The sequence below is a fragment of the Antennarius striatus genome, chromosome 20 (assembly GCF_040054535.1).
Source record: "Antennarius striatus isolate MH-2024 chromosome 20, ASM4005453v1, whole genome shotgun sequence".
Classification (NCBI taxonomy): domain Eukaryota; kingdom Metazoa; phylum Chordata; class Actinopteri; order Lophiiformes; family Antennariidae; genus Antennarius; species Antennarius striatus.
This window is the reverse complement of record NC_090795.1, coordinates 7,896,828-7,968,916: the sequence shown is the minus strand read 5'-3', so window position 1 is coordinate 7,968,916 and position 72,089 is coordinate 7,896,828. Positions and strand designations below refer to the sequence as shown.

General features: G+C 38.7%; 2 protein-coding genes across 3 annotated transcripts; both read left to right on the top strand.

Annotated features, from left to right (window-relative positions):
- Positions 1–16,470: 16,470 nt before the first annotated feature.
- trpa1b (transient receptor potential cation channel, subfamily A, member 1b) lies at positions 16,471–35,385 on the top strand. 2 transcript variants are annotated; one of them, XM_068304155.1, is made up of 28 exons: positions 16,471–16,533; positions 20,144–20,256; positions 20,874–21,036; positions 22,081–22,256; positions 23,135–23,242; positions 23,410–23,518; positions 23,956–24,101; positions 24,711–24,847; positions 25,610–25,658; positions 26,926–27,025; positions 27,148–27,248; positions 27,680–27,855; positions 28,897–29,061; positions 29,204–29,318; positions 29,532–29,698; positions 29,934–30,024; positions 30,170–30,229; positions 30,333–30,425; positions 30,786–30,856; positions 31,023–31,179; positions 31,715–31,804; positions 32,101–32,270; positions 32,370–32,499; positions 32,840–33,022; positions 33,141–33,209; positions 33,992–34,093; positions 34,188–34,306; positions 34,671–35,385. In XM_068304155.1, exons 2-28 carry the CDS (start codon positions 20,161–20,163, stop codon positions 34,882–34,884), a joined length of 3,357 nt encoding a protein of 1,118 aa, XP_068160256.1. In that variant the 5' UTR covers positions 16,471–16,533; positions 20,144–20,160; the 3' UTR covers positions 34,885–35,385. The 2 variants fall into 2 exon arrangements, with proteins under 2 accessions (XP_068160256.1, XP_068160257.1); XM_068304156.1 differs by lacking the exons at positions 33,992–34,093; positions 34,188–34,306 and having other exon boundaries at positions 34,671–34,852.
- Positions 35,386–37,485: 2,100 nt separating this feature from the next.
- Positions 37,486–39,224, top strand: LOC137587732 (musculin). Its single transcript, XM_068304335.1, has 2 exons — positions 37,486–38,125; positions 38,400–39,224. The coding sequence occupies exons 1-2, from the start codon at positions 37,703–37,705 to the stop codon at positions 38,481–38,483; spliced, it is 507 nt and encodes a 168-aa protein (XP_068160436.1). The 5' UTR covers positions 37,486–37,702; the 3' UTR covers positions 38,484–39,224.
- Positions 39,225–72,089: the final 32,865 nt, after the last annotated feature.

Here is a 72,089-nt window from a genome sequence, read left to right as displayed (position 1 = left end):
ACCCACCTTATCTATCAGCTATCAATTTGTATTGATTACTCCACACTCTGGCCTTAAATTTCCTTAAAAGACCTTAAATCTTGCCTTAAAAGGAAGATTGTAAATCATGCATCTCTTATCATACAGTGTTTGTGCTCTCTCAAATTACTCTCTCTGTCTCTCAGTCTCACTTCATATGAATAAAGTTCAATAATGCAGTAATACGTCCCCATAGAGCATCACTACGTCAGTCCAATATTTCCCCTTAGTCAAGCATTTTTCCAGAAATTTGATTATACACTGCATATACGTAATTGATTACCTTGCCATGTTCCTTCCTTCCTGTGGCAAGCGATCAATAATGCCGCATTGAACAAGTATGTAGTCTTTGCGTGCACATACAGTGTGTTATGTCTTAACTGTGTGGGCACCGTTGCATAAAGGTTATAGGAATTGGCACTAGCTGTGCAAATGTCACATATGGATCCACAGATTCTGTACATCATATACTCCCACTTTATCTTCATGTTGATCTTTATGTTGATGTTTATGTTGATCACATAAAGATATGGAGCTGATTAATTATTTGACTTCAGTACTCCATCCGATCCGTCACCTTTGCCGTGTCAGTTTGGGTTTGTAGTTGTGTGTAAAAAAGCATCTAAAGAAAAAGATTTCAGCTGAAGTCAAGTTGTTTACATTGTCACATTTACATACACCATGGTGACATTCATATGACAGTGTTCAAGAACCAAACGTTGACGCATCATAGAAGATAATTAAATAATAATGAATTAAATAAATGAAGGACGTAAATTATTCTCTTGATGACATAGCCACTGATGACACAATTGTTAATTACTCAGGTTACAGGGAAATGATTAAGGGCGATTGACTGTGTCCTCATCCATTAATTATTATAAACAGACAGCCAATCAGGTCTTTCATGAATCATTATGTGTGAGGTAGAAGTGATGCAAAATAATCAGCAGAGCCCGATTGTGTGCCGCAGTTTCTGGAGCAGGAAAATGTGTTGTGAGTACTAATGTCATACTTTGTGCAGTAGAGGCTTGCAGCGCTATACAAACTCTACCTGCCTGTGCAGGTTCTCTAAAGACAGCCTATACGTGGGTGGAAAACTCCAGTTATCAATAGGTTGATATCTGCAATCATTACATTTCTATATAAAAATCTGTTGATGCACTGTGTTTTAAATGTTTTAAAAGACTGCAAACCACATTTTCTTTCTAGGAGGAGGTAAAAGAGATGATGCTACACAGTTAATATGACTATTTTTAATGTTCTTGTGTACTACGTGGGTATGTGTGCTTGTGTGGGTTGTTGCCATAGCAACCCAAATTGTATCATCATGCCGGTGCAACGCTTTGGTCCGTGGAGCCAGATAGACTTGGCTGACAGCGATTGAATGAACGGTTTAGTCAATTAACCTTTGCTAAATATAATTATTTGAATATATTATGCAAGCTGACAGAGACACCCTGATGTGATAATTGGGTACTGAATGCTGTGCTCAAAATTTACACAGTGCATTTTGTGAGGGAGAAAATCAAATCATAAACAAAAATGAAAAGGTGACGAGCTCACCTAAATTAATCTTCATAACCTGCTCCTTCCTCCGTAAGCATGTTCCCATCAATCTAAGGGCAGTACGAGTTGGCTCTCTCATCCCTGAGTTGTTACTATCTGCTGTATTTTTCCTTTCCAATTTTCCAAGAGATGCATCTACTCCATCATCCAAATAACACACTTGCAGTGTAGAACTGTTGTGATGCTGTGAGTACATGAGGGAGACATACAGTCATGTGCTTATCATGCCTTTTGTCACAGAGAGCAATGCATAAATCAGTTACCGTTTCCATGGAAGTATCTATTTATGTATAGAAGTAGACTGTTTCTACACTGGTTGCTTGAAGAATGAATATGTGCACTTCCCAACAGCACATTTAAACAAAAGAGCTGCTGCATTACGTGCAAAATGAATCCTTGCCAAAGAAAGAAATGAAGATGACTGTAATTAACTGAGAGTTTGCAGGAGGGGGAAAAGCAACAGTCACTTGCAGTTAGATTACAATAATAAGCATCCAATCAATGTGGAACTCCTTTCTATTATTAGAATGCTGCAATGCATTTGAATACATATAAGGAAAAAATAGGTATAGGTGGGCAAGTCTAAAAATGCAAGCGTGCGTTCTCTCCCACTCTATTTCTCTGCTGCCAGCACCGAGATTGGACATAAAATCCTTTTCAAAGTCCGCATTTATTTTTTTGTCAAATTCAAAGTTGACTTCAATGTGAAGCTACTAACTGTTACTTAGAGACTGTGTACCATGTGGTATACAGTCCAGTTGTACGTGTTGCTGCATCTGTATGTGTCTGTGTGTGTTTGTCAATAAGAGGGCGGAAACACACCATAGTAGCAGCTTGGTTATTTTTAGCCACTGGCCATGTCAAGGTCCACGCAACGTACCACCTACAGTGGGCAGCAGTGGCCTTCAATATAATGGCCTCTGGTAGACCAGGGTCATTTATCTATGTCAGCTCTTCATTCATCCTGTAAAACACACCTGTTCATGTGTGATGCTGCCTGCAATGACTAACATGTCAAATATACACACAATACATTGAACATGACCACGTGATTTCATATTTATGTGTGTGTGTGTGTGTGTGTGTGTGTGTGTGTGTGTGTGTGTGTGTGTGTGTATGTGTGTGTGTGTGTGTGTGTGTGTGTGCGCGTGTGTGTGTGTGTGTGTCCCATACACATACTGTATATACATATAATCATACTTTGCAGGACAGATTCACCATCACATTTCCGCATTAAAGAAGTTCACACCATAGTCATCATTATTTTCTGGTAAATACTGCAACCTTGCACTCTAGTCAAGATGTTCAGTGCTGCTCTTTAAGTCACAGAGCTTGTGGCAGCATGACAATGTGAATATAATTCTCATTGTTGTCCCCAAGTTTAATTGCAGCAAAAACACCAAGGCCCATTGCTGTCAAGACTTGTCCTGTGAGTGTAAGTATTTATGTAATCAAGGCATGTTTGGCACCTCTGGCTTGTTCTGGTGATCACCATGGGCTGTACATTGAAGTGAATGACAGGCAGGAGACACCATGATATGAATAGCAATGAAGTCACTTGTGATGTAGCTTGAGTATCAGCTGGGCTAGAGGTGCACCTCTGAGCCGTAGCTCCATTCTGCATTTGGCAAGTTGAAGGTGAAAGTTTTATTTATTTTTTTCAGAACACCTGTTTATCAGCTTGCTTTTACTCTGTAAAAATGCACAAGCATTTGAAAGTAATCAGCTAAAATGTTTCAAGAATGTGCGCCAGTGACATGTCTTTACTATTATCAGCTTGTTGATTCTGCCATCAGTCTTAGAATTACATTGATATTGGTGTCAGTTGTGTAACTGGGTCCTCAGATTGTGCCACCTTGTTATGGGTCATTCAATGAAATTGAAGTAGGAAACCCAAACCTCCCTACTCCTGGTATGGAATACTGTGATGACGAGTTATGTCCCTTACAAACAAACAGAAGGATGCTGATTGTTTTTTCATCTTTTTATGAACATTTCCATAATTAAAACTGCTGGAATTGTTTGAGCTGTATAATAAATGAATTAATAGCCTAAACATATTTTTCAACATGAACAGGCAATAATGGGTATTTGTTTAAATCCTAGCCACATATTGCTATTGATTAAATTTTAGTTGCCTAACATTTTAAGAGGATGTAAAATGAATAAAATTATGGGACTAAATTACAAAAAATTCTTTGCACCTTTTTAAAAAATTTTATTTCTACCCTTGTCTGATATATAGCCAGTTTTCTTGAATTATAAATTCATTAGTGTGTTCTGCTGTTAACACACCACAAATGTTTGCAAATAGGAAAACCGATAGGTGTGTGTAGACATACATTGTTTGTGTCGAGGTCACTCTGCAGGTGAAGTCATCCTATCGTGTTTCTCTGTCAGGCTGTTGCTTACCGCTGATGCGGCCCCACTGTCGTGTTGATGATATCGGGCAACAGTGTTTCTGGGCCTTAGATACAGGAGACAGAGGATTACGCTGACATCCAATCCCCCATCCCCTCAGTTAAATGGACTGTGCATGTCTATATGTGTGTGTGTGTGTGTGTGTGTGTGTGTGTGTGTGTGTGTGTGTGTATGTGTGTGTGTGTCCATGATAACCTTGAATATTAACATTAACCCATTCATCAAGTTGCTGCACACACGCAATTCCAACGTGTAACACGTGTTTGATCACTGTGAACGTCCAGCGGAGTTATACTATCATTTCATCTTTAATGTGCCCTTCAAGGTTACACCTACTGGACTTAAAAGATGATGCTAACTGCTAGAGATGTCAAGGCTCTTGATGGGCCCTGGTAATGTTCTCTGGAAGGGCCTCCTCCTTAAACTAGTCCACTGAAGCCAGCCTCAATGCTGATCTTGATTTCTGTCCTTGACAGGAGGGGATCCCATGAATGTGTCCCAGACCAGTTTGATCATACAGGAAGATGGAACATGTGGGGCTTGAACTCAAACTGAATTACCAGATTTACAGTATGGCAGCTGGTTTGTGTCCGTTTAAGTGACACAATATCAAGAGACATGAAAACCTTGATGTGGTTTTATTCAATATATTTTAAATTTACTCTGATTGAATTTAAGAAAATAACGTATTTTTCACAACAATAAAATGATGAAATTCTAACTTAATGTGTTAGAGAGAATGTTTGTACAGAAAAGAAGAAATCCAAAGGGCTCAACCAAAAAAGTTATTGCACAATAATGGAGACATCAAAGTGAAATTGAACTCAAGAAGAAAAGCATCTCTCAGGCATTGTGCCAGAAAGACATTCAGGTGTCAGATACAATTTGTTCACCTCATGCTTTTTAGAATTCTAAATGGCAAATTCTTTATTTCTTTTTCAAAATAACTGACCTGTGCCTGCCCCTCTGTCATTAGCATCACACACAAATGTTGTTCTTTCTTGACCCACTGGTTTTTGTATTTGTATTTATTTATTTGTATTTCTATAAGACCACGCAATGAAAACATTCAGGTGCCACTTCAGAGACTCTCATATTTTGTGTTGCATTCAGTTTATTATTGTGTAAATACATTTTTGTCATATATTGAAATCTCTAATGAGCTGCCAAACATAAATGTGATTTGGTCTTCCTTCCTTTTCTGTCTTTTGCATGAAAAGGTACTTTTTAAATATACACGTAGAATTTAATTGATACAATTAATTAAAACATTTATTTATCTTTGTTTCTACATTGTCTGAACCTCCAAAATATAGAACAGATATGTATCTGTGTTTTATCTATTAATTGTATCTATATATAGCTATGTGTCTGTTTTAAAAAGTACAACGACGTTCCTGAAGCTGAATGAAAACATGAAAATGGTTCATTTATAACGGAGCAGTCCTTTAGAGATTATGGGAACAAAAGCCTTGAGCCCCAAAATGTTAGACTTTCACACAAACCTTGACTGTCAAAATTGTTCCATCCTTGTGCTTTTAGAAAGTAGATTAATGCTCTAAGTTATGAATGTGAAATCGAACAAATCCAAAACTGTCATGCTGAAAGGAAATGCAGAATACATTTCTCCTCCCGTCTCCTCTAGTTCCTCGCTATTTTATGTGCTTTACTTGATTTCCTCTTGATATTTTTGGCAGATTTTATTCCAATGTTTTTGAGCTTCCTGCCATCACATACTTTACCTGCAATGCAGTGTGTAGGGTTGGGTTTTAAAAGTTTGTCAGAAATAACAGCTTCTTCTTATCATTACAGGGCCAGATGTCCTGTAAGTACAGTAGTTTGGTATTGTCTGTCCTGAAACAACACAGAATTTCACACACAAGAATCCATTTTAAAAAGATTTGCATATTTTAATAATGTTATTTAATATTGCTTTTGGGGGGTTACTGCTAGATTTTTCCTAATTGTACCCTGGCGTTGGTCTTTCCTGTGTCATCTGAAAAGCATTTAGTCTCACAGTGATCACCTAATTGAGCTCTAGGGAAAAGGTGGGTTTCACACACTTACACACCTCCAAAGTCAAATATGACCACAGGCTTCTTGTGATTGAATGCACAGCTGCTCACCAGCTGGAGAATCAGTACCTCAGAGAATAGTTCCTTAGGAAGGGCAAGGTGTCACTTTCCCATCCAGTTCCCTTCGTGAACACGCACAGCATCCGTGGCACTGCACGCGCTCAAAACACTTATTCAGTGAAGTCATCGATGATTGCTGCTGATGCGCCAAAAGCTAGTTTAAAAATAGACAGCCAGTCCCCCACCCATGTCTGTTATGATGGCACACACACTTTATTTCACCACTTTGATGTAGTGAGGCTGCAGTGCATTTTTTTTCTTTTAAGATATTCCAGTCTGCTTGAGTGGTGCAAGTCATGAGTTGTACAATTATTTATGGCCTCAATATACTTAGTCATCAATATAAGTCAATAGCATTCCCCTGCCTGTGTGAATCTAAGGCAGTAAGTGTTCCTTTATTAGGTTTTTTAGTCTACCTAAGCTCACTTGGGTAGACATATCAAATACTGTTTGGATAAACCTTGTACTTTTAACTCATTCATTGTAAGCCTGACATTTTAAACGTGGTCCCTCTACAAAGTAATCCCTCTAGTCTCAGGATGAGAAGACAAAAAAGGTGAAAAATCAGAAAAGGTTGATTAATAATAAAAAGTATTGTCAAATTAACATGATTCTCACGACTAATGTCTGATTCTGGAAGTGGTCCCAGTGATTCCCTGAAAAAAACAAAAGAAAACATGACACAATCCCTACTCCTGATGCGGAAGCAGTAGACCCTGTCAGGAACCTCCTTCCTTCTCATTCATCAGACCACTTGCCAGACAACCCTGCGCAGTTCAACAAGCCCTCAAACCAGAACGTAGGTCCGAACCCATGTCCAAAAGTGGAGTCACGATGAGAAGTATCAAAATGAATTATTGCTGTCACCATAAGTATAACCCCTGACGACAGATGGCAGTCCTTGGATCATTGCACCCACATTAACCTTCCTGTGAAAGGATCAAGCGCAAGCATCCTCGCACAGGGGAGTTGGGTCATCGTGCTATGAATAACCTCTCTAGTTTTTGGAGCGTGTCTCTTTTCAGTTGCTCCTGTGGCAGAACAATCCTGGGACAAAGCAAACAAACTGAAAAGGAAGGAAGGCTCTGAAAAAAAAAGAAGAAGAAATGAAACAGGAGGCAAGGCCTGTGTGGGGATGGTAATCTTATCCCTTGTATGATCTGTAACTCACACCTGAGGGAAACATTAGCACACAACTGAACTCTGTCTATTTAATTACCACAAAGGATGCAGAGGTGATTAACTTCATACTGTTTAATTACTTTGAGTTGGATTAATTGAGTGTTTCATTGTTGTCCCTGCATACAGGGAGCACAGTGAAGAGTGTGATCTCCCAACAGGTGTTTCCTGTAAACAATTTGGTTCCAGAAATGAACAAACCCACAGTAACATCCTGAAATGGAAAATTGAGTTCTTTCTAGACTGTTTGTTAAAGTTATTACAGCAGCATGTCTATATAAATTGTGCTTTACAGTTGTAGCTGCTTGATTTGAGCAAAATCGTTTTAAAGCCATTAACCTTCCCGCTATGGCATTATAATTCCCAGTGAAGCCAACACAGTGACTATTTCATGGAGAACACCATTAACATATGTTTCCACCAAGTATTTTTCAGAAATACAAAATAAACACCAGCACTTTTCCCTCCATTTCAAGTAAAACACACATTATGCAACAGCTTGTAAGGTTGCTTTCTGAACCTCCCGCCAATTCATCTTTAAGCTTGGCTGTGTGTCCATTGTTGGAAGCATATTGAGTGCTGTCTTCTTTAATTACTGCATTCATCAGTATTATCTTTCAGTCATTTGAAATACAGCTTGACTGCATTCTATGCAAGGTGTTTAATTGTCTGCTTTCCAAGTACCCCTTTGGTATTTTATTGTACTAATTTATTCTGAATGGAAACCCTGGAGGGTATAAAGCCATCTGTTTGACATTGCCAGCTGGACCCTGTCCGATAAGACACATTTTTACAGCGAGGTTAAGTTTCGAGGTTTTAAAATACACAACGGAGGGAGTTTTGCAAGTGTGTACCCTTAGACCCAGAGGAAGTATTTAACTTATTCTAAATGAAGGCAAAACTGCTGAATTCACACTGATTAGATCATAAATTGTGGTCTCAATCTGGGTGTCCTAAACTAAACACATTGCTTGGAGAAATCAATAACCTCACATGGTTCAGGAAGTGACACTTTAAAAAAAGCTAAGATAACAGCTGAACACCTGACCGACGATAAAGAGAAAATTTGTGTCATACCAATGAATAAATTATTGTCTTTTTTCCCTGCAAGGTCAGTTTTGATGCCCGGCTTCTCCAGGGAAACCTCCGCCAACACAAACACACACTAACACACACACACACACACACACACACATACAGACTGGCAAATGGTAAATCACTGGCTCCCTACCAGCACATCCATAACTGCAACTATCTTCCCACACTGAAATGCATTTTATGCGAGCATGCACATGCACTTGTGGCACATAATGTAATGAGTGCAGGATTATAAAGGGCTGCCTTTATACTGAGGCTCTTGACCTGTGCATGTGGGAAGCAGTTTGCTGTGGGAGAAGAGGAGGTTCAAGGGTGAGCATGGCTCTCAGCAACTATACTGAAATTGCTGCATGGAGAAAAACACATTTTGCAGTGATGGTTTCTTCCAATCCTAAAGGCATCACATTATAACAGGAATTTCACCAGGACCTCGCAGATTTAAAGGTGACACCTGGGGTAAGGTAAGATTGAATGATATTGTAAGTCCCTGCCTTGGCTGCATGCGCTTTAGGCTGTACTGTATATGAAGTAACATAAATATCACCAAAATAAATTGGAAGGATTGAGATTGATTAAACTTTTCAGGGTTATTTATTGTGTGCTGAGTAGACATGCTGAGTTATTTATTTGCGAACCATCAAAAACATTTACGAGTCTATTTCAGCCGTATACTCTAAACAAGAAGTCATAAATCTACCACTGTAGCGTTACTCCCCGCCTCGCTGCCCTCCCTCCTCACTATCTTATTTGTCATTTCTCATTTTTCACTGACCCTCATCACGACTAAGTGCCGGTACTCATAAAGATCAGCCACCAATTTCACATTCGTCAGCACTGATTTGACTTTGTTATTTCTTTATTATTTTTTGTTTGAGTCTGATGGTGTCTCAAGACTGATGTTCTTGATGCAGTATTTCCGGAAGGCTGTAACTGTGGAAGTAAGAAGGATTAATAAGAGGGGTGAACCTGAGCTCCATGGGTAAATTTGCTGGATAAGCATTCCTGTCCACCCCCAATTAAAATTTTAAAAGCGCTGCCTGTCTCAGCACAACTTAATGTTTGTGAATGGTGTGTGTACACATCTGACAGACATCCAGCAGTGTGTCTGCACGCCCCTCAGCGTGTGTGTTCCTGTCAGATTCTTTTGACTGGAGCAGAAATCACTTGTCTCCACAAGGTGGTGTCATGCTCATTAGCTAAATAATGCAGCTCATTCTCATCCACTCTTGAACTCATGTTGCTGCCTCTCCCATCGCCTCATCAATGCCACTCTCTGAGACATACATTGCACAGACCTTAGAATTGCTACTAATAAAGAATGTTTCAGGAAGACGGGAGTAATTGACATTTTTATGATTATCTCAGTTTGGATTGTGTGCGGACAAACCTTAAGCAGGAAGTGCCCAGTGTGACTCCACTGCAGCTCAGAGCAGTTCAGTGAAGTCACACACTGAAGCCAACCACTCATTATCATCATTTTTAAGGTACCAGTAGAGCTGCCTGTGTTGGCCCATTGACTGACCTTCAAAATAATTGTTGCGGTGGAGTGGAGACAGTTCATTACCCACAATGCCTGTCAGTTCACCACTTCACACATCCTCAATCACCGAATGAGGGCAAAACAACAGGGCATCCTGAAGTAGCTTGACTCTCATCTCTTTCTACTTTTGTTTTCCCATCCTCTCAGCCCTCCAACCTAATGTCCTCTCCCAGCCTTCCCTAGATCCATTCTTCACTCATAACTACTATATCACATCAACATTCACATTCACTTGAGATTGCCATCTAGACAATCATTCTGGAGTTATTACAAATCAATCACTTCCTGATTTCTCAATCTGCCACTGCCAGCTGTACACCAAAATAAAGGATGGTGTGTAAATACATAACACAAATAATGTTCGTCAGTACATTCGGGTGGTCAGCTGTATTTACTCAGTGTGTCAAGGTTAAAAAGCTTTGTCCGGACTAAGCGAGCAGAGTTACCCATGAGTCATGATTGGTTTACTCATCCACAACCTGTGTTTACAGGAGCATTGGCCCATTAACACTGGCCAGCCTACATGTAGCTGACACTGAAGACCTAAAAAATATTGAAACCTCAGAAATCTCTTAATGAGCAAAAAGACTTCCTCACCTCTAAATTTATTTGAATAAATCCCTCTTTGGACTATTTTCTACATATTGTAAATACAAAATGTAAAAGTTCATTATTAAATATACGGTATTACTCAGTCACCTTATACAATTATAACATCTGATATAAGGTACTGATAAATTGTCACCATATCTTCTATAACCAAAAACTACACAATAGACTTTGAGTATCCAAAGTAATTATGACAAATTGGTTTGATAAGTCTGGAAAGTAGATAGTTAGCTGTGAATTGCATAAATATCACAATTAAATGTACATTCATGAGAAATACATAGAGTAAAGCATGTCAACGATTAAAAAGGCGACATTCTTATTGATTGCTTATTACATCCCACTTCAAATTTCAACTTTTCATTCTTTTACTCAGGAACCGAATAAGATAGAAAGACGAGGGAGAAAGCCAGTGTAAGACCGTAGATCAAAGCACTAGCTTTGATCTACGCGAGTAGGTCAGAGCACTAGCCTTGATCTTTGACCCATGCAAGTAGGTCAGGGTAAAATTTTGAAGTCAGGGGTGGCGTGGGATATTGCAGTCTGTGACTGCCTTGTTCTGTATTGCAGCACACTGACTACTGGTGCAGTGACCCACATGCAGTAGTTGCTTTTGATTATATGATGCACATAACTGCTATCGGCTATGAACCTCAAAAATCCAGACCTTTTTAATAACTAAATGAAATGATAGACCAAAACAAATCCAAACAAAAACAAGGCAGTCAAAGACTGCAACATGCCGCGACTCACCCTGACCTACCTACAAACAAACGGACGAACAAACGGACGAACACAAAAACACTGAAAATTACAACACATCACCACTTTGAAGCGAGATCTAAACAAAATAAGGTGGTGCTGTATAACTACCACTGCTGCAGCAGGAGAATGACTTTTAACTACTGCTAGCAGCTAATGTTTACAGACTGTTTAACTACGCAGTGCTGCAGGCTCTGATTGTACTGATGTGAAGTCAGTGCATCAGAGAAATGAGCTGACACTGAGCTAACAGAGAGCAGTAAGTGTTCCTGCTGTGTTAATGCTAATATGTTTAATTATATATACACATGCTGTATATATCATGCTTTAAAATACTGCTGACTTCATGCTTTAAGCTTATAGCACAAGCTAACGGCTTGAAAGTGGTGTGCATTTAACCACCATCCTGTGTTATGTTGTCTGGTAAAGAGGGATGCAGAGAAGTAATAAATGATGTTAAGGCCAAAGTGAAGGAAATTATCATGTGCATTTAATAGAGAATTAATTATGAGGCATTGGTGTTAATTAGCCTAACATCTGATTTAAGGACACTGTGACATGTTGAGACTTTTATATCCTGCTATGCCTGTTTGAATTACATGACAACTATTTATGAGAGAAGGAGGAGACACAAGAAGATCAGAGTGAGAAGAGAGGAAAGGACAAACGAGAAAAGAGAGGAGGTGGTAAGAATATTTAATTTCTGGCCTTCACAGTCAAGTTTCTGTTCCAAATAACTAGCTACATATTAAATAGCTAGTTTTTTCACATACGAGATTAACTTGTTCTCAGTAGTTGCTCTCTGAAGTATACTTTTCTTGTGTCGTAACTGATAATTGAATCTTCATTTCCTGTCAGTGACATCATAAACCACATTGGATGAGAGCACCCACCAGCTCAGTGGCTGAAGTGTAAATTTATTGCCAATGATCGGCAAACAAAACATTACCAGATGGGAGAATTTGGTTAAAGGAGACTCCCTGCACCATCTATGTCACTAGATGGTGCAGCGAGGAGCACATTAAGTGCACTGATCATTTTCTAGAAACAACTGCAGCATGGTCTGAGAGATAGTCAGGTGTTATTCATTTTGTACTGGTGTGAGGACGCTGGAGAACCTAGAGGTCAACCCACGCAGACACGTGGACAACATGCAAACTCTATACAGAAAAGTCCTTGGTGCTCAGGTGGATTTGAATCCATGACCCTCCTTCTGTGAGTCAACAGCACCATCATGCCACCTATTTCCTGGTTTCATCATACCATAATTGCATCATTGAAGATGATAAAAACAATATTATAATGTATGCTATTTCAACTGAAAGAAATTAATATTTAAATCTGTTAAGTTAACTTTTGAAGGATTGAGAGAAACATTCAGGTAAATTGAATGCTGCTTTATCGAACAGGTGTTGGGGTATGTCGACAAAAGGTGAGCAGATGTTGTAGCTGGAACGGGACAGAAATGATATAACAGCCTGACAAGCAACAGCAGCCTGTGCAGCTCATGATTGTTTTTCAAATTTGACCTGTGTGAATCCACACAGATAATCACAGGCATCAGGATCAAGGATTTAGACCTCAGTGGGTTCCAGCAGTCACACTGCTCACAGTCGTCCCAAGACAAGGCTGCTGAGCTCACCACAGCTTAGCTCAGACCAGCTGGGGCTCAGAAAGGTGGAAAATAAATGACAGAGGGGGACAAGAGCGAGAGAGGGGGGATACAAAAGAACACTTTTAAGAAAGGGACAATCACCTATCTCAGTGTTAGTTGTCATGTCAAGCAGGGTTCTGACCAATCAGTTAGTCAGAATCAAAAGTTAAATTTTTTAGTCAAAAAATTTGGCTGTGCACCATCACTCAGGTTCACAATTGGTCAAATTGTCACTTTAAGGACTAAATTCTTCACACAGAAATGACCTGTAGAAAAAAAAAGGGATTACAAAAAAACTATTGAAAAATATCTGTATCCACCTTAATAGAGCCTGGAAATCATTCTTTTGAGGCCTTAACTATTCAGTATGGCTAGTAAACACATTTACACGAAAATGAAATCCCTTGTTTCTGAGTAATTTACAGTCCTGACATCAGAAAAAGTTGTGTTGCATCATGCAGATAAACGGAACCAAGAGCAAAATTTTGCTGCATAGGAAATCAGTGATGGTAGATTTGAAAAGTCAAACATGATGAGCCTGTTTCCAGCTGAATGGTCTCGAAGGGTGCCAGCACTCAAGAGGCAACCTCATCCATAAGTGATGCAACGCCAACGCAATGTCACATGTCAAGACTGCAACCCCACACATACGGAGGTACAAACACACACACACACGCACACACACACACACACACACACACACACACACACACACACACACACACACACACACACACACACACACACACACACACACACACACACACACACACACACACACTTAGGCTACATTCATGTCTACTTTTGATACAAATATTTTTCCTCTCTTGCATACACATTATGAATAAGTCATGGGTATCACACCTCATGCAACTCCTCCATTTTTTGAGAAGAGAGGATAAATGTGTACAACAGAAACTAAAGTTTTTGTGTGTAAATGAGGGGCTGAGCTTGCAGGGCAGTAATTTAAGAAATTACATAAGTGAGGTGATTTAGTGTTAAGGATGTCCTCTGCATAATGGTGACAATGTATAATTTATTGCCCTGGAGTTCGATGGCCGACTTGTCAGCAGATGTAATGTCATTTGACAAGTACGGTGAAGAATCCTGTAGGTATTACTTCACCACTAAATACTCCAGCCCTTCATTAGAGCGCTATTCAAATCATATTTTCATTGCATCCTCATTATAATACATGGAAACCCATCAAGGCAATAGTGGAAACAAATATAATCAAAACAACCATCTCATAGTCTGAGTCACCCTCGCTTCTGTCTCTGTCTGTGTGCAGTTCAATATCATCCATCACACATTTCTCAAACAAACACTACTATATTGTTCTGCAGCTATAAAGTACTACGTCTTTATCAAACACAGCCCCATCCAGTTTGACCTGTGGAGATAATACGGTCTTTGTGATGCTGGTACAGCTTCTGCTATGTGTGTGGCTGTTCCTCAAACATCGCGTGAATGAAAGTACATTTCAAAGATAACACAGAACAATAACCGGACAAATATTAGTTCTGAACCAGTGGATCCATACCCTGTCTAGACGCTGGATTTAAATAAGATGGTGACATTTATTGTGATTGATGATTTTATAGTTTATTATTTGGTAGCAAAAACAGAACCAAAAGATTATTGTTAAAATTATAAAATTGCATGCTTTTTTTCAGTTATTGGTTGATTGATCATAATTCAGCTGCTATAAATCAAAAGGTGTCATTCGATGAAATTTTGTCTTGTTAGGAACTACATGTCAATTTTATATATTTTTTCATTTATAATGGTTGGGAGCAAAGCCCTGCCCCTATATTGTTAGCTATTGTTAGTTAGCTATATTGTTAGTGCATTTGTGTCAGACTGCTACAGCTAGAATGGAGCCACACTGTCATTACCTGCTCTCCCTAAAGAAATGTTATTTAGTATATTGCAAAAGGGAAAAGTAATATCAGAGAAAAGGAGCATATGTTTGAAGGATATAACAAGCGCACTCAGTTTCAGTTTGGCTAGAAACACATAACAGCTGTTGAAACATAATGGATTTTACTCTTCAACAAACCCCTTTTATTCCAAAGTTTCTTTAATCTTGCCAGATACCTGAATAAACAATTCGAGCATGTTGTAGCAGAAAAAACAAGAAGAGCTAAATTTGCCAAAAGGGCTTATGGCCATTTGTTGCTGCACTAACCTTTTGTTACATCAGTCATTTCTTCACCAAATTATGTAAACAGCTTCAGCAGTACTGGATTTCTGACCCTAAAAATGGTAATGTTTTTATTCATTGATGCAATAAATAAGTAGCAAAAGCATATCATGTATACATTTGGTAAGCCTTCAGCAGCTAGTGCTGCACGTAAGTGCAGGTTGACTGATGATTGTTTTACCGCATACATTGGAACATACTTCTTCTAATCTTCTAATCCCATAGTATAATGTTGGCATATTTCCAGAAGCAATGCATTTCTGGGAATCACTTCAAATGGATTCAACCTGAAAAGGAAGCAAGTCTGACACATTTGTCTTTGAAGCACATGTATAGAGATTTGGAGCTGGCAGATTCTTAACTATGATTGGACTATCTATATCGGGAAGGCGGGGTTTATAATGTTCATTCTGATGGGAACATGAATAGAAAGCTCACAATTCCCTAAAATACAATATAAGAAAAGCAAACCTTTTTTTTAAATTGTAATAAGACAAAACATCTTATCTATTTAAAACTAATACGTTTTTCTTTATTTAAAGTAAAATCTCTCTCCTCTTCTGTTAGCATGGCACCTATAAAATATTTGTGCTGTACTGTGCAGCATTTTAAGCTGTTAAAGGAAGATATATATTCTCAAGTGATTCTTACTCTGTTGACGATAATGCTGGGAGAAATGTCAGCATAATCCCCTGGTTAATATACCTTATCTGATAATCCTGCCTCTTAAAGATTCCATGAGGAATCTTTCCTAATCTCTGCCATCAATAGAGATTTCAGGGGACTTCATCTCATCAATAGTGAGTTGTTTGAGGAGAAAAAAAGACAGATCTCATTCTACAATTTTTGCATTAAATTTATTTTCTTCTACAGAGTAAAGCTGTTATTCTCAGCTGGGTGGTCAAGTTCTTGTCTTAGTTTGTTTAAAAAGTCAGGGATAATTCCTTCTTTTATATCAAACAACAAGTATCAAGCTATGTTTTCTTTTGTTTGTTACTAGTGGAAAGAAAACTTCCAGTTGGTTAATGAGTAGAAAGTTATCATGTTTCCTCGTGGCTAATTATATGTCATTAATCCAGTATAACACATCCGTTCATACGGAATAAATCTTATTCTAAATGTCCCAGTAGTATCATGTTTGCTGCTTAAAGTATTGCTGTCTTCTGAATTTGCTATCACATTACTCGCCTTCTCCATGAAAATACCATGATGGTTATGTGGTCACAAGGGGCAGCGTCCTGCCTGCTAAAAGCTCATCTGCCCATGCTATTTAAAAGCCATTGTTAGAGCGGTGAGAGAACATCCTGACTGCTCAGCTGAACACCAGAATCACAGAAACACTGTAAGTTCCTTTTAATTTCAACTTTATTGTTAATGTTTGAGCTTGTCAGCTATTTTTATAAGATATTAGTGATGTTTTTGGAATGCTGACAGATGTTTACAATGTGGAAAATGATTTTCATTGTTAAGTTTCAGCTAGTGTTTTAATTAAGACACCAATTTAACAGTTTAAAGTGTGGTTGAAAATGTTCTTTATAGAGCAGTTATAATACAGAAATGTAAAATCCTCAATGAAGAAGGCTAGGTAAAGGCAGTATTAATATTGGAGTGAATTAAAGTCATTTTAACTTCTTTATTTTCAGTTACATTGAGACAAACTACATGAGGTGTTCAGAGGAGAACTTCAAGTAATCATAAACAGATATTGAATTAATCTAAATCAACTTAAAATCTTTAGCAAAGCGTTGTGTTGTAAAAATGGGTTACATTCTCATTGTTAAATGTCTTTTTTGAAATATAGTGAATTAGAATTATACAGTATCGTGAAACACAAATCTGGAAATACATAATCTAATTACTTTATTTCATGTTATTCATTTATTTATAAAGTTAGAAAATAACTTCCATTACAAGACTTCTGTTATTTGATTTCTTTCATTAAATCATGATATAAATTCTAATAGAAAACACTTGTATCACATGTATCATTGATGCCTTGTACTAGTGTTGTGTCTTAAATTACAGCGGCAATGTTAGAATCATATCTAGCATCTGAGTTGGTATGACAGTCATGCATAAATCTCTCTAAAGCATGATTTCATCTGTTTGGGAAATGTCTAATGCTTCCTGTATACTCGGCCTCTGCAGACAGATGGCTGGCAGACTAAATTAGGAACACCCAAGTGACAATTAAACAGTGCTACTGCTTGGGAGTGATTGAGGACACCGAACTGAAGCCAATGAATTAGACAAAAACGAGTTCACATTGTCAGTTTTTACTTTATCAAGTTTGAATTTCACATTAGTGCACGGACTTAGCATTTTGGCAGGGTGTGCGCAAATACTGTACGTAGACAAGGAATGTGGCTACTACCGTATGTATTATTAGCAAGGTAAATAATCCAAAAAGATTTTAGCTGAAAACTTAAGTTCTTAAATTCAAATATTTGAATAACAAACACTTGACTATAAACTTGAAATTATGCGTAAAATTATGCATTATTTTGCATGAAGTCAAAAGTCTGTGGTTTTGGTCATTAGATAAAAACATCAAGCCCCATCAGGACATTTTATTGGCCTCATTTTTAAAAACCACCTTTACAAATGAAAATTGATCTGGCTTGACTCAAGCAGAAATGCTCACAAGAGAGGTAATTGTATAATGTTTTTAGTAATGCTGATCCTCCTGGAAGTTACAGAGACAAGGATTAAATGAATGCACTCTTAGTGACATTTGGCATAATTTCAATTCAACAAAATGTAACACAGTGGTCAGGTAGTTTGAGACATTTTAATGCATAAATGATGCATATATGGGGCGGCAGTGGCTCAGTGGTAAAGCGGGCGGTAGAGCGGGTCGTCCTATGATTTAAGATCGGCGGTTCGATTCCCGCTCCCGCCCCTCCAAAAATACCCGGAGGTGAGCTGACAGTGGGAGGTGTCAGCTCATCTCCGGAGCACTGCCGAGGCACCCTTGAGCAAGGTGCCGTCCCCTTTACAAATTGCTCATTTGAGGCGCACCAAGAAGGAGCTGCCTGCCACTCTACCTCCCCTGCATGCCTACAGGCCCCTTTGTGTGTGTGTGTGTGATACAGGGGCCTGTACTCACAAATATGTATGCATGCGTTTGTAATCAGTAGCTAGAGTGTGCTTTCTTAATTTCCCTTCGGGGATCAAACCAGTATATAAAATTAAAAAAAAAAAAAATTTATAAAACACATTATTTTAATGCAATTAGAATATGCTATACAATATAGTTACATTTAATCACTATCAGAATTGCATTAAGTGTAACCATTGACCGTAAATTTAAATATTAATAAAAAAATTTGATATTTAATTAAAGTACTGAACTTTAATTCATGTTTAGCCAAAAGTTAGTTATTTTCAAAGTTATTTTCCAAAGTGAAGTAAAAACCTCATAAGCTACACCTTTAGAATATGATTCTTCATCTCTGTTACCAGTCATAATGATCTTTTCTTAATTTGCAATGTTCCCCTAAGAGAAGTAAATTAAATTGATAAACATGGTAACCGCATCTTAAAGAGGTTAAAGGTAATTACTGATCCATCTTCTGGAGAGAATTACTCCCACTATAAAGCAGCAAGTGAAGACGCAGGTGATGTAGGAACCTCCATTTAGCTGAAATGACACATGTGGTATTCCCTAAATCTTAAAAATACACTGTAAATCAAATGTAAAATAGGAGCAAAATGTAATTTCAACAATATTACTTCCATCAGTCACAATGTGCACCAAAGGAATACTGCTCCCGAAGTTGGATTTCCAGTGAGAATTCTCTATAGCAATTTGCTCACCAGAAATGTCATTTGTTGTTTGGCCTTTTGATCAGGCTGAGGTCTTAATACAATACAAGTACAAGGTCTCTCTCAATCGCACTCACCCAGGATCCCCCAAGGACACCTGGGACCAACTCAAACAAGCCGCCCCTAAGCTGTGAGGGAGATAATTGGTTACACTCAATGTCTCTGAATGCCCTTCTGGGTAAAGACAAAGTCATCCTTGCCCATGTCCCCTCATGGAAAGAGGAACGTATGGCTTAAGGCGCTATCTGCCCTCTTAGTTACATGATATGCTGTTTGTCTTGCTCATAAACCAGGTGCTATATGATTTCATTGATTCTAGGATAATTTTGTTCTCTATTGTAGGATTCTATCGTAAAAAAATCCTAAATATAAAATATTACTTAATTTTAAGCCGTCAGTGGCCTCAGCAGACCTTAAATATATCACATCTTTTTATACAACTGAATAAAAAGATCTGAAGCAGCATAATTTGAAAGTGGGAGTGTGAATTGCGGGGTACAAACTGGAGGTTTTTGATGAAGCTGCTGCTGACAGATTGAAAGAATAACCAGACTGGGCATTTAGCAGGTGTGTTTTTCAAGAGCAATATGTTTGTGCAGTGGGGCAAGTACATTTCTCAAACTTCTCATAAAAACAGCACAAAAGGCATGAAAACTTATTGACTTTCAACTTTCCTCCAGCAACAACCTGAATAATAGCTCTCTACCTTGTGATCCTATACTGCAATTCCTTCTCTTGAAAATTGGTTTGGTTCTACATGATCCTATTTTGACTATACCTTCAGGTCCAAGGATGAATGTATTTAACTGGGTTCTTACACAACACAAATAAAATCCAGCAGTTGACAGTAAATGGATGGATGAGCCAGACAGGATACGTGAAGTGACTCACCTGTTTAGACAATTTATGAGGCAAACAAAGCGTATTTTAAAATGAACTATTTTGAGTAGAGGAATTTCAAATATTTTGTTAAGAATATATTGTTGAAGTTTGTATTGCATTTTTACTGCACAGCAATGCGAATGACAAAATATCTAAACTAATTAAATATAATTAGTATAAAAGTACATTTAATCCTCTGTTTGCGTGTGGTTATGTGACGCACCATCGGGGTTGGTCTCCAGTGAGTATCAATGCAGGGATGAACTTCAGCAGGGAGGTGGCCCGACAGACCAGTTGTTATACGTATGTGATAGAGGATGAAGATCCAGCCCTGGCAAACCTTAGTATATTTGAGGTGAGTGTCATTGCACTATATAAAAAATAAAGTGTGGGTAGATATATCTACGTCTATCTATCTATCTATCTATCTATCTATCTATCTATCTATCTATCTATCTATCTATCTATCTATCTATCTATCTATCTATCTATCTATCTATCTATCTATCTATCTATCTATCTATCTATCTATCTATCTATCTATCTATCTATCTATCTATATATGTATATATATATATATATATATATATACACACACACACACACACACACACACACACACACACACACACACACACACACACACACACACACACACACACACACACACACACACACACACACACATACATAAGAAAATAGCGCTGAATAGTGGCTCCATGAAAACCTTAGGGTTGGATAATAATGTTAAGTGATAAGCAGTACTTGCACTTATATAATTAAAGCTAAAGACATTATGCCATGCATTACCACAGAAACAAGACACTGATATGTTAATGAGTTCACAAATCGCTAACCCCCATTGTGTATTCTGAGTTACACTTGGAAATAAATGGAGATGTCTACAATGGTAACAAGCTCTTCCCATCTCATCTCTCTACCTGTGTGGATTACTTTCTATTCACCACTTAGTTGGCCGACAAGGGTGACCTGGCTCTCCTGGAAAACTTGGTGAAGAAGAGCCCAGAGGTCCTGAGTGAAAAAGATGAATGTGATGCGAGTCCCCTTCATCACGCTGCCGCAGGAGGCTACATCACCCTTATCCAATTCATCACCACTGTTATGGATCCACAGGGTTGGCATGCTCCAGTCTTTGATCACAGTTTTCTGTCTAGTACTTTTAAAAAAGCAGCTATTATAAATTATTACAGTTATGTCTTAAATGGTGATATAGGTAAGAACTGGACTCTTAATATATCCATACGAGTTGGAGGCATCAACTTGTATGATGTCCAACCCATCACAAGGAATATTAGTTAACATTAGTGCTGTTTACAATGTGGAAGACCTATAATGAATTCAGCATCAAACTTCTTCACTTTACCCCAGAGATCAGTGGAAGCTGATGTTAACTCCTGCTACCCTCACAATTCTATCACTTCTCTTTGCCACCCAATTTGGCTTCTTTCCGAGAGCAGATGGTAGTGATGGTGGCGTTGACGGTCAGTTGCCAAGAGATTCAGCCATCAGTACATTTACTATTCTTGTCACTGACAACCAGTTCTTGTATGATCTATGGAACCATTTAGAACATGACAGGATCTCACAACGGTAAATATGACTTAATCACAAAGTTGACGTGTCTTTAATAAAGCATCAATTGCTTTATCAAAGCAATTGAATTGCTTCACATTCTGTTGAAGAGTTTTCAATTTTTAAAAATAATTTTCTTATATACTTGTGGAATGCAAGTCCATAGCTGGAGGATGGAATCAATTTCAAAGAGATATTTTTGACCATAATAGATAGTAACACCCTAACTTAACTCAGATTTTTGCTTTTTTGTCCAATCGCACAACATTGTGTGATACAGCTCAGTTAACAGTGTCAGTACAGGCCTATAGCCAAGATGGGATTGCCCCCCTTCTCTACATCGATGTCCCACTGATGTACCAGATGTATGTCAAACAGACAATCTGAACTCTGAACTTTTCTTAGATACGCAGCATCCCTTCGTCATGTCCTTTGCATCTACTCCTTATTCTCTTTGTCTTAGCATCAGTGTTAACACAACAGTAGTTTACTATTTCTGGACTTAGATGACTGTAGTGTATTTACAGGCGCGGCAGCGTAATTAATTTACTTGCATAATTGCCTGTGCTCCTGATTCCCCTCCCAGAACTGAACAGCTGTGATGAACAGGGTGATACGCCCCTCCACTGGGCAGTGGAGAAGAACAAGGCAGAGAGCTGCAGGGTTCTTCTGGACCTTGGGGCTAATCCCAACATCCTCAACAAGGCCCTTCTGTCACCTCTGCATGTGGCCATCAGCCTTGGACACAACAACCTGGTGGAGGTGAGGAAGATACAATGACTTCTCTTGTAGAGGTTTGCTCCTTTGATATCCAGTGTTAACAGCAACAGAGGTACATGAATAGACTTTCAAGTTATGGACATGCGTGTCAGTTTTGTGTCAGTGGGGATTTTATGTGAGCACAGTACTGGAAGAGACTAATCTATAGAATGTCCAGTGTTTGTTCTGAGGGTTTTCATTTAATGATCATTCTTTTTTGTTCAAAGGAATATTTAATGATGAGAAATGACTGTAAGAATGACTTATTTGTAGGAGGGGGGTCAAAAAATTGTGGGTGTGGGGTCCCAAAATTTAACATTTCTCGTTGTAATAATCCAACTGCTAAAGATTTAACCATATTTGAACTGCTGAATTACTTGTACGAACATGATTGATCTATTTCACCAGATGTAATCCTTCATCTCAATCTCCATTTAATCTTTGCATCACTCCAAACTCAACTGAATTCATAGGAGACTGTAGTGACTATCTCAAACAAAATAGTCACTTACGGTAGGTTAGGAATGTCCATAACGCATATCCAGTTTGTCAATAAAAATACCTAGAAAGATGGCTCTCTTTGAGTTCCCATTTTTTGCAAAAAATAATCAGTTTGCACGTTAAATGGTCAAAATAGGGTATAGTATGGTTATACATATTCTAGTTTACCTTTGTTCATGTACACATAAACTATAAAACAGTTTCTACAGAGACAAAACCTTACAAAACCAAAGGCCTCTTCCCATCATCCCCAAAGCATTTGGGTGTCATCCATAAATTGTATGGTGGTGGATGAAGGATGAGGATGTATACAGTATATGGGTGAGCTGAGGACAAAAACAGGATTCTGACTGCTGTGTTTTGATCTCCTCCCCCTGCAGCTTTTGCTATCCTACAGTGCCACAGACAGCAATCTAGAGGGAGACCTGGGGAACACCCCTGTGATGCTGGCATGCTCCATCAATAACTGTGAGGCTCTCAGCATACTGGTGTGTACAAGACCAACATATTCAAACTCATGTCTGTCATTTCCACTGTTTTCCATCACCAGTCTGTAAAGAATAACTGTCCAGCTGTATAAAACTGATTATGTAGCGGTCGTGTATACTGACTGCCAGCAGCTTTGTTTTCACATCCATTCTCCTGGCTGTTACAGATAAAGCAAGGAGCAAGGCTTTGTCGCCAGAACAAACTTGGCCATTTTGCCATCCATGCAGCTGCCTTCGCCGGTGCAAAGAAAGCCATGGAGGTGATCCTGAAGGCCGGTACGATAAAAAGAATCCAAAATTGGGTGTTAATGATACTAAAATGTTTTCAGGCCAAGAGTCTCATTATAAATGACAGACACTACAATCGTTCACCTCAGCCCCAACAGATGTTTAGGTTGGAAAATGCTTGTGCTGCTTTTTACATAGACCATATGCCACGGATTGACAGTATGTTTATCCACAGTGGGAGGTCTGTTTAGTAAATCTTGTATAGTTGGTGGAAGTTTCAGTAAAATCAAAATATTTATGATATACTTGTGATTAGTCACCAAGGGAGTTGTTAAGTTTTAAACATCCCTCAATTCACTATCAACTAAAGTACCATAGAAGTTCAAGGGGCCAGATAAAACAAGTGAGATAAACCCCGAGCCAACAAGCATCTGAGTCCTTTATTATGATTACATTTATACAGTACATTGTTCACATTCTGGCAGGAGAGGAGATTTGCCACGTAACCCAAGAACATATTAACTATCTGGACAAGTCCAAGAGCAGCCCTCTCCACCTGGCTGTACGTGGAGGGAACGTAGAAACCATCAGTCTCTGCATCGCAAAAGGTGCCAAAGTTGACCAGCAACAGGTATCACAAAGAAAAGTTGACATTCAGAATGTCAATTGAGTTTTCCTATCAAATATCAGATCATACATACACCTGGGAGCAACACATGTATCACCCATCCATCCAATGCATGCAATGTCATGTTCTCATTTGCCGATATATTCAAATTTTGTGGTCTCTGTATGTTAGAGCGCATCACTTTTATTATTCCCAGCTGGGAGAGATCATCAAGCCCAGCTCTGGGCTAGTGGCCAGAAATATAGCAGGAATAGTGAGTAATAGCTTTGGTTGGCAGAATTGATACAAATTACCTCCATTTACTCAGTAAAGCTGAGTGGAGTGATCACTGGCCTCCTCCTGCCAGCCTTGGTTATCTCATTAAAAGCTTGTGTTGCAGTCCCTTGTGTTCAGCCAGTGAGTCTGGGATATACTTTGCTAATGTTACACTGGGGAAGACTACAATGTACATGTGTGCAAGTGTGTGCATTGCTTGTGTGAGTGGGTCTTTCTTTTGTGTTCTTCTCTCTCATGAGTGTTACACACATAATCGTGCTTGAAGAGCTTGTGAATATTCATTGCATTGATTCATTATTTATTACTCATAAAGTATCTATGTTTGTTGTTGGCCAGAATGATAAGTCCACACCACTTCATTTGGCCTGCACCCAGGGTAATACTGAAGTAGTCAAGTTAATGTTATCCTCCTTTGACCGAGTGGAAGACGTCATCAACCTGCCTGATGGAGCCAACCAGACTCCTCTACACAGGTTGGCTCATGCTATCCCTCCCCTGTGATTATCTGAGTGAATCTACTGAATCCTCACTTTATCATGGGAACACTACTAAAGCCACAGGTTTCTTGTTTTCATACTTTATTTATGCTTCGTGTGTGAGTTACGCATATGCAAATGCATTCACCCTCCAATCATTCACACACCATCCTCACCTTTGGACATACATTTACATCAAGTAACCTCAAGTTTGAATGCCATTATTCTGCTGCAGCAAGTACATTGAAGGCATCAGTCCCGTGATTGTAATATGATATCATTGCCGTGTCACTGCTGTGCCCCATGAACGTGTCTGTGTATAGTAATGGTGTCATTATTCTGATCTTTAGGACTTTTAGTTCAAGATGCACTTGAGCATTATAAATGCTTGACTAACTTTGTCTTAAAATTCCCACCGTAATTGAGCTATAAAGGAGCAGCACTCTGTGAAAGCTATCTAATTCACCATCACTGATGAAATGTAATTAAGCTAGAAACTCCACTTCTTGTAATGCCAGCTCTAGTTGACATTCTTAAAAAACACGTAATGCATTTTAAGTTTTGACATTTTAACATGGGAATCACCGGAAGCCTCTCCTGATGCTGATTTCATTACAATATCAGGGATTAATTGATTAAGTATTTCAATGAAGTACAGTCCTGGAAACATTGAATGTAACCACAAAGTATCTGGTTGTTATACAGTACTGAGTGAATGAATCCTCACTGGTTTTACTACAATTGTGTTTACTTTTCCAGAGCAACAATTTTTGACCACGCAGAACTGGCAGAGTACCTCATTGATTTGGTAAATAAAGTACACACACACACGCGCACATGCACACGCACACGCACACACACACACACACACACACACACACACACACACACACACACACACACACACACACACACACACACACACACACACACACACACTACAGCTGTTATGTACATGAGATTCCCATCTTATCTGCAGAGTGTTATCAATGTTGACCTAACCACAATGAATTTAACAGATGACTTACAGCTGCATTATTTTCTGTAATAAATCTCCAGTGTAGCAAATTAAATGCCAAATTATCAAGTTTGACATCAGTGCTGCCTAGATTTCATTTTATGATTTTACTGTTACACTGGCTGCATGTGTTTGGCTCAACTTATCTTAATTATTTTCAACTTTAAGTGCACCTCTTGCCTGAGTAAATGTTAAAGGTGCTGCCCACGTCTTTGAGACAATCTCTTGCCATCTGTTGCTCCTTGAGGGCATTTTACGAGAACTGTGTTGCTAGGAGAAAGCTGGGGTCCAAGTTTATCTCCTGTAAACTCATTCTGTTAGCACAGACTGCAGCAGGAAATAAACCTGTTTGCTTTGAGTGTGTTTATTACATTATCATGGTGATACGAGACTAATTAATTACAGCAAACACAAGATTGGATTCAGAGGGATTTTGACAGTTATCAAAATGACAAACAAAAGTGTCTACTGTTCCTATTCTAATGAATTTGAAATTACATTAATGCTCCAATGCTGTCTGCCCAGATTGTTTGATTCACGACTGTGGCTCTTTGCAGCATGTCGCACCTCTATCTGTCTCCAACATTTCTCATCTTCATTATACCTCTCCATGTCTCATAATATAAAACTGAAGGCTGAAATATGTCAAAAATAAATAATAATAATAACTTTCCACATTTGTGTCCCTTTTAGACTGAGGCAAACAGTAGCTCCTCATCTCTTTTATTTTTTTCTGAAAAAAAATGCATGATACATTCTGCATAGGTGTAGGTTGAATATTACAGAACAAGGCTAAAATGTAATATTCCAAACATAAAGTCTGTATACTGAACAAGTGATGATATGTGGACTGTAATTTTAAAAATGTAGATCAAAAAGGTCTTTTCTGCCCTGTCTGTATGCTGTAACAGTATGATTTCAGTTTCGTATATAATATGAGGCTGCTGCTCTTATGAACAACCCCCCAAAAAACCCAAATCAATATTAATAATTTTCCACAAATACATGATAAAAATGGTGGTCATTGATTAGTGTAAATTTTGCATCTCCTATTCAGGGTGCAGACCTTAATGCCATGGACTGTAAAGGAAGCTCTCCCTTACTGCTAGCTACGAGCTGTGGAGCATGGAAAACTGTCTCCCTGCTACTGTCCAAAGGTGATCTACTGTGCTTTACTTCACTACTGTCTGTTTTTATGCATTCATCTTATTTTTTTTAAATGCCTGATGAAGCTGGTTGCACACACTCATGTTTGTCTTTCATGTTATACGTCCTTCAGGGGCAAATGTGTCTGTGAAAGACCAATGCGGTTGTAACTTCCTTCATCTGGTCATTCTACAACCAAAGGGTCTGAAGAATCTCAAAGAGGATGTATTGCAGGTGCCATCTGATTTTTTTTTTCCATATTTGTGACCCATCACAAATTGACTGTAATACAAAAATCTCATTCAATAGAAATGTAATTACTACCCTGTTCTTGCTCATTGTGGCTTGAGCCTAGAAGTATGCATAAAGGACAACTGATAAAGTTCCTCATTCCCTCGCTAAGCCTTTCAAACACTGGGAGCTTTGGCTTGAAATGAGACATAGAAGATTGAAATTAGTATACTGTAGTCCACAGCTATTAACAAATATCATCACACTAAATTATTTTAATAATCTCAGTACAGTATTTCAGTATGTAGTGTACTTGTGTTTACTTGTGAGAAACTGTATTTACACAGCATGCATGGAAACCTTTTCATTCATGCTTTGTCTAATATAATTTTAAACTTAAAATGTGTCTATACTTATGATTTGTCTGACTTTAGTGTAATAGTGTGAAGGCATTGGTGAGCTGTGAGGATAACGAGGGCTGCACCCCACTCCATTACGCCTGCAGACTCGGTATCCATGACTCAGTGAAGAACATGCTAGGCCTCTCAGGACAAGTGGGCCTCTCATGCAAGTCCAGAGACAAGAAGTCCGCCCTGCATTTTGCTGCTCAGTGAGTTTGATTGCTTCCCAAGGCCTTCCCATGCTATTGAATTAAACATTACTTACCTGTACTTGAAATGATTTCCTCTAAAATTCACTTTGCTAATTTGATCTAAATAGGACTTGCGATGTCATTGCAGTGCAGTGCAGTTGACACTGATCAGTGTGCAGTCCTGAACATACACTTTAAATGATTTATTTCATTTTATTCTCAATCCACCACATTTAATTTGATTAATAAAAAATACAGTCCCATCGTGTATCCTATGTGTTGCCCTGTGTGACTGTGGAGTAATAAAATTGTCTTAAAACATCCAGATTTGTAGGCAGCAAAAGATCACATACTGTCATTGTGCTTGTTAAATAAAACCACAAGGGACATTAATCAAAAATGTCTCTTCAGAGGACTTTGAGTAACGATCTTCCAAAAGCCAAGACTTTTATTTCTATAATTGAATAACACTGGCCAGATGAAAAATGAACAATGTACCTATATTTAAAACTGTTACCTCACTGCAATTTTAATTCAGTGAGTAATGTCTGCACTTTTCATGATTAATTTTCATGACATACCTATTATAAGTTGACCCAAAGGAATTGTCACGAGAATAGAATTCAATTAGCAAGGCACATGTAAAGAAATGTTACCAACAGGGTGAAATGAGCGGACATTTAACATTCCTGTTATTGATTTTTCTATCATGTACATTCTATTGCAAGGGAACAAATGAAGGCCGTGATATGATGTGGTATCATTATAGGCACGTCATTCCATTTCCCACCAGGTCCACTGCTCTAACACCACATGCTACTGAGCTTCTTAAGAGGAAGCAAAAAAGGATCAAGCGTTCCTTCTGTTGTGACTTTCATTGTGTGTTGCACTTTGTGTCATTAACACTTTTTAAAGATTATTTTTACCTACTATTTTAACACTGTGCCAGAACAGAAATCACGTATTTTCTACAAGACGTGCAAAAGGTCTTAATAGTCCAGAAAGTGCAGAAAGCATCTCCACACTCTAAAGCTTCTCTTCATTCTTCTCGTTTTTAAGGTATGGACGCCTCAATACATGCCACCGATTATTGGAGACCATCAAAGACTCTCGTCTACTGAATGAAGGTGATGAGCGAGGCCTGACGCCGCTACATTTGGCTTCAAAGGAAGGGCACACCAAGGTGGTGGAGCTGCTGTTGCGAAAAGGAGCTCTCCTTCACAGGTAAAGTCATAGATGTACATACACATGCAAAAACACATTGTTATCATCAATGCAACGCTGTGCAATGCCTACAGCTTACAGTATACAAAACTTTTAACAGTCCTTATGTATTATTGCTCTTTAGCGTGTGTCTTCTTTGTAGTGATTACAGGGGCTGGACTTGCGTGCACCACGCTGCCTCTGCAGGGTACACAAGAACTATGGAGATTCTCCTGTCAGCCAATCCTAAATTACTTGATAAAACAGATGAGGATGGGGTATGAATTACTATCACAGAAGTTTCACTGTCATTTTTATTTGATTTTACATCTATTTCCCATAAAAGTTTCGAGACTTTAGGCTTTGCAGTTCATGAATCATTACACTAAAGCACCAGCACCGTAATTCTTCCATCAGCTTTGAATAATACGCTCATAGCTGTTCTGCAATTAACACAGAGTACCGTCTCTTGTTCTGTATTGATATTTCAGAACACTGCACTCCACATTGCAGCAAGAGAGGGACATGTGGCTGCTGTCAGACTCCTGCTGACACGGGGAGCAGAGATCCTATTAAACAAGAATGAAACTTCATTCCTCCATGAAGCGTTGCAAACTGGGAAAAAAGATGTGGTCAACGCTGTAATTGACAGCGAAAGGCACGTTCTTATAAAACTTTGTACTTTAAAGAGAAATTCAGACCTGATTTTCTTTTTGTGTGCGTGACCATTATAGAAAAACCCCACAATTTACAAAATCAGCAAATTTGGAGACATAATTTTTTGAAATTTGAATTTCTTCTGTCGTTTTCGTGACACATCTAGGTTGCACCAACGTATTAAATGCTTAAAGTTTACACATGGTGCTTTGTTATTAATATTTTTTCTTTTACAGACGTGTTGAGGCGATGACAAAGTTCATTCCTGGTTCTAGTCAGAGAAGTCCAGTACTGGACATGATTGAATTTCTTCCTGAGACGTATAAGGTTGTCACCAATAATGAAAAAAGCATGTGTTTCATAAAACAGAATAATAAATTTTCACTTTCTGTATAGTTTCATGATGTATAAAGTGATATAAATAAGTGTTGTTGTGCTCTTTTTCCACTGTTTATTTGTGATGTTTCATCAGCACCTACTGGACACCTGTGTGACAGAATCTGATCATGATCTCAACAGTCCTGAATATCATGTAATCAGCAACATGTTGCAAAATCAAAACATCTCATATCTTCTTCTGTAAAGCTAACAATTTTTTTTCTTTTTTTTGGGCGGGGGGGGGGGGGGGTATGTAGATTCAATATGACTTTGGATGGCTTCAAGCTCCCATTGCAACGAGGCTGATACTTGACAAGACCCGTAGGGTTCAGCCACTAGCTGCACTCAATGTAAGCATGTTTTTGTTATAATTAAATTTGGTTTCGGAATTATTATCAGAATAGTCTATTTCAATGTCAATACACTCTCACATTGATTAGAAGAGTTCTAATGCAGTTCTGCATTACCCTCAAACAGAATCTGTGGGCGACACCATTCATTTTCATTTGTGCATGATTTTCGTGCATTCTGTAGTTTACAAAGGTTTGCCCTATCCATTCACAGTGGTGACGCTGTTGTCCTGCAATGACATTTTTCTTTCTTCTGAAGTGGTATTATAGTTGGCCTTGAATCATTTTGGTTTGTTTATCTGTTGTTAGTAGTGCCATTAACAGAACACTATATTATGTTATATTTATGTTTTTGTACAGGCAATGGTGAAGTACAACCGTATTGAACTCCTCAACCACCCAGTCTGTCAAAAGTACCTAGCAATGAAGTGGTGCGTATTAATGATTTAATCCCAGAGGATGACATTTCTCATTGCGATACACTGCGATTACTGATAACATCTCAACAAAGATGTATTCTAATGACTATATCAAACACAATTGCATTATGAATCTCTAATATCTAGACATCTGTGACTCATCTGTTTTTATTTTCAGGCTTGCCTATGGGAGCAAGGCTCACTTCATCAACATATTTTTGTACCTGATGGGTCTATTGCCTCTGACTCACCTGATAGTGACTCTAAGGCCCTCTGCTAACATGACTGCTACAGGCGAGCACAATATTACCATGGTGCACGTATCTTTCACAGAGGTACTAATAACAATTGATGGTCATATTACTAAATATGTGTAATGTGCACGGCAACACAGTAATAGAAAAGCCTTTATGAAATAGTAGTTTCAAATTTATGTATGCTCTTAAAGCACAGATATACCAACTTCTACCAACTCATTAGCTATCACATCATGGTTTTTCAAGCGTCCTGCTTTCCCAAGATAAAACATAGACATTGACATCTTTGTTTTTTTAATGTTGTCCAACAAAAAAGGTTCTAAAGGAGCACATTATAATGTTAACCATGGATGTGTCTATGAACCTACATTTTAGTTCACCAGATACACACAAAAGAAACAACCAAATTTGAAATGATTTGCTCGGCGACAACAGTTTATGTATGTAAAACGTAATCTACATTTATGCTGAATCAAAGCACCATAAATGTAAGCTGTCTAGAAAGCTATTCAACCTGTAACAGAGTCCATCTAACAAGAGATGGATTAAATAAATATCTGTCATTTTGATGCAGCAATACACTAAATTTCAATGTTTTTTTTAAATTTGACAGCAAAGTCTGGTATTGTCTATCGCCATGATGATGGTGTTTGTCATGAACATCTACGCCATACTGAAGGAATTGGTACAAATATCACAGCAGGTACCATTACACAAGGTTTATTATCTCATGTGATGCATGTGCTCATAAATCTGTTCAGTACCAGGTCTGTGTGAACACACCAGCAATCAGTCGTGATGGATGAGCATCCTCTGATTTAGAAGTGCAGGATCGCTAACAGTCCACGTTGAGGGTGTCCCTTCCACACTATATCCGAGTCGTTTCAATAATTATCCTCACCTATTACTTGTAATATATACATACAATTACAGCATTGATGCTCATATGAAGGAGTTTGTTCTATCTAATTATGTATATTTTTATTTATCACTTGTAAGCGCTGGAATTACTTCAGGGATTATTCCAACCAGTCTGACTGGACGGCAGCCATCCTCTCTCTTCTGTTCATCATTCCCACCATGCTTAATGTAGAGGGCTCGTTACACTGGCAAGCAGGAGCACTAGCAGTTTTAAGCTCTTGGGTTGGATTTCTCCTTTATCTCCAAAGGTATTGATCACTGGTTTAATTGCATTTAATCAAAATTGCACACATTAAATAATGTATTTTTTTTAATATAATAAGTACCGCCATCTCCTGCCTCTGCAGGTTCGAAGGAGTCGGCATTTATGTTGTGATGTTTTGGGAGATCATGAAGACACTGATCCGTGTAATCCTGCTCTTCTTTTACATGCTGTTTGCATTCAGTTTGGCATTCTATGCACTGATGCTCAACCAGGTAAAGGTTGGGTCGGGGGAGTTCACTGTATTTGTTAAAAATAACATCAGAATTAAGCAATGAATGCTGCGTTTTTTTACACACAGACACACTAAATATATGCAGTATATATATATATACAGTATATATATATATACAGTATATATATATATACAGTATATATATATATATATATATATATATATATATATATGTGTGTGTGTGTGTGTGTGTGTGTGTGTGTGTGTGTGTGTATGTATGTGTATATATATATATATATATATATATATATATATATATATAAGGATACTTCGTGACACTATTTGACTCATGAAAAAAATGTCATGTTTACCGCCCTCAGAAAGAGTTTCAGAACCTGCCACTCTCAGTAATGCAAACCTTTGTGATGATGGTTGGAGAACTGAACTACCAAAATAACTTCCTGGATACTTACCTGAAGGACGAGCTACCCTTTGGTCCCCTGACTTATTTTGTCTTTGTACAATTTGTTCTACTCATACCAATACTGCTGGTGAACTTGATGGTAAATATGCTCTGACAGACAGTTTTTTTGTGTTTTCACCAACTGCTAAAGATTGGTAGATTTCTGCTTCACAGGTTACTTGTAAATATCCACTATTTGCCTTTTTTTTGTGTTGTAGATTGGTTTGGCAGTTGGAGATATTGCCGAAGTACAAAGAAATGCTGCTCTAAAAAGAATAGCCATGCAGGTATGAATGGATTTTTTATTTATTTGTGTATTTTAGACCTATGTAACCAGTGTGTGATTCGTCCAAGAAACAAAGGGGGAGGATGGTTTTTTTGTAATCATGAAAAAATAAGCAATCAACCAGTCAAATTCTTTTCTATATTAATGGAAGGCCCTATGGACCTAATTCTAAACAGCTGAACATTAATATTTTATACAAACTTAAAAATACATTAAACATTTAATTTCATATAAATAAAGATTATGTGTACAGTTTGCTCTGACATTAGATGTAACATAGACTTTTTACTTTCATGTTAGTGCGTCTGCACCTGCAGCGTTTTGTCCTTCTTATATTCAAATCGCTGTGAGCTTTTTAGCAGGGAAAAAATGCACGTCTGGCCCATTAACTGCAAACAAAAGAAGACTCTTCATTGTGGACACATTCATTCTATTGTGCTCATCAGTAGGCATGTGATTCATGGCACTAAATCCATGTTCACACTGTTGACAAAGGGAGTGTGGAAACAGCAGGAAACACGATGTGGAGATTGTTTCCTTGGACTCGGTGGAATTTAGATTTTCTGAACTGTTTTAGTAGTACAGAAATGTCCACAACCTTAACAGCAAGCCTTGTTTGAATGATGACACGTTTGTCATCAGATGTATTCCTACATCTGGTGACAAACTTGTCATCCTTCAAACAAAGCTGGCTGATGCTCAACTTTTACCTGGTTGAGCATCTTAGGGGGGACGATCTCTCCCAGCAAATCTGCATATCTTACCATATCTTTCTGGCCCCAGATTGAACTCCACACTGCCCTGGAAGATAAACTGCCTTATTGGTTTGTCAAACGTGTTGACAAGACATCTATCACCATCTACCCTAATCGCAATTGTTCCAAGGTATGCTATATTTGATAACCGCATTTTGCACAGCACATTAATTTGTGTTTGTGCTAACCTAAGCTTGTGTGACACTTACCACTTTTGTTAACAGACTCTTTTTAAACAATTAATCATTGGTGAAGAAGAGCCAAATGAAATCTGGATTCGCATGCAGGTTAAATCCCAGCGATGCACTGTGGTAGAGACTGAGCTGAAAAAACAGAAGCAAAGGTAAAACACACACGAGACAACTTCATGAAAGTAAAACGATTCAAGAAACATGAAAGTAGTCTCTAGGCCTACTATTGAGAAGTCAGTGAATTAACTGTTTGTAGTCATCACTTACTGTACTTACACTGAGCTCCAGAGGGAGTTCAACAACCAGTGGTCTAGCTGGCATATAAGTTATTGGTGTTTGAGCGCCCCCTAGTGGCGGTAATGAAATAAAGGTTGTGACCAAGTCAGAAAGATGAGACTGGATCTGATCCTGAAAAAAGAACATGAAACCCCAACATATAAACCAGATAGTCTCAGTTACATATCAATTCAAGTTTAACATACAGCAGTAATACTGTACATATGTTTCTGCTTTCAGGATGAAGGAGATGGCGAACGTTCTGGAGAAGCAGCATAGCTTGTTGAAGCTCATCATTCAGAAGATGGAGATCACCTCTGAGGCTGATGAGATCGATGGTCCTGTAACCATCAGGGGCAGGATGTGGCCAACATTGAGGCCGACCAAACCGAAAGGACAGACTCTTTCCCGGTGGGTACCTCTGATGAAGGCCATCGAATCCAAGAAAAAATGAAGACAACGAAACTGCATTAGAGAAGTCTGGGTATAACTTGTACAACTATGTCTACAACTATTATAACAGAATTTCACACTAGTCTCTGCAATCTATACTAATTTATTTTAGCGCTTTAAATTCATGAAGGTGTCTCAGCTGCTGTGTGTTTAAATGGTGGGCATGTTTTCAGGTTGAATTGCTCTTTTTAATCGGTGTGAAATGTTTCATTGTAGGCTCAGACAGTAACATTCTTGTAACAAACTCACACCAGTGTTCAGCCAATGATGTTGAATGTTAAAGTTGTCATGCACTATTAAGCAAAACGTAGTATGTAATATGGCAATGTAGAAATGTATTTGTGTGTATGTTTTCTTTTTTCATTGCTGAATTGTTTTCTGTTAAATTGACAGATTATATTGTTAAACTGGATTTTGGATTAAAATTCATTCTTTTCAATATATGCTGAAAGAAGATGTTATTAATATTTTGTTGTTGTCAGAGAATCTGATTAAATAAACTATAGGAATGGATTTTATTCATCTCTGGGTTATTTGTAGTTTTCTTTGAAAATGTTTTGATTTGGTTTCTGTGAATGTGAGTGTTTTAAATCCTTTCAGGCTACAGGGAAAACTTTCAAAACTTTCCAATCCTTGATGGATTATTGCCCCGTGTTTGTACATATCAGCAGATTTGTGCAGTGGAGCTGGCGATCCTGGGAAATCAAAGATCATGGGGAGAGAAGCGGAGAAAGCCCTCTGACATCATGAGCTTGCACCTGTCCCTCTATTTCTCCACCATGGGGTCACAACCCCTGAAAGTCTTTGCTGATAGACAAATGATAGGTTTCCCTTCAAGTCAAGTTTAAAGTGATTTTTATGACTGTTGGCCCTGAATTTAATTATTCCCAGGGCAAAATGAATAACCATGTTATCTTCAGCTACACAGATGTTTTGGACAAAGTTTGCTGCTCTTACTTACATCTATAGGATGACTAATGAGCAACCTTGTTTCATGAAATATGGTTGAAATCCATGGCATGTGGCCAGTGCCTTTTCATGTTATGTATAAAAAAAAAGAACAGAAAGACAGAAAAGGAGTAAATGCAATGAAAGAATTCCGTAGCTGGTTTTTTCAAGTGTCAGTCACGCCATCCACCTCGCCGATGGATGCAGCGACAGCACAAGTGGAATATAATATCTCATCCTCATGACACCAGCATGGATGAGCTAAGATCCCTCTAATGTCCAGTTGATGTCAGGTCTTCCTGCGAAAATGTGCATAATGGACAAAGTGAACAACTTGTGGTAAGCATGGGAATGTGTCCTTGGATTAGGGAGTGAAGACAGCGAAATTTGAGCAGGGATAACAACATAAACTCCAGAACAATGTCTAGATTTTTGACTAGCAAAGTGCACGATACAGTAATTTCTATTTTGTGACTGTGGCACGGGCACTACTAAAAATCAAGCATGGATCTCAGCTGTTGTTAGGGTAATTCTTGGCAGCCTTGCTGTCATAATAAAAAAATAATCTAAATTTCACACATAATATGTGGAGTAATAGCTAAGTATCAGCAACCTGGGATTTTCTGGGAATATCTTGAGAAAGTAAACAGGGGCTCCTGCTGTGGCTGCATGGACACAGAACCTTCCATTAATCCAGAAAAAAAATGTCCTCAAAATACAATCAAGGTCTTCACAGTTAAGCAAAAAAAAAAGACTAATACAATCAATTTTTAACAAAGTTTGCCACTCTCTAAGACTTCATCAGATATTCTGTCTGAAGAGTTTGGTACAACAAACTTTGCAACCAGTATGGTGCTTCACTTTTTTTTTTTGCAGTCCTGTAGCATCAGAAGCCTTGACTCTTTCTCCTTACATCTTTTGATAGCTCTGAATCCACTCTAAGATATGTACTGCCCTGTGGAACCTGCCAAGTTTGGAAGGGATAAAACAACTTTGTAAGTATTGAAAATGAACAGTAAGAAATATTTGTGATGCTATGGGAATGAAGATGGGGCCTCTTTGCCTCTGCCACACCCCTGTCATGCCAACACTCCAGATGTCATGGGAACGATAACAGCTGGGCCTGGTGCACACAGGCTGCGTGTGAAAGGCTGCTCCATCTGCAGAAACCTAATCCCTCTGTGAAACCAGCTAAGGATTATGCACTTTTGATAAGGTCCTCAAGATATTTCTATTACCAAATCACATCTGCAGAGCTGACAAACTTTTGAAATATACTTCTACTTTTCCAAGTTTTACAACAGTTTTCATTTATATCATTAATCTAATAACATATTTGAGAAAATCTGTCCGCTGGATAAAAATGATCATTAAATTTACTACGTAAATTCATTACATCCCTCACTAGATTCAATAATAATAATAAGATGCTCATTTACAGGAATTGATTTAATTGTTAAGTTGCAGATTTAAGTTGCAATTGCAGAAGTCTTTATTAGTGTACCCAAGGAATTGTGGTCGTGCTGGGTTCATGGTGGTTTGGGAAGAAAGGGGGAGGAGAAATGTTCTGAAAAAAGTTGTACTGATGCCAAGTCGTGGACTTTTAAATTAGAGCAAAGAAAGGAGGCATGTTTCATTTTAGAGAGAGCACCAGTATTCAGACTTGACCTCAAGTGAATGCTTCTGTGGTGAAGTGTTGCCATCTCAGGGAGTTGCAGGGTTACCAAATGGGAACTTTAAAGTGGCGATAGCCTGGTGACTTCCAATCTCTTGTCATTTACTTAAATAACAAGCTGAGATTCGAAACTTTCTGTCACTGCTGTCCCTGAAGTGTCTCTGGTGTCCGCCTCTGAGGCACAGGTGGAGCAGCCATGTCCACTGGGTCTGCTGCAAGTGATGCTGAGGATTACGATACGTCTCACAGAAGGACTGACGCCGCTTTGGAGAGGAGCGCACGAAATATTACCTGCTACAATCCCAGCAGATATTCAGATGAGGAGTTGGAGGATGACGGCATGGACAGGAGGATCAAGCATGAGCGCAAACTCTCCAAGACGCAGCAGAAGGAGGCGCGCCAGTCTCAGAGAAACGCGGCCAATGCCAGGGAGAGAGCACGGATGAGAGTGCTGAGCAAAGCCTTCTCCAGACTAAAAACGAGCCTTCCTTGGGTACCAGCGGACACCAAACTGTCCAAATTAGACACGCTTCGCCTGGCTTCCAGCTACATCTCTCACCTGAGACAGCTTCTGCAGGATGACCGATTTGAGAACCGCTTTGCGCACCCTGTCAATCTGGTATGAGGACATGACTGCAAAACAAATATGTTCAGACACGAAAATAAATCCCAAAGTGAAATATCACAGTATGTACTTGTGGTATATTACATCAATCTATGAATTAAATAGTTTGTAAATTTTTTAATGACCTTCTAATAGAATTTGACATCAATATTTCATAATGATGTAATTATTTTTGCAGCAACATGTATCAAAAAGTCAGTATAGTGTGCACCCAGACTGTTATGCTTTTTTCCTGATGCTGTACCCTGTTGTCTATTTCCTCAATCAGACCTGGCCGTTCTTGATGACAGGGCGCCCCGAGGACAGCCAAGATATGTCACCCACTGTAAGACTCTGTGGAGCAACAGCGTAGGACTCCCCTCTGCACACAACAGTTGACCATATGACATGCTGACCCCTCCTGTGCAGAGCCCAGACAGTCTGTGTGACCTGATCATTGACTCTGAACTTAACCTTTCCTTGGACTTCAGAACAGAACAATTAAGACAATCTAAGCTTGATTTTATTTAGCATATTTCTTTACGTGCATGTTTGCTGTTATTAACATTATGTTCTTATAATTATGTTTACAAGGTCCTTTATGATGGGTGTAATGTCTGGTTTGGGACTTTATAAACTTCACTGTCACCATTTTTAAAAAACTTTTATTGACTATTGATCAGTGTTCAATCATCATTGGTATACAATCAGGTTTGGGAGGTCTCCCTGTTGGACAGCATTTCTCTAAATCACCTCGCAACACTTCGTTACTTCCACATGACTATATTGTTAGCACAAAGCTATAATGTGCAGTTTGATTCTGTTTTGTTGTAAATCCACAGTATTTATTGTGTGCGTGATGTTTGTATTTTAATATTGGATTTCAGATAAAAATGTTGTAAATAAAGGTCATTTTGTGTGAAATCAAAATAATAATAATTCCATAGCGATACATCATTTCCTGTTTATTTAATGAAACTGAGGACAGAAACCATTTTCATTTGACAAAAGCAAATGATGTGTGAACTTTTAATGTCAGAAGTTGATTAATTGTAGTGGTGAAAAAAAAGAGATGTCCAACACTGTCATTCATTGATGCAAACAAAAACCTAATTGTGCCTTTTGGAAAGTTGTGGAAACTTTCAGTTTTCTATTCAATCCAAAAAATATTGGAATTGGTTTTATTCTCACAATAAAACATTTTTTGTAATATACAATCTCAACAATATTCATGTGTAAATCAAAAGCTGATTAAAATGCACTGACAACATTTAATTCATTATATTATTTAACATTATTATTCAAATATCAAGTCTTATCTGTTGGCAGGACTCCGGAGCTCTTGACTCATGTCTTCAGGAGAAGCGCAGTTGTTCACATTTCAGTCAAAACAATCAAGTTAACAAAGCACTGGTCAAAAGTTCAGGGAGAAGCTGAAGTTCACTGAGCCAAACATGCACACATTCTCCAAACATCCTCACTTAATGGACAGAGACTTAACGAATCTCTTAATCTACCAGGGCCTTTATATTCAGCAAAACCCCAAAATGATGCGAGTACAGATAGATGGACACCCAGGGCCCCTGGCAGTCTGGAACGACAGACCCACAAATTGCTTGATATGAAGAAAGGAAGCAAGAAGGGAGAAGGAGTAAGAGTTTTCATCAGCTTCACGTAGAGTCGCAGCTGTTGGCATGTTGGTGAGTTTCCCAGAACCCTCCTGCTCTCCAGGGAGGAACCAGTCACTGCTGCTGGACCCGGACATCTAATGAGCTGCCTTCTCACACTCAGTTGTTCTCTGTTCTCGTATCATCAACTCCAAATGTGGCACAGAGGAAAAACAACTTGGAAATGACCAAGGTGCACGTTTAGTGCATAGAGAATGAGGTGCCATTAATCAAATCATGTCAACAGAACGCTGATGCTTTGGGTCCAACTCACCTGATTTCAATGTTCTGGAGGAGATAAAGCAACTTATTTATGGCAAAACTTGAGAAACACATACATTGCTGGTGAAGGGAAATGTGTTGCTGTGTAGTACAGTATTTCATTCTCAAGATTGTAACGTTACATGAGTGGCATCTAGTGGTGAGGATCGTAGAGCATGGCGCGCTATGGTGCTGCTCATAGTTAACACGAAAAGGAAAAGGTGCAGAAGTCACAATAATGTCCAAGAGATTATTCGAGAGATCCCCTAAAGATAATTCACTATTAATAAAGTAATTTACTGTAACATTACGTGACACCAACAATCTCAATGAGACAGTGTTAACCAGAAAGTAAATGTCATTGTTTAAGACATTAAAGAGCCTATATAACATAAAGTGTCCGTCCTGTAATATTTTTGTATTAAAACTTTAATTATACTTGATCCTTTAACAAGTAAAAAAAAGTGAAATAGTCTTAAAATGTGTTTTTACTAAAAATCCAATTGCTTAAGTGCAGTATCAGTTTGTTCTCTTGTGTTTCAAGAGACACTGTTCCTTTAATATTCCCAAGATGAGGGGGAAAACTGTTTCACAGATTTTGTTAAAGATGATTCTTTAAATTTAATTTCACAGGAACTCAAGCCTTTAAATTCTTAAATGATTTATGGTAGTTATTAAATCCATCATCTACATGTCCAGCAGAGGTCAGCACATCTTCACTATGTTCACAAAAAAACTGACGCCCAAGCTTTCTTGAATGATGCATAAATACAGATTTGAAAACCTCAGCACTGAATTTATTCTAATTTATACACAGAGCTAAATGAATTATATTAATACTGTCATTTAAATGCATGTTTGAAGTTAAATGAACAAGTGATGATAACAATTGATGGAAATTAACTTTCAACATAGACATATTGTTTTGCGTAAACAAACATATTTTAGATAATAATCAAATAAGGCACATTTTTTTGATAATGAAATTGCATCGTCAGTGAAGTCCAACTTTTTTCTTAGTACAACTGAAATATATTCCTTTGTAGAGGAATTTCCATGAACAGGAAGGAACTTTAGATCCAAAGCCAACATCCGGGGTTCGGTGTAGCTGCCTTTGTAGCTGCCCCAAAAGAGCTAACTTTAGGCCTTACAGCCTGCAGGAATCCACCCGGTGCTTTGAGCTTACCAAGTCCACTTTCAGCATGTTGGTTATTTAATATCCAGTCCCTGAATACCACTAACAAGAAGAAGGATATGCAATCCCCAGACTAACTATTTGCAAATTGACTTCCCCATGGAAAGATTGGTAACCCTGTTGTGTCCAGGCAGTTTTGAGTTTTTTAAATAAGAAAAAAAAAAATCTGTTGTTTATTTCTGAAAGTCAACAGATGTGGATGTTGTTTTATGACAAATAGCTCCGTCTGCACCTAACTGGAACGTCTCTGGATAATGTGCCCATGAACCGAGGAAACACAAGTTTGAACAAACTTTCAACAGATCTAGAGCTGGAATAAAGGAAGTGGTGGTTTGCTTCCTTGAAGGTCACTGAATGAACCTGGACCATGTCCATATGAAATTGCATCTGTGCAAGCATTTATGCATTTTATTTCATTTCAAATTTTTAAGCACAGATCCGTGAATGTTACATTTTTATTGGCAGCATAGAGAGAAAAAAGTGTGACTTTGTTGGAATTATTTTTACTGCCAAGAAATTCCATGAACAGACCAAAACCGACTTTTTAGTGTCTTGATGAGACAAAACTAAACATTGTTTAAAGCAGATTAAATTGTTAATTAGTGCAAGAGCTCTTTAGAAATCTACATTTTGCACTGGTGAACATTTCTTGCGGTTTCAAGTATGTTTTATGTGTGAGCAATTCAAACTAATCTACAGACTCCAATGTTCTTTTTATTATGTGGTTGATCGTATAGTCTGAGAACAAAGTGCAGAAAGGCTCCGTCTATTTATGAACAGAGTAAGGGTGACAACTGGAGATAGAGAGGCAGCGAGATGGAGGCCTGTCTGGTGAGCGAGACTTCCTGTTACTCTGTGGAGATGACATACTCTTCTGTTAGATAGGTGATTGGGTTACAGTGCAGGACTGGCAGCCTCCTCTCAGGAGAGAATGGAAGCTCTTTGTGGCAGGATGAGGTGGACACTCTGAAAGGGGAGGCAGAGCCAAAGAAAGACAAAAGACGAGAAGAAGAAGGGAGGGAGGATGCATAAATTGCCGAGGAGGGATAGGGTTGCCAAAACAACATCCACACAAACCCCACGGCACTCTCTCAGCTTCATCCTCCACCGGCCGGTTCTGTAACGCTGTTTACTGAGGATGTCGCTGAGCTGCTTGGGTGGTGTCCTGGATCCAGTGGGTTGTCAATGGGATCCCAGAAGAAACAGATATTTTGCATTTGTTCTCAGGGCATGTGGGGCTATCTCAGCCTTGTTTACAAGGGCTGGGCGGTGCCACCTGACCTGTTATTTTGTCCTCGCCTTTCTGTCTCTCTCACGAAGAGATTTACAGCATCAATATTCTTTCAGCGGTCTTGATTTACACACACCGACTGCATATTTCGGCCATTGTGTATGAGTTTCTGGAAAATATAAGGTGTTGTAGGATATGCTTTTGCAGGCATGCAAATAGGTTGACAATGTACGTGAACAGAGGGGAAAATCATGTCATTTGAAATTAGAAAAAGTTTTTTGTTAAATGGCCTTTTTATTTTCATGAATTCTATTAGCATGATAATTACAATTAAAAAATGTTACACTATGAAAATTTTAAGAAGTACTTTTGTTATATTAATGGGGCCAAAATAATTTGTTTTGAGACACAAGAATTATACTGTAAATCTCTTGATAGGGAGAATTGCATTTATACATTCTGAACTGGTTCCAGTCCCCCTGTGGTGGTACATTCTCCCCTGATTTCGTCTTCTGACATTACAAAGACGGCCATAGACTGACAAAAGAGATAATATTTTCCCTTCACAATGGTTTCCTAGTCTCTGCTCAGGGCGAAGGCTCAGTCGCTGTAAGCAGCCTGGGTTTTCCCACCCCTGTCAGACAGCGACCCAGCCCAGTGGAGAAATGAGTCCCCAGGTTGCTTAAAGGCCCAACCTGTCAGCGATCCAGAGGGATTAGCCATTCACAGCCTCCATATTGTTCTCCGGGCCACAATGGGCTGCATGGGGCACAGCTCTTTGTCATCAACTCTGTTGTGAACTTCTGCTGGGGCAACAAAAGTGTAACACACCTGCGATTGTGGATTAGAACTTTTTTCACCCTCTTTTTTTCTCCTTACTCGTCTTATTCTCTTTGTTTTTGGACACATTGCCTGTGGCGGTGTGGGCCACATCAAACACGATCTTTGAGACAAAAAGAAGACAACAATCTTTCCTAGTAAACACCCAACAATAGTACAAAAAGTGTAGTACTTTTTTTTTTTTATTGTTGTCTTTTTGTCCATAGATGCTTACCTTAAATTAAAAATATATATATTTTAGTACCTCTATATTAACACGTTGAAGGAATTTTTGCATTTTCTAATGTTCTCATATGTCCAAATAAATGTCAGAAAGGCATCAGTCTTACTTTGACATCCTTTCATCACCTTTAACCCCGTGGAAAAAAATGTTCAGTCAAAAGTGTCTGATGGCCACATCCAAGCAACTAAATCCCTAATCCAACCTTTTTTCTAAGAGGCTTGAACTTTCCATGACCACATCAGAAATCAAAGTGATTTCATGGTTATTGTGTAAAACGTGATGTCCTGGAATTCTCGGTGGACGAGAGAAATTTATTGAGACGTGGGCTCTTTTCTAGTTTAATGCCTCTGAAGAACACGGCCAGCACAGGTGCAGAACAGAATTCATTTTTTAAATAATGAAAAGTTTAATAACAGATTTTTTTTCTGCTGTTTTGTTGCTATTGCTGTTTATCTGTAATTATGAGCATTACAAAAATATAACTTTTTAAAACATTTACTGACATTTTCTTGTGGATGGGAGTAAAACCAAACTCCGCCTTTAATTTAATGTGTTGTTAACAAAGGTTGAGTCTCATGTCTAACTTACACCACAGCATCCGCAACTAAGCACCACTGTCTGAAAATGTTGCATTGACATGCACAGAACACATCTCATCAACAATTTGAATCTATAAAGCATCAAATAAAACACAGAAGTTTACAAGGAATAAAATTTATTTTTGTCTCAAAGAAATAATCAGATTCTCCCAAAAACTGAATGTTTTTTTTTTCCCTTTGGAAACCATTTTTGAAAGCAAAACATTAAAAAATATTGCTTTCATAGTACGGCTCCTTTTTTCCATAAAGGCACTGTATGTATAAGCATTGCAATAAGTTGAAAATGAGAATTAGCAAAATTAAAATAATTATTTAGAAAGTTGGGCGTTTCTGGAAATGTTTTAATTCCCTCATACATTTAGTAAAATTAAATAAACACATTTAAACTTCACTTGAAAAGACATCATATATGGTATAACAGTGTTTGTGTAATTCTTGAGGCAGAGGATAGATTGTAAAAATGTCCTCCATTCCAATCCATCCCTTTAGGGTAATTGTTAGAGACCTTCAATCAGACACCACATCTTTAGGATTAGTTTTATGGTGCATCCAATTCCAAATTGCTGAAGAGGGGATTGTCATTATGGCTCATGATGGTCTCTTTGGGCTAACCTCAGGGTCACCATCATACACCAAGACACAGCTGACAGCAACACTCGGCCAGTTAACGCTGTTTGATGGATCGCCTGTGCGTGTAAGCCTGCAAGTGTGCATGTAGGTTTGGGTGTGTGTGAGAGACGTATAAGTGTGTGTGTGTCTGTCCCCCTGGAGAGCCTCTATGGCTGGATGGTGTATCAGATGGCACGTTAATTACTCAGCCTTCAAAAGGGGGCTGTCCTGGGTAGAAGTGAGCAGAGAGCTGATGGCTGTACGGTGGTCAGAGGGGCTGCCTGTGGGGAAAAGGTGTGGGGATGAGGGCCACATGTGGAGATCTACATGCATACACAGCGATCACACAGACATGCAACCACTCACACAGGTGAATGATCGGATTAGAGCCATCAAGAGGTGATCTGAGGCACCATCCTTTCATCTTTTTATGTATATTGTTTCTTGATACAGCATTACAAAATGTGACCTATTGGTGCACTTAAAATCACCCTGAGTCGTTGGTATTATGGGTATTATGCATCAAATTTTAGCTATTAAAATGATTTTTCTACCTTCAAATTGGCAAATAGCACCACAATTTCAAGTTGATTATCAACATTAACACTTTTCTCTGAAGCACATTTTGGTAACACATTTTTACGTCCATTACTCCCAAGTGAAATGTGATTCTTTTCATCGTAAACAATTCTTTTTCTATCATAGTGATGAATAGATAGCATGTAGTAGTTTTTAAGATCATTTCAAGCTTCAAGTAATTTTGTACTGCCTGAAAGTGACGATGTGAGAGCACTGACAGGGGATTTTGAGCACTAAAAAGCCAAAACACTGAGCTGAAATATGTCCTAAAATGTCTGGAGTAAGTGGAAAGTGCAGTGAAATGATATTTAACACCATCAGCAACAATTATTGCATTACAAATAGTAATTTTATCTGGTTTACTTTGTAATTATGAATTGTTTAAAACTTCATAAATGTACATATTTGCTTGTATGAGTGCTTTGGCAGTTCTGAAGCAAAAAAAAACAGTCAAGATGGACACCAGCCTTTGACCCCACCTGACCCTGACCATCCCCCTTCATTTCTGTCTGCTAAACCATCACACACAGAAAGAGAGAGAGAGAGCTAAGAGTTCTGAAAACCCTCTCAGATCGCCTTCTTCTGTCCGTCAGATCAAAGCTCGCCGGGGGTTGAGAGAGACCTGACCCGTGGGAGAGGCGGAGGACCCTGCTGTTTGGCTGGTCGGCGGTGTGGAAAGAGACAAACAGGCAGCTCCAAGGACAGCCATAGAGCCCTCTGGGCTGATGGAGCCTTAAATCCATGGAGGATTCTCAAGGCCACACATGACAGAGGAGGTCATTTGTTCTGTCATCATCGAAAGACAGACGCACAAACACTTGAAAGACACACACGCATGTGCGCGCGCGCACACACACACACACACACACACTGTGTTTCTCACCTTCTCTCTGAATCAGTAAGACACACTCTCTCGTCCGATATCGCTGCATCACAGATGCACACACAGGCAGCCTCGTTTGGTGTCTTTCCCTCTTCTGTTATTTGCGTCACCTGTTCCACGTGAAGGCCTTCACCATCCATCTTCTTTCTCCTGTTGTCTGGCTCTTTGACACTGATTCATTTTGGGCTACAGAATGGAGACACATTTAATAATAAATACAGTAATTACATCCCATCAGTAATTTTTAAACATATTATACTGAGCTTCATGGGCCATGCACTGGCCAAATCCAAATCAATTACACTTTTATGTATATTATTTACAAGGTAACACTATATGGTAATGAGTTTGACCTAGTTGTGCATCTTTTTTGCACGGTGAATATTCCAGCTGCCAGCTGTCTGAGCTTGTCGCTCTGATTAATCTCCATGATGATGAAGATAAGCAGTAATCACTGGGTGAGTGTGGAATCAGCACAATCATTTAATAATTATGTGGTAATTATAAGAGCTCCATGTTTCATGGTTTGCATGCTTAGATTATTAGTTGGTGCTGTGGTGAACTTGTATACTTTGTTCATTTCCTTACAACTGAAGATTTGTGCAGAGGAGACTAGTTTCCTTTAATTGTTAAAAACAAAAACATATCCGACAGCAAAAATCACAGGCTTGTATTTCACAGTCTCTATTCACTGAGAAGCATAACGCACAGATTTGCTGCATGAAATTTCCTCTGAAATCCCTGAGACACCTGATGCTTGTTTGAGCTACTTCATGTGTCTCATGCCAGCCTCCTCTGCGTTTTTTATTAAGCACCGTGCAGTTTTAGACCCTATATTCCCCTCTCTTCTCCCTCTGCCTCTGGTGTGCAACAAAAAGACATACGGTGGAACAACTCCTTGACTTCTCCACACTTGTCTCTCTCCTCTTTAGTTTACAAGGTGACAAAGCTCGCCACAGTGTCTTAGTGCAGCTGGCATCCCCAGTAAACGGGGCGGCTCCCATGTGATCTATCTGCATGGCGCTCATGTTATCTCCAGCGAGGGCATTTAAAGCTCTATGTCTTTTCCACATGGCCCAGACTAGTTTAATTACCGTGAGCTGCCTCAGCTGTGACTGAACGCCAACCGCTCTGGTTCATGTGGGAACCAGAATGGAGGAGGACTGGGCTGGAGCCGTGCTACATGTGTGCAATAACTGGCATGAACCCAATAAAAAAAAGAAGACAAAATTATATTTAATTAAATAGCATCAAGTTGGGATAGAAATCATATTCTGTTGATTTATATTTTATTCTTTACTCATTAAAAACACTCTTCTTGATTCACTTATATACATAAAGATGTTGCATGATTCAAATTGGCTGATTTGTTCCACTAATGCATGACAAATTTCAATATACTGTACCACTCTTGCAAATGCTAACATTATGGAAATACATGTACTGATACATATTCACGTTAAGCTGAATAATTCATCCAACCCAATCTAAATTAAAGTGCAATATATTGAGTCACATGCTTGACAGTTCCATGTTAAATCTGTTTGTGTTCAATTTGAAACAAAACAAAAAAAGACACAAGAGTTCAACTGTTTAGGGTTTTACAGAAAAACAAAAAAAGGTCTGTATTAGATAAAACTTTATTTTTATTTTTTGGTAACTTGTTAATTTGTCAATAATTGTTAAGGTCAATCTTAATACTTACATGTGGAGTCACAATGCCTTTTTAAAAAAAACTGTACAAGCAATATCATTCTGATATGAGCTCCCACAGAACAAAACTATCTTCCCATAACTCTATTTCTATTTTCTTACAGGAACATAACAACACAGATGTGAACACTTTATTGAAATTATTTCAGATAAATGGAAATAATCCGTTTTCCTTATCATTAACCACTCAGTGTTGCCTTCATATTATACTCAGTATAAGGAGGTGAGAAGATCTAATGGGATCAACCGGTTCGGTCTCTTTCCTCCACTGCTCTCTCCTCACCCCTGTCATCCCCCTTTCCATTCCATCCTGGCATTGTTGGGGCTGGGTGGCACCCAAGGTCCACTGGTTTTTCTGGGTAGGGTTACAGCAGCCTCGACCTCGGTTCACATGTTTTAACAATTTCCTCTCGTCCTCTGTGAAATTATGCAAATATTTTAGTCCAGTTTCCTTGAGTCTGGAACACCAATTAAGAGTGTCTGTTTGGTTTCCATGAAAGTCATTGGAGACATGCAGACAATCAGACCTCGCTGGAGAAGACGGTCTCCCAGTGAGCGGGCCTGGACCCAGGTATAACATACACAGGAGAACGTGCTGCACATATAGCAACATTTCTGATGAGGTGAGATTATAACAAAAAGAGGGGGAGAATCAGTGGGTTGAAGACAGTGAGAAATAACGTCTGTGAGGCAGACAAGTGATGCTGACAAGAGAAGGAGAAAAGAAAACAGTGAAAATGGGAAACTGAACTGAGACAAAAGAAATGCAAAGGAACAAGGAAATCCAGGGTCATGAAAGATAAACTTTTTTTCCAAATATAATATGAGAAGAACAGAACACCCTTTACTTTGTGTTCATTATTATTATTATTATCCTATAAGGAACCTTCTTTAAGTGACTTTCCATTTTAACGTGCAGGTCAGAGGCTCACTAGTCTGGCGTTATGGTGGATTTTGATGTTGTTCCTCCAGCAGCACGTAAGAAAACATCTATATCAGTGATGCAAAAGCCCAGTCAGCCCAGTCATCATCTGACCTGACCTGCTGCCAGCAGAGTGGGTTTTACCTGCATATCTAATCAGTCTGCCAATAATGTTCTGTTGAACCTGTTTTGTTCTCTCTCTGCCTTTCATCATAAAAGCTCACACATCCAGCACAGGAAAACTTGATCTAAGTTATACAATGCTATCAAGTCAGCGCTATCTCACTGCAAGTCCAGCATCAGTTCACTTTAAAGACCTACTGGCTCCAGAATTTCTTCATCATGCTGAAGAATTTGATCCAGGGGATTGTGCTATCTGGATAAATGTTCACCATGGTCTATAACGGGAATGGATTGAGGTCACGGCACTAAAACATCTCCCTGAGTTCAAAGGTGGGCATGAACGCGAGCCATCAAGAGAGATTCATCTTGGTCAGGAGAAAGCCTCTTGAAAGGAGGGCATGTAATCGCAATATGTAGTGTGACAGACCATATCATTATAAAATGGTATTGTTAAAGAAAATAGGAGAGAAAGGTCAAATCTGTTGTAAGCTGCCTTATTGTGACATTTGAGATGAGTCCCTCGCTGACGCTGGTGATGGAGGGAAGGTTCGCTTTGATGAACTAATCCATCACTATAAATAATAGCAAGAAGTTGGATGTCAATATGAAGGGACAGAAAGAGTTCTTTTGCATTATTTATGCTGACATGCCTTTAATGCTAAGCAATGTCTAATGATGTATCACAAGGAAATCATACTATAATATCATAGTGTATAGGTTTTAGAATTAAAGCGCTTGTTTATTTGCTTTCTGGTTGAGAGGTACCACTTATATCTGTTTAATATAAGTATGTAAAGCCAGCAGCTGAATAGCTTATCTGAGCAATAAGATTTTAAGGAAAGGGAGAACAGTAGTACAGAAGTTTAAAAAAAAAAATTGTACACGCAACAAAAAACAGCTGCACATACAGAAAAAAATAAGATAAGTCGCAAATATATAGATAGATAGATAGATAGATAGATAGATAGATAGATAGATAGATAGATAGATAGATAGATAGATAGATAGATAGATAGATAGATAGATAGATAGATAGATAGATAGATAGGTAGGTAGGTAGGTAGGTAGGTAGGTAGGTAGGTAGGTAGGTAGGTAGGTTGAGGGCAAGCAGACGGATGGACGGACAGATTATGCAAAGCTAAGCCAAATGCTAGTGGTAGCCATACACTTAAAAAAAGCAGAGACAAGAGTGGTTTGGATGATCTCCTTTAAATCTCAACCTCAGTTCTCTTCTTGTTGCTGCCTCAGGAGATGTCCGAATGTCAGGTTATGGAGAATATCTTCATTAAAATGTCCCCCCATTTCCAATCTCTCCTCGGTGTCTTGGAGGTCTGCTCCAGGTGGTCTGAAGCCAGCCACCTGTGTTGTCTTTGTGATACTGTCATCTGTCTCCAGGCAGGCTTTGTGGGGTTGCAGTGTGAGGACAGGCCTGGGAAGCGCTGCTGATGGAGGGAGTGCATTTTGATGCAATGCCACCCATTCTCCCCACTCTGTGTCAAAGAGAAATTGATGCTTTATTCCTCATTGACATTATGTCACTAGAGTGAGAAATATTGTCTGATTAAATACCTAAATGTAATTTTTTTTGCATATAAGACACAAAAGACAATTAACACAAGAGACCATTGTTGAAGCTAGCCTATAGTCTAAAACAGATAAGGTATCTCAGCAGTATACTGTATTTCTGTTCTATTTGGTTTCCTTAATGTCAGGATAAAAAAACATGTTTGAACAATTTGCTCAGCTCTATTCCATAAAATAAGACCACTCTTAACCCAGAATCCGTTGTGAACATCTACTGGAGCCACACACATTAAGGACTGCTTTAAGTTTCAAACCTTTGCATTTTCCCTCATCTCCACTTGAGGGAAACATTATGCAGCTAAGGTACCTATTGGGTCCTCAGCTTGATGTCAAGACATTTCTATTTAGGAGCAACTCCAGCTCCTAAAATAATTATATATACACATTTGGACATCATTAGTCAATCTACTCTTTATTTTCTCAGTCAACCAATCACAACTGAGGGTATAAAATGTAAGAAAATATTAAAAGAAAATTACTATGCCTGAGCGCAATAGGACATTTTCAATACAGATTCTTCAACTCCAAAATGGAATTCGACCAGAAAAATAATTTAAATGTATAACTAATTCTCTGAAGCTGCATGTGACTTTTTTTATTTTGACTAAACAGTGAGGAAATGATCGTTTCGGGTCTGTGTATTCCATAAAGTAGTCATGAAGTTCTTGTGGACCAAAAAACAACAAACGCTTTAAAAAAAAAAAAAATGTAAAAATGTTTTAAAAAAGTATAGAAGTGGAATAAAAAAATGTTTAGTTCGGACTAAAACGTCAGACCAAGGGTAATATTAAACGCCCAATGCATTTTTATCTACTAGTTTAACCTGCTCTACATTACGCAACTCCGTTTCATAGCTCACATAAACGTAAGGCCGCAATAATTCCAAACGGATATGAGATGTTTTTATATGACGACCATATTCGATAAATAAACAATTTAAACTGATGGGTACTTGAAGGTCGCAGTTTAGTCAATTCTTTATTTACCATTACACCTATACGGATGCCCCCCCCCCCTTTCCTTCCTTACATATTCACAGTTTTATTTACTCCTCATCCGGAGGGAGCGTGTTGATAGATGACGGCGCTGCGCCGTGGGACTCTCCTGTTTAAGAAGCGGCCGGGCGATTTATGAGCGCGCTCTCGCAGGCTTCAACGTGATTAATCGACGCCGTCCACCGCGGCCACAGGCGGGGCAGGGGCAGCCGACCCTCCACTGTTTGGATAGGGAGATAACATCAAAGCAGCCTGCTGCGTGTGTTAAGAAAATACTGCATTCTGGGTCAGCGCAAATGAATCCAGGAGGAGCTTGAAACTGTTTTTTAATGGCATTCCCATCGATTTATTATCACTCTGCAGAATTTGAGCGTGGAGGTCACAAATGACATTTGAAAATGTCTTTGTTCTGTAACCCCAGAGCTTCATTTAGGCTGTGACCGGCTGCGGATGATTTAGCTGTTTGTGTTGGGCTGCATTTCTGAATGGAAACTATCAGGGAGAGCACACTTTATTAAGGATTGAAGTTGTAAAAAAGGAATTTCCTTTCATTTTTTTGGACAAAAATAAGTTGTTTTTTCTTATTTAAATATGATGGTCAAAATTGTATGACTATTTCACAGCTAATGCAGATGTGTACCTAATGAGTTGTAAAAGGTATTAGCCTCTGAGATATTTACCTGGCCTGGTGTTCTCTTCCACACCTGCCCCATTGATCACAGGTCACACTGGTGCTTCGGGGCTGACACTGCTGCTCTTTTGATCTCTTTTAAAAATGGCCTGTTCACCACTGGACCCACAATTCCTCTTGTCTCTTGTCAGACTGAAAAAAGAAAAATCTGTCCTCAGGAAATGTGGACTGTTTGTGGGTCTGCTGAATTTGTGCTGTTCCTATGAAGTGTAGATCCAGAAAACACTGACCCTTAAATTCACCAAAAATTTTTTATATCCTGGTCATGCAACAATGGTTTTGGTTTAAAATTGGAGTCAGACAAAAATGTTGTAAATGTTCTTGGCGCACAACTTTGATCCCAATCAACACCACAGAATAAGTAGTCAGTAGTGGATCTCTCAATATGCATTGGCAACACTAATAAACCCAGAAATCCATTGCATCAACAAGGCCAGACAGCTGCCATTGTATTTTGGTGGTGATCCGTGTGTACACTCATTAGCAATAAAATTGTGCAACGTGTGGATCTGTGAAGACACCATTTTCAAAGAAATTTATTTTGCAACCATGGTGATGATAACAGTGACACTTTTAATCACACTCTGGATTCTGTTGTCAAAAATAGTACTTTCAGGCCCTGAGAGTATTCTTGCTGTGTAAATAGACAATAAACTGGCAATGGAACTTTAAGTTTAATTAACTGGCCCATTATATTTTCTGCTCTGGGCAACAAAGTAAAGCAATCCTGGCTGGCAACCCCTCCCCCCAGGTTTATCTGATTTACACATTAAAATAGTTTCTCTCCTTTCCAATTGTGTGGGCACCATATTCCTAAAGCCAACTGGGAATCAGTGGGCAAATTTCCGCTCTTTATTTTCTAGATCCAACTGCTTCCCGTGTTTCTTAAAAGGATACCAATTTAGCTGAATTCATGCTGAGTTGAAAGGCGCACTGTTACCTGTCCGCTGGGGTAGAACCTCTGCGGTGACTGCCCTTTCCCATGCTTCAACTGCAGGACCTCGACCAGAGACAGACAGAGGGGACACCTGTTCCCTCAGTGAGGTTGGCCAGCATTTGAAATCTTAGCGTTAGCCCTGTCTATTGAAACTGGGCAGCACTATAATGCCCCTGCAATGAGATGGGGCAAAAGAAACCCGAGGAGTGAGCAGGAAAGGGGATGCCTAAAGCCTGATGAACTGATGCAATTTGCCAAAACACAGAGCCTCCATCCTCAAGACGATTACCCACACTTGCAATAGAAAAGCCATTGTCTGGTACGAGTCTCCACTTATCTCTGTATTCTTTATCGTAATGCAGAGAAACAAAGGTGTGTCTGTGCTGCAGTAAAGGACAAAGTTTAGTGCTGAAAGGAGTAAGTGAAATGAAATGTTTCTACAGCCACTGGTGTAAATCAGCACAATTATACTCTGCTAGGAAAAACATTGGCCTCTCCTGGAAATACCTTTGATTCAAAATCATAAATTGTTGGCACAGAAAACCCATCAAACTTTACAGTCTTTGAACTATTTGTGTGTTTTTAGCTCAACTCAGCCACTATTCATCTCCTAAAGAAACAAAATAGTGGAGATGTTGATTTGAAACCTGGGGTCATGGCCCATTGAATATGATAACTTTTTAAATATGTGGTTAAAACAGGGAAGGATGAACATGTCTAATGTTCTCTACAGCTCAAGCCTGCAGCGTGAACTAAACCACACCATTGCCCAATGGTGCTCTCTGAGCATCTTCTGTTAAGACAAAAAATAATATTTCTTTTGTCCTGACCAGGACAGGGATATGTGGTGCAGTACAAGTTTGTCGAAGAAGTTTCCTTACAATTCCCTCAATGAGCCTCAAACTGTCTCTGTCCTCACACAGTATATCAGCCTTCCCTGAGGTGAGTCACCTTCCCCATATCATTTTTGATGTCCTGAAGCACGACTTGTATTTGTTCTTGGACAAAGTCTCATGTGAGACTTGGTTAATAGTGATCCATACAATGGTTTTCCAACCTATTTTTTATGATTCTCCCTCGTTGCTTCCATCATTGTAACATCTTGCAGGGTCATCCTTTCTGATGTAGTTGAGTTGCATAAGTTTGGCATAAAAATGTCAAGCACGGCGTACCTCAGCTATTCTGAAGATTCACATCACAAGACAGGATGACCACCAAGGGGCCATTACCGGGACCTAGGTCAATGTCTTGTGCTGCCTTCAGAGGCCACGGGGAAATAACTAGCAGCTCTGGTGCAGGGAGTGAACAGCCCAGATGCACTCTCCTGCAATCTTCAAAGATTCTGTCTTTTGACTTTCACTATCAAACATGTGTGCAGTAAGAATGCTTTATATGTTAGTCAGATCTGATGCAGAGGAAAACCTGGAAGCAGCATGACTAAGATGACAGCAGACTTATGTTTTAACATCAGGATGCCATTTGGGATGTGCTGTTCTATACTGTAAAAGTGTTGTTGTTTCCTGCGATGAAGGTCCCGTGGTTCATCTGAGCAGAGGTATTTGAGCAATATCACCTGATAGAGATAAAAGTCACTTAAATATTACATTTTTTCAGGCTGCAGATGCAGCTACTGTATGTCCAAAATAGCTTAAATGTCCAATATTCCTTTTATGTTTTGAATTATTTTCACTAACGAATGTGGTTTCAAGCTTTTCTAGTCACTCAGTGTGGTTTGTGAAAGCTAGTGCAGCTCAAAGTCCTGAATGACAGCTTAATGTGGCTTCCTAATTTATTTCTCCACCCATCCATAGACTTAGAACCAAGGAGAAAAACAATCTCTTTTAGGAGCAATAGCAGAGGGCATGTTATTGGGGACAGTCCGTTAAGCTGTCCTCACCTTTCCACCTGACCTGCATTTGGTTGAGATGTTTTGTAGCTTAGGCATCCTTCCTGCCGGACAAGAGAGCTAGGGTTGATTTATGGCCCAACATGTTGAGAGGGAAATGTATGGGCACCCACAGAGAATTATCGATCCTGGGAATCAGCAGTGAGGAGTAGGCAGTGGGGAGGAATAGAAAGAGTGGAGACAGACAGGCAGGAGATTGAAGGCTGTGCTCATGCCTGGACTAAACAGGATGTGAATCTCAAGTCCTGACTTTTCTGTCTAGTTTAGATATTGTTCTGCCTGTGCAATGAACACATTTTTTTAATTGCTGCATTAAAAACCAATCTAAAATATTGAAAATTTTTGAAATCGCTATTAATTAAAAAGGGTCAATTTCTGTTCCATAATTAAGGCTGCAGGAACCTCGAAGAAATGCACTATAGGAGATTATAGGGAAAATCTTATATAATATGAGCAGTACATTTTAATTAAAGCTGTAAAGTGAATAGAATGAAGTAAAAAGTACAATATTCTCTTGTGGATTGAAGTTAGGTAGGAGTTTTAAGTAGCTTTAAATTAAAATACTGAAGTAAAGTAGAAGTACTGTACTAAATGAGATCAGATAATGATGAGTGCTCTCCTGCAGACAGAGGAGGAGTGGAGGACAGGAGGGGCTCTAACAGGATAACTCCCCCATCAACCCAGGGGAGCTGCCTTTCAGAGATGCTATCAATCCAATCACATGTCTCCATCATGCCTGCCATACTGATGCCTGCAATTTATGCACTATGGCAAACAGGCAATGTGTGAATTATATATAATATATAATGGACTGAATCTATCTAATCTATTTTTCTTTGAATTTTGAACATTAGAAATGAAGAGCCAAACAGAGGTGGTGATTGTCAGCAGACCGTTAGGGTTTACGTCATTCTAATATTTGCTGAGTGTTTACACTACAAACATCTGCACAGAGGCATCGTGCACTTAAGAAATTGCACCTCTAACAGGCAAAACGTACATGTTTTCTTAAAATAAACATAATCTCGGTGGTGAGTGCATCATAAAGGTAACTGACAGTACCCACAAGACTTCATGTGATGCCATTCAGAACCCTGATTCATAACATGATGTAATCAGTGTCTAATTTAGAGTGTTTACTCTTCGCTCACTTTCAGTATAGCTACTTGTTGCCAGACATTAGATGGCTAAACATGGGATTGATTGTGGAGAAAGTGAAAAAAAGAAAAAGGAAATCCAGCGCACCATATTGCACTGCCCTTCAAGACGTCTATATTGAGCAAAATATGACTTAAATAGTTATAGTTAAAATTTTATTTTACGGAGGCAGACGGCTTCTTCTTCAATATAGTACCTGCTCTGATTGAATAAACCCGCTGCTCTCCTGTTTATTGGAAATATATTAAGAACAACCGTCTCTGGACACCTTGAGTGGATAACCATATGCTGTCACCGTAGACCAGACGCGCCTCATATTGAGAGCTCTGTTGACCTGGGAATTGTGTGGGAGGTGGAGCACGGGGGTGGACGGGCACGGGGGACTTGTGAGAGTTTCGAGAGGTACAAATCAAGGATTTAACTACTCAAGCTCATTCTCCTACTCAAAATGCACAGACCTGTGTTTACATTTACAGCTTAGAAGTGAAGAGAATTATTCAGGATTGTATGTGTGTGTGTATGTGTGTGTGTGTGTGTGTGTGTGTGTGTGTGTGGAGGGGGGGGGGGGTTTGATGGCTTTTGGATTTCGGACAAAGTGAGACATAGCGTGCAAGACAGACAAATCCAGCAACAGGCGGAGATAGAGAGAAAGACAGATATTACACCAGAGCTGTGGGTCTTTATTGGACCACACATTAAATGAAATGCAGATGTTCCCCTTCCCCTTGACCAAACCACATCAGCTGTCGGTACCCTTATTCTCTTCAGCATCCCCAATTATTTCACAGAAGGGACAAACAGTAAACATGAAGACTCCTCAAATTCCATCAACGTCAACAGACCCAGTAATCCAGACAACCTCTATTTGCATGAGTCAGAAACGTCTCGCTTGTGCTGACACAGAACTACAGCTAACATGCTAGCATGGGTGAAGTGTTATTATGGTTTAACATGCCAACTTTTTGCATCATGTCATGAAACAAACCACCAGACCTTTCAAACAACTACTTCCTTCTTGGGGAAGTATATTGTCATTTGCTCTGTTGAAGCCTGGCTTGTGGTCAAACATTGTGCACCACAGTTTACGAATTAGCGATGCAACCAAACAAAATACAAACGTTCCTTTGTGACTCAACATGACCCAGCCCTAACTATGCATATGCAACGTCGAGGGTCAAGGAGGTTTTTAATGCATGTGCCCCTTGCAGTGACCAAGCAACAGAAACTAGGTAATGTGTCACTCTAAACTTAAAGTAAGCGTGAGACGAAAACAATCATACGTATTTGGCAGCAGACAGAAGCTGCTAGGTTAGAGGTGAAGCTAGAAGTCAAAGAGAAAAACCTTCACAAATCCATTTCTACTTAAATTTTCATGGGAGATAGAACTTGTTCCCTCTCATTACTTTGATTGCATCTTTGGCTGTATAAAAATGTAAGGTTTTGAGAGTGCTGCATATTTAGCTCTTGCTTTTGCCCTAATGGTGCCCAATCAGTTCCACCAGGTCTGTTCCAATGGGGTAGGCGGCCTCTACCCTGATTACACTGAATTGTGGGTATTTCCTGCCTCTAAGCCTCGCATATGGATTGAGTAAGGCAGTGGCTGAGGGACTACCGTTTCTCTTCACTACATCTTCATTTCTCTCTCCCTCACTTTTTTCACAGGAAAAGCAAAACACTTTTGTTTTTTCTGGCTTCGCTGTCAAAATACTGAGCGGGGCTTTGGCTCAGTGTCTGCTTGCATGTAGCCAAGGAAAATCCCATGAGACAAGTGTGGCTAAATGCAGTTTAATCCACATGATCACTATCCGTCTGCAGACTCAACCACACCTATTGCTGACCTATTGCTATGAGGGAAATACATTTTGTTTCAAGAGAGTGTTCCCGCTTTAAGGATAGAGATGTCCTGTTGAAGGAACATACAGTATACTGTGTATGTGTTATAATTAAGTCAGTTCCACCATATCAGCTGTAGCTGGCAAAGGATACTTTGTTTTCATTAAAGAAACAGCAAGGGTGGTGCTTTACATGTGGTAATTGTTGTGACACTACAAAGAAAAAAAGATTACATCATCACGAAATATAGGCTCCAATGAGGAGAAAATGGCATGATAGAATCAAGATGTAATGACCACCTTATGCACCAAAACTGGAAAATGTTTAATAAGCACTGCTAAAATGTATAGTATGTAAGTGTAAACTTGTCAGTAAATGGTGTCAATACAAAGAAAAGGGGTGGGCTTTGAGAATCAATGGAATGTCATCATGTTGAAGTAGAGCCCTCTAACCCTCAGTGTTTCCTCAAAAACAAATTCCTACCAAGAATTACGCAACCGTGATGCTCTAAAAAAGTATCTTAAATATCTTTCTGAAAAAAGAAAAACACTATATAATGAAAAGCCAACTATCATCTTTGTTAAAGTTTGAAAGATGCCTGTTGTATTTAAAAAATTACAGCCCATAAACTATCATGACTGAGGAAAGGGCAAAGAAGAGGTCTCACACTCAGTGCCAGTTTTCTTCATGACATATTATAAAGAATCCACACATGCCGAATAATTGTACTGAGCAGTCTTGGAGGACTTCATTCCGTTACAAATTTCCCATACTTCATGCTATCCCACTGGACCGGGACTTCATAAGCTCTTTTGTGGGAGATTTTGGCATTTGGTCCTGGTGCTTGTATGTTTGTATTGAACATTTTTTGGAATGGGCGTCTCATTATTTTGCGCTCCACTCCTAAACATTGGCCATACTTCCTCTCCAATATAACTGCTGATAGAGGACAGATTCAACCGCATTTTTCAGGGTCACATACCTGTGGGGATATTTGATTTGGCAACAGGAAAGCCGTCACCTCGAGGCCGAATACCACCAAGGCAATGAATCAAAATATCTTGGTGTTATTGTATTAGTAAATTTTGTAAGATCTCTAGCAAATTAAACACATAAATGACCACAGATGGCAATTAATTATCAAAGGACCCATTTAATTGTGTAGTGTAGCATTAAATATTAATGATTTTGTAGTTTATTATGCACATGTAGACTTAACCACGATTAAACTAATACTTCTATTTATTATTATATCTCCAATATATAAAGATGTATTAGGAATTTTTGAAGCGTCCAATTCTTTAAAAGCCTCTGATCCAAATCTAAATGGAAGGGAGACTACTGCAGCCTCCCAAAACAAAAAGTACTTCAAAGTTAACTGCAGATATTTTAAACCACAATATTTAAATTTTTAAGCAAAACTTTCAAAAATCTAATGAAATTATAAGACATTTTACTAATGCACAGTTTTCTGTTTATTATGTTTTATGTGTCCTTGTTTAAACTCGACTGCTTCATACTTTGTGTTTTTAGTAATTTCTCTGAACTACATAATCCAATCCATTCACTCTTTTTCCTGTATTCATGTATTGTTGCTGCTGTCATGTTGCTAACAAAAGAGATAATGTGACACCTACTGAATTACTGTTGTGCAAAATGTGACTGATTGACTTGTTGGCCTGCCAGAACTGCTGGAATGCACCTTGTGTGAAAGGTGCCCTAACAAACACACTACGCGCATACCTCCTCATGTTACCTGTGTGGCAAGTATTGAAAATCTCATTGTGCAAAGGAAAAAATTCTACTGAATTAAAAAAATACCCCCACTCTTTTGTAGCCCTGAAAAGGTTTGTTTTCTCCAGGTGTGAGTTATTTAACTTTGCTTGTAATTTGATCGGAGACTAACGCAAAACATCTGACCTCAAAATGAAGTGCAGCAAACATATAATGTAATTTAGTGTACTGTCTGATTGGTTATGGTAATTCCTCATTTAGCGACAATAAACTTAAGATCAGCCGCCTCAAATCCAATCACTTAAAACAGATGTGGTTCCGAGGTTCAAGATAGGTGTATGAAAAAAGTACCTCACAGCAGATGCACAACTAAAACCCGGAAATGTGCAGGAGTGTTGAGGCATTGTACGATTTTACTGCATAGCCTTTTTGGTTCATAGCATGAACCAAAAATTATAGAATTGAGAATAAAACTTGTAGCGTGACATTCAGTCATTCTTGCGTTTAAGCGGGTGTTTGAGCTTTGTGGCACTAGGCCAAGATTGCCCCTGTTAAGCGCACATCCTGTAGGCTTTGTCCCCTGGCAGTGACCCGATCCAGCAGGAGGAAGCAACCAATCAGAAAATATTAGATCAGCTCTGGGAAAAATTAATAAAATCCTCTCAAGTCTGTCTCACCTACTGTACTGAACCATGAGATTCATACAGAGGGGTGAAGCATGCACTTTATATCCTTTCATCAGGGTGACTCCATTAAACTCCCCTCTACTCCATGTTCAAATGATCTATGGGCATCATGATATGCTTGTGGAAGGTGTTGTGTTCCTTAGTGCCGATGTCCAGACAAGGGTGGTCTGTGCAACCGGATCCTTTGACATCGCAGAGAACATGAAAACATGAAACATAGTTATTGATCACTGAGTCCACGCTAATCAAATAGCATGCTGGTTTGTTTGAAGTTAAAAATGGTTACAGTGGGTGTTTACCGTTGCTCTTCAGGACCTTCCAGCCGCACCCCTTTTAAACATACACAGACAGAAGTGTTATTTGTATTGTTAAATTTACATTAAGACCATTTTAATTGCATCAAGCCACTAAACAGATCTTACAATAATGGGCCTGACAGAGAATATTGCAATCATCTGTGAAGAGCCTGCGGCGGTGTAATGGACAAACCTGATTAATTTAATCTTGTTGCACTCCATTATGGCTGCACTTTATCATTTCAACAGATGGAGCACCAAGAAATTAAAAAATGCTCTCAAGTATATGTGGCACTTCCCATCCACTCGAATCCCTTTATCTGAAGGTGTGTAGGCTGCTGTGTTGAAATGAAGGCCTGAACTGCAACCACTGGATGAGTGCCTCTTCTAACCGAAATAAGATTATGTGAGGAGTCAATTGATGCAACAAATCATCAGAATTGTCTTCGATGTATTGCTGAAGGCTGTTAAGGTCTATCCATCCACTTGTTTAGTCCAATGATTATACAAAGAGCAGAATGACAACTGCATTATTGTGAAGAGGCAATGATGATTGTTGTATTCAAACAAAATTTACAATGCAAGAATTGAATGTTCCTTATATGTTTTTGTGTGCTCGTGGGAGATCTTCAGTGTGCGATAGTTAATTTAAAAAGGTTAAAAACTCATAGACCATAGACAATGTTAAGTATGTTGTTGATCTCTGTACTTCCGTTTGTTTGATTAAAATGTTCCATATCTGATATATTGATTGCTTCTGACATAAATACAGTATAAGGAGAAGGACTTTAGAATCAGACCGTATTTTTGAGGATGACTATTTTTGATGAAGCAGTTACCAAGGATGGCCTTCACGTTCATTTCCAGAGAGAGGGATAGTGCATCGATGCATCACATTATGGTTTACCACAGAGTGAATAATAAATAGCGACAATTCTATCTCTTTCAGTGACAGCTTCAATTTAACATAATAATAATAAAAATTATATTATATTATATTATATTATATTATATTATATTATATTATATTATATTATATTATATTATATTATATTATATTATATTATATTATTAAAGGGAATAATACGGATTATATGTTTTTGTCTCGTGCCTGTTACGTTTGCGAGCGTGCGCACTGACACGCGCGGGTCTACATCGTCAATTCAATTAAAAACAGGAAAGAAAGTTTGTAGCTTTTAATGACGCTTGGCACGTTTGACAGTCTGAGTGGAAGCTGCTGGACAACGCGGTCGTTGAAGTATGGACAAATGGATGGAATTGTTTCATATGTTGGTCGCAAGGTAAGATTCTACTCCATTCCTCAGGTGCGTCACGCAGTTTTTGCTGACCAGGTGATCTAATTCCACAGGCGGGGTTAGCAGGAGCAGCGAGGCTACCTGGAGAAAGACTGCTGAGGCTGTATGAGTCATAGCTTTAGTATTATGTGTAAAATTAAATGAAGACTTTATGGTACAAACAACAGCTTATTTTATTTAATATACTTTGTTTATACATCAGTTTGTGACCCATTGTTTTGTTTTCACCCTTCCTGTAAAGTTGTGGCCAGTGAACGTTGGTCAAAAGGGACATTTACAGCCTAATTCTGTCATCATTAAACCAAAGCTTTCCATGCATTGAGAGCATTTGCGTTGTTTTATTACGTGTTGTCTGACATTTTCCCACAGTAGCTTATATTAGAATAACATACTTTCACTCCCGACCAATATGGCGGTGCAGGTAGTATCAGAACATTTATCAAAATATCATTTGCCTTGAGTTAACAGCAGTTGTACCTAGGTTTAACTCTCATCCATTCTGCCCGGGGCTCCAGTCATTTTTCTGTCTAATTATTTCCTTTTTTAGTCTGCACCACACTTGACAGTGATGGATAACAGGTTAAAAATGGACATTTTCTCCTGAGTTAGTGTATGTTGGATGGACTCATGCATGCATGGTGTTCTTCCTTCAGACCAAAAGACCTTGGGAAGATTGTGTTCCTCTCTGCTTTTCTCATTCCACTATGATACAGTTTGTCTTCATTTTCTTCTGACTCGGACTCATTTTCTTGATATATGGCTGAGGCACATTGTGAGGACAGAAGTGTAGGTTGTGTCAAAGTTATACTATCATGATTACAGTCTAGGTTGGAGGCACAGGCCTTTTACAAGTCCAGCAGGACAGAATTGGAGAATTGGTGGGTCAGCATTATAAAGATCTGGGTTCCCTGATTATTGTGGTTGAAGTTGACGTATTTTGTTGCCAGACCACATGTCGAAGGAAACCTGGATTAGTGAAATTGAGTTTTTCATTAAATATTTGTTAAACTAACAGTGATACTGATGTGATTAAATTCTGTGGGCATGCTTTCATGGAGTCATATTGTGATGGTCGGACTATGATGGGATGATTGCTTTTGGAATCAATGGCATGATGGGGAAACTGAGCTGCTTTGGTGGAAGTTTGCTCTCTCTGGTGAAGTCTTCTCTGCTGATCAAATTTTCTGATTAATCTTTTGTTTCATAAAATGTCAGAAAAAAATTTAAAGAAAATGCCATTCAACACTCATAAAATTCCAAGGTGGCAACTTCCTGTCTGTATAACTGACAAGCACTCAAAAATAATCAGATTGAAGTTGTGTAAGACAAAGAAAAACATTTGAAGGTCTTTAATAACTTTTATATCTGTAAACATTTTTGTTGAAAAGTCTGTTGCATAATCATATTTTATTGTCCTAAATAAATAAAATACGGTAATTTCAGACCTACCACCAGTACTCCAGTACTTTTCACCTGATAACACTGCTGTCTGTTACTTGACAGTGTAGACATATAATCCATTTTCATCGAATACGGGAACTTATGAACACGATGAATGGTCACATCTGTTGTGATTTATGATTATTGCACTTTATAGCACCTCCTTTTTCTTGGGGTGATCTCACATCTTCTGAATGATATAATTTGTTTATGAATGTCTTCATAGACATTGTGCAATGCTTTTACTTTATTTTGGTTCTTTTGCGTCATTTTGTACCACCAGTCACCGACCTGAGGTGGAACAGCTGTGATCTAAGGATCCACAGTCTTTCAAGTGTGGTAGCAGAGCAGGGTTACTGCAATGTTTCATGTCTGAAGCAATGAATAGAACAATTTTCATTCACACATGTACCAGATTCCCTACTGTACCGTAGCCTACATGTGCTTCATGTTTTCTTTAGGACTTGACTTCAGAGAAAAGTTCTTCAGTCTGTTCTACTTACTTTTGAAGGTACATGCTCCTCCAATTACAGGGGCCATGCAGCCTCCCCTATGGTGTCCTTGGACAGCTCTTCGAGTGCCTGAAAATGTTGCGGACCATTAATTCTGGATTGTCTTCATCTGTTTGCATAATTTTCCCACCGTTTGAATCCTCATGAGATTTCAATATAGAGATTTTTTCCTGAAAAAGTGACAGTTAAACTTTTACATCAACCTTTTGTAAGCTGTATAGCCTATCAAATGTGGCATCTGCATACACTGTACATTGTGTTTTACATCTTGTATGCTGATGTCCCCCATTGAAACTCTTCACCTGCCAGCATACAGGTTTGCATATTTCATTTAACAGTACCTCTTCCATTAAAATTTGCCTAACTCTATAAAGTCTTAAACAGAGCACAGCAGCCAATCAATTTTGTTTAAAAAATTGTGGTGTTTTCTTTAACCATATGCATTTTCTCAGTTTTTCAGCTAGACTAATTTGCTGTCAGGCAGGAGGTTGTTTTTGCAACTCAGGCAGACTCCAGAAATTAATTTATCCAAATAACCAAGTCCTCCTGGGCCGTGGAGGTTGGGACACTGAAATGGCCCTGATAGGCAAAGCTGCCTTTTGAAGTCTGGAATGTTTTGGCTGACTTAGAACAGGCGACTGGAGTGGAGGGATCATTTTCACTGACCCATGGGATTTTTAACCATTTTCATATCCTCAGAACAAAACAAGGAAAAATTGAGCTGATTTACACTGACTTTGCTATGAGGAACTGAGTTTAAAAAAATCAACTAACTGGTAAAAGTTTTTTTTAAATTTGAGGGCATATTGACAGAAAATTTGTTAGATTATGATATACAAAAATGTTATACTAAACTGTTAGATTTGGCCTATGAGATCATAGAAATATATTTAAGCTAATTAGGTTAACATTTGGGCTGCAGGGAAAGCAAACACAAACTACATGCACATTATACAAAGGCTTTATTTATGCAAATTATATAGAAGTCTCCCTATAATCATAATGTCAACTGCTAATTCATATGTCCACTGCATAAATGGCAACTTTACTTGTATCAAGAAATCAATTTGCATTTATCCGTTGGATCCTCTTAGCGACTTTAATTACAGCAAGTACATTCTATGCTGCTATTAAACAAGCCCAAGGAAAGGGAAGTGCAGGAAACTAGGCGATCTTGAGTAACGGGGCACTTGAGCTTCCAGAGTAATAAATAATTCACAGGTCCTGTGTGATGAGCTGCTGAGGACAGAAATCCCTAATGACAGCTTTTTATAACCTATGACTCAGCTGGCCATTGCATCCCTACACAGACCACATTCCCCCTGCATGCTCACTCCTCTCTCTCTCTGCACAGCTTTGCCTACCACATTGACAAGGAGTTATATTACAAAGCACTGCATACAGTGACTTAATGAAAGAAACCAAATGGGAAGCATATTAAAGCTCCATTATTGCGTGTTAAATATATTTTAATTCAACGCTTCTCGGTGCTCTTTTATTTTGCATGTCTTTTTTTCCCCTCAAATATTTGTTATCTTGTTTTGAAGCCTAAAATATTTGCTGGGTAACAAAAGTTAAATGTGAAAAATGCCACATTTGTAAAAATATTGCCATAAAATACTGATTTTGGCTGGGTAAGCATATGCAGATTGTCCTTCCCACCTTGCGCCTTGTAGTTGCTGCTGTTTAGATGCAGTATGAGGTAAGAGACTAAATAATTGAGTTTCTCCTGTCCACTTTAGGCCTGTGACTGATCAAGTGTTACAGTGCTTGATTGGCATAATGGCACCATACCCCCCTCAGGTAAGGTCAGAGCAACATCTGGGGCTTTTATGCGTTATACAATTCCCAGTATGGAAGGCAGGGCCTCACATGGTATATCATTATTGTTATCATTTCTAAACCCCCGGCTCTCACTAAGAATAGGTAGTTAAATTTAGATGCAAAAAAAGATCCAATTACTCAGGCCTGTGCTTGTTGTTGTCCCCAGAGTTAGAGCAGGGAAATAAATCTGGTGGCCTTGATAAAGTACCTGACAATAGAGTTAGCACAGCACTAGTGGTTTATAGTAATACAAGCGACATGCACAATTAGGCCCACCAAGTAATTTACAGTGCTGCTTGCAGGTGGTGACCTGGCATGAGCTGGGGACCACCTCAGTAACAAATTAGATTGTATGGGCAAGTGAAGCCGCAGCTCAGTACGATTTCCACAAAAAGCCGAGCAATCAAAGATTATAAAAAGCTTGACGTATATGTCATAGTTGTTATGATTTTGTCCTTGTGAAAGAAATAACACGTAACCCTTGGTTTTTCATCCATAATGTACAAGAGAGTGAATGATCACTTTTATACACTGTTGATCTTTTGACGTCAATGTGGACCGCTCACTGCTACCTATTAATTATGAAATATTGTAGGTTTTGCCCATTTCATTTTACTGCCTCTTCCTGCTGAACTTGGTGAGAAGGCTGCTGTTCTTAAATAGGTGTATAAAAGTTAGAGCGAGGAAAGTTCCCCCAGCGCCAAGCATTTTGTCATCAGAGTCAAAAAGGCACGGCTGAAGAAAAATGGCTTGTTTCAGAAATGATCGACACCTTAACACATGGAGCAAATGGAGTGGGGTGTGTGGCTACCTCTCTTAGCTACAGCAGGCTTTGATAGAGAAAATTCATTTAGTATTTTTATTATAACCTTCAACCTTTTGCGTTACTCAACATTTTTTTGAAGATTTGTTTTTTAACTTAATTATTCCCTCAGTAGTTTGAGCAGGATTTCCTATTAATAGTAATATTTTTTGTCTTTATAATTAATAATTTATGCACAAATAGATCTATTTTGGTGCCTTCTACGTGTGAAATCAATATCTTTGTTTTGGTTTTCAACCAATCTTAAGTCTATTAAATTTTTTTTTGCCCTTCTTGATTTTCATATATTCTGCATTTTAATCACTTTACAGTGCAACAGTGAAGAAAAACAGTGCCCTCTTCTGTTTGCATGTCTCTGTCTTGTCCATGAATTGAAACATAACTTTGTGTTTTGTTTACAACAAGGAGACCAGCACTCTTTGGCTTATTGGCCTCTTGTACAGGTCAGGCTTAAGGATGAGTGACACGTCCCCCAGAATAGCTGTGCCCACCTTGATCCCCACTGTCAGCACACAGACCTCAGTGTGAGCTGATTTCATCAAGGCCAGCAGAGTACGATGGTTGTCCTGCTCCCCTTGACAAACCACAACTGGGCAGGTGTCCTTAGCAGGCCTAGATTTTTTTTTACACAATTGTGTCTTGTCCTCTCTATGCATTTACTTCCTGATAGTTATTTGATTATGGTCAGACACGGAAACGCAAAAAAACCAAAAAAAACAAAAGAAAAACAAAACAATTCCTTCAATATTAAATAATAAAGTTTGATAAATTGACATTCTTATATTATGTATATCTTTTAAACATTTTTTATCATGTTTTGTCAAAGCGACTACCCAGATATGGGGCAGCAGCTATTTATATACGTGTCACTTATTCATGACAAACACCCTGCAAATAGGAAGAAAAGCTAATTGACATAATATCCAGTGATGTAAGTAGCACCATGCCACTGGCAGCTGTGTGTGGTCCGCTAATGCTTGCGCAGCTATTTAAAAGCTCCAATCAAAAAGAAATACTGTGTACTTGTCTGTTCCTGCATTGCAACTTGGTACTGACAGGCAGCATACACAGCATGTTATCTATTCTTTTTTTTGACATAGAAAGGGTAAACCATTGTTTCTATCAAAATTAAAACATGAACTACTCAAAAGCATTATTAAAACTCATAGAAAGGACTAAACCGTCCCACAACAAAGCTAATAAATATTCAACTAGGACATACGTATTTTCAATAACTTAATGACATGGTTAATTTGGGCTTTTATTCACATAGATTACTGATCAAAAACAAGTATGTAAAAAGTATATTTTGAGAAAAAGTAACATTAATTTACACATTCTTCATTCATAGCTTAATTTTTATTGTGAAATTCACAATAATAATAACAAAAAACACACTCCATCTGAAAACACAAAATAATCTCATCACCATCCAACAAAATTAAATCAGTTTTTTTGAAAACCAAATCTTGTTGTCCACTCAACTTTTTTTTTACGTGTTCTGGTTTGAACATTTATCATAATCCAGTTTATTTCTGATTATTTCTTTGGAAAACAAAAAATATTTTTGAACAAGCCTCCAACTTTGACTTCTACCTCCATGAACCAGATAAGGAAATGTTTGCTGGTTTATTCCCACAGATGCAGTTGTGAGTGTTGCAGGACTGCTGGAGCTATATTTAGCTTCTTTGCCACTGATGTTTAGTCTCTCATTAGCCTTTGGGTGACATAAAGTAGCATCAACCTCAATCCAACATTTGCCAATCAGTGGCTGGTTGAGTGACAGGCACAGAACAGGACATCTCTTATGTAAACCTTTCCTCTACAACCACAAAATTAGAGTGACTGTTGCTACACTCCAGCCTCTACACAAATGATAAAGTAAGCACTCCAGTTCAGAAGTTCACATTTTGGATGAGTGCCGAAACTACTTAAGACCTGTGATGTTTTCAGAGGAACAGGTGGTCAGAGTGACATAATTCTGGCTCACTGTTAATATCCTGAGAAATTATGCCTTGTTGCTTTGCCAGAAGGGTTATTACTCTGTCAATATGTATAAGCGTGAGTTTATCTGACTTGTTACTAATGTAAATTGATAAAAATGGAAAGACAAAATTAAGATAGTGACACAAATACTTCCTTACACCTGCTTGTACTTGATCTATTTTACCAAGCATACAAATCACATGCATGCTGTGTGCGCTCATCGTTGATATCTTTGATACGTCTCAAGGCTTTGCTTAGAAAACTATTTATTCTCTTACACTGTTAACTACTGGCAGGGATGTGTTGGAGTGGAATGCCATTCAGAATGCAGAAAATATATTTAGTTCTCACCAACAGACAGCAAAAGGCACCAGTGGGTCTAGCCCCTGTGTGAGAACAGTTATTTCTGTCACAGTATGGACTTTCAATTACTGTAATCCGCTGCTTGACTCCTTCAGCAACATTATTAACTACTGAGATGCCTCAGATGCGACATTTACAGAAGCCATTAAAAATGGATGTGGTTTTATTTGTGAATTAACATTTATTTCCGGAATTTGCCTAATCTAGAAGGTGTTTGTGTGCCGTGCCCTTCATCTGAAGCTCAGTTGTTGCCTTCACCTCATTCTGTATACCGAAGGAAGCAAAGAGGAAATATAATGTGTCTGCTTGCCATTGGGATGATAAGAAAAGAATATGCTTTGAGAGATTGTGCAGTAACTGTCTGACAGATTTGAGTTATTATGCTTTTCTTTAAGCCCATTAATAGGTGGGTACTTATGCACGGTGGAAATACCCCACAGCTGCAGTCTAGTTGTTGCTCCATATGTGATCCTCCTGTCAGACCCTGAGAAAACACTCAAACTTCACTAGCCCACAGACACTCTCAGTTTCAGCCTTACAGACATATGTCCAACACACACTCTGTGCGTATTCATTACACATTTGTTTTGCTTTTAATCTTAACTTGATTAATCTATAGCTTTGTTGGCATTCCATTATTGCTTATCATGTGCTAATGTCAGGATACATGGTGCAACAACACATTTCTTTAAACTATTTATATTATTATTGACATTCAGAATTCTACATGGTTGTATTTTGGGAAAGCTTGTGAGGTCTGGGCTTACATTTGGTTGAGGTTTTACCTAAAGCTGGGCAAATCTCATGGCAAAGCCATTTGATTCAGCAGGGATGAACGGAGAACAATGCTCAGATAAGTGAATTACCTACCTGGTAGAAACACACAAGGCCTGTGTCCCGAAGCTAGGCAACTAGCAAGACCTTTGTTTATATTAGGAAACAGTTGAGCAGCTACTGCAAACACAAGTTATCCTGTTAAATTGCTGCATAATTCCTGCAGTGTTGTCATACATGCCTGTTTTTCTGGGGCTACTCTAACAATAGAGAGTAGTGTGAACAACCATTGAATGGTTAAGTGGAGGCACATAATTAAAGTCAGAATTTTTTTAGAACGAGTTGAAATAGTTGGTTTCATATTTGATTGATCTGAGTAACAGTGACAAAAGATGATTTTAATAACTAATTATCTCTATGATGGAATTTACATTTTTTGCCCTAATATATCACCAGGATTATGGACATAGCAATAGCATTGGCGAAGGAAGAACCCATTTTATTTTTGAGTGGGTCTGATTAACAGGACAGGTCAATTAAGTATTTTACACTTTTGATGAAGTATGTGAAGATTCACAGTTCTCCAGGTCAGGGTGGATCAGTGGGTTGCATAAAGTGAACTACACTTGTAAGAAAAGCTTGATAATGTTTCACCTCTCATCTAAGGCATTCAAAACAAGTCCAGTGCATGTTATTCAACTGAGAGATCCACTTTAGATGAACAGGACTCAGCTCCAGGTTGACACAATCTCCAAAGGAAAGTGAACAAAGGGGTGGCAACAGCAAGGGATCATGAGACACTGAAGTTCAGCTCCACCAATGATCAACTGTCCCATTTTTTTTAAATTTAACATTTTATTGATTTTTTTTTAAATGTCCCATTAACATAAACAATACAGAAAGTAAATAATTAAGAAAACAAACACATAACTTAAAACACCTTCGTTACCCCACATACATCAGTCTCATTTATACTTGCTTGATCTCTAAGACACAGTTCCAGATAGCCACAAAGTGAAAGAACCCTGGGTGAACATATACCGCTCAACTTTGTTAAGTATAGAGAGTAAGTTACTCTTTCGTAAGAAGCCAGTTGAGGCATTGTTGTATCCCATTTCTCATAATGGGGTGGGTGTTTTTTGCTCCAATGTTTTGGAAAAATTCGTTTAGCTGTTGTAAAAGCCAAACCATCCATCTCTGTTCAAAAGAGGACAAGTCAGAGTCTCTGTGAGTTCCATAGTTGAACCCAAGATGGACAGTTTAGCCAAGACTTGAAAGCTCTTGTTCAGTACCTCAAACATAACTTGCTGGATGGTCTGCCACCAGTCCTAAAGTAAAGAGCCAGGGCATGTCTGTAGTATATGATAGATGGAAGCCCCTTCTCCATCACATCTGCAGCAACAATCAGTTGATAAGTTTCCATTTATACAACTGCTGTGGTGTTCAATGTCATCTATGTAATATTTTCAGTTGAACTAATCTATTTCCAGTTTCCTTGTACATTGTGTTAATAATATTCAGACATGATTCTCAGTCTTCAGGAGTTATGTCCACCGCCATATCCCCCTCCCAATGTTTCTTAACCTTGATCAGAGGGTCACTTAGCTGTTCCTGCAGCAAATGATACATTTTCGAAGTAATCTTTTTACATAGCGATGACCCAGTTAGGGCAGCAGTGGTGGGTGGTTGAGCGGGTCGTCCAGTGTTCTAAGATCAGCAGTTTGATTCCCGCTCTTGCTCAAAAACACCTGGAGTGTGAGCTGACAGTGGGAGGTGTCACCTCACCTCCGGAGCACTGCCAATGCACCCTTAAGCAAGGCACCGTCGCCTTCACAAGTTGCTCATTTGGGGTGCTCCACAAAGGGGATGCCTGCCACTCTACCTCCCGATGCATGCTCACAGGCCCTGTGTGTGTTTGTGTGTATTACAGAGGCCCGTACGCACTAGGATATATACGTATATATATATGCACACGTTTGATTAGCAAAGATAGTAGAGTGTGCTATCCCCTTCGCGGATCATAATAAGTATATGTAATTTTTAAAACGTTTTAAAAACTTCTAGTGGGCTGGCTGCAGGACAGGTTAGAGGGATTCCTAAACATATAGACAGGCTACTCTGCATTTGGACATATCTCCAGAACTGGTTACTTGGCAGTTTGTATTTATGTACAATCATGTTGAAACTCAAGAATTGTTTTGTATTATCATCAAACAAATCTGAAAGAAAGTGTCGCACCTTTCCACCACAGTGTTCAATTAACCATTTTATCTCCA

What these genes read in the sequence shown, in the direction of transcription:
- trpa1b (XM_068304155.1), top strand. Translation starts at nt 20,161, where the DNA reads ATGAACTTCAGCAGGGAGGTGGCCCGACAGACCAGTTGTTATACGTAT. An exon ending in CTCCCTGCTACTGTCCAAAG is followed by an intron (nt 27,026 to 27,147) that starts GTGATCTACTGT and finishes TACGTCCTTCAG; the next exon opens with GGGCAAATGTGTCTGTGAAA. An exon ending in TGCACGTATCTTTCACAGAG is followed by an intron (nt 31,180 to 31,714) that starts GTACTAATAACA and finishes TAAATTTGACAG; the next exon opens with CAAAGTCTGGTATTGTCTAT.
- LOC137587732 (XM_068304335.1), top strand. Translation starts at nt 37,703, where the DNA reads ATGTCCACTGGGTCTGCTGCAAGTGATGCTGAGGATTACGATACGTCT. An exon ending in TTGCGCACCCTGTCAATCTG is followed by an intron (nt 38,126 to 38,399) that starts GTATGAGGACAT and finishes TTCCTCAATCAG; the next exon opens with ACCTGGCCGTTCTTGATGAC.